The sequence below is a fragment of the Sinocyclocheilus grahami genome, unplaced genomic scaffold (genome assembly GCF_001515645.1).
Source record: "Sinocyclocheilus grahami isolate Dianchi unplaced genomic scaffold, SAMN03320097.WGS_v1.1 scaffold37.1, whole genome shotgun sequence".
NCBI classification, from domain to species: Eukaryota; Metazoa; Chordata; class Actinopteri; order Cypriniformes; family Cyprinidae; genus Sinocyclocheilus; species Sinocyclocheilus grahami.
The window spans coordinates 4,336,400-4,407,955 of NW_015505216.1; the positions used below are offsets into that span (position 1 = coordinate 4,336,400).

The following is a 71,556-nucleotide window of genomic DNA, read 5'->3' on the forward strand; positions in this document are numbered from 1 at the left end:
TTCAGCTTTGTCATCATCACAGGAATATTTTACATTTCAAATTATCAAATAAAACAGTGGAATAATGTTTGACAATATTACTATTTTTACTGTATTTTGTAACCAATAAATGTAACCTTGGTGAGCATAACAGACTTCTTTCAAAGTCATTAAAAAACTTAATTATTTACAACTTATTTGTTTATAAAGATTTTTAGCAGAAACATCAGTATCTGCTGAGCTATGAAAGAGCAACCTTTGTTAAACAGAAATTTCCTCTAGTTTGACGGTAGTTTTCCACATAGTAATAAAGTGTATAAAAATATACACACAATGCTATTTAAAGGGGTCATATGATGCTGCTAAAAATAACATTATTTTGTGTATTTGGTGTAATGAAATGTGTTTATGCAGTTTAAGGTTCAAAAAACACATTATTTTCCACATAATGTACATTATTGTGTCTCCTCTATGCCCCGCCTTTCTGAAACGTGTCGATTTTTACAAAGCTCATCGGTCTGAAAAGCGAGGTGTGCTCTGATTGGACAGTAAATACAACTTAACCACTGATTTCTAGTCGTGTCCATTTTTGGAAGGCCAAACAAAGTAGTTTCGCTTTCAAAATGAAACACACAGCGTCACACACGGCGGGCTAGAGTGAGCGGCGGCGGCCTAGAGTGAGCAGAGGCCGGGGGCTAGTGTGAGGAACGGTCGGAGGGCTAGAGTGAGCAGAGGCGGCGGGCTTGAGAACGGCACGGCCGGCGGATTCGACGAAGGAGCGTCCGGCGGGCTTGCGGCAACCACATTTGACGACGCCAGGCTGGAAAGCCGATCCGGCGATCCACAGCGCGAAGTTTATGAATTTCCGCAGCAACCAGCACGAATCAGCTCTAGGCATGACGAAGCGGATATCGTCCTCTTTTGGAAGGCCAAACAAAGTAGTTTTGCTTTCACAACGAAACATAGCGCCTTCACGACATGGCGGCGGCAACAACAATACTACAGTGAGAATAAAAGTTACGCCTTCTTTCTTTGCGTGAACATTTGGGCGGCGTTATGCAAATCTTCCCACATCGTGAGGTAGATATGTGGGGGCGTGTTAGAACCAGACGTTTTAGGTAGACGTGGCTGACTCTTAACTTTTATAAAGAATATCTCTTTGGATTTGAGACTTTAGTCTTTGCAACTTTACAGATCTTCTTTATGCACCAAGAGCTTGTAACACTTTAAAGAGAAAGGAAAAATTTAAATCGCATCATATGACCCCTTTAAGTTACAGCAACCTTTCTAGCTGTTTATCGCATGTCTAATAGCGCTGCTGTGCCCCTCCATCTCACCCACAGATGGTTTGCGGGCCGTATCTCCAGACATGTGGCCGAGACTCGACTGCACCAGCAGGAGTGTGGAAGCTTCTTAGTAAGAGAGAGTGAGAGTGCACCTGGAGAATTCTCCATGTCGGTGAGGTAAGACACATCCCAGCCTTCCTAACCTATAGTCTGCTGTAAGCGCTGTTGTTGGGGTCGTTGTAATTTGTTGTGTGCTGCATGCCTCTTAAAAGCATAACTAGAAATCGAATAATGGGGAAAAACTGTAGGATTCATCAAAACCCATCTGACCTACTTTGCAAAGGAAGCCAATATATCCTCTGCTGCTTAAGAAAATGTACCATGAAGTTGTCTGAAAATGAGAGAATCAGAAAGCTATTACGTCGGAGCAGAGATTTCATTTAAAATTCATCAAGTGCGCTGGCGCTGGAATCACATTATTATTCTGACTGGCTCGTTACCATCCACTTCTTGATGGCTGAGTTGGGTTTGAATGGTAGAGCACAAGCCTGTCTGGGATCCCGGGAACGAGCTGGCTGGGATAATCAGCGCTGCGGTCTTAGGTGAGGGCTGGCCTCAGGTGTGGAAGCACCGGCTTGGGTTATTGTGAGATTGAATGACTGCACAGCACGCTATGAAGAGTGGAATTGGCAGCTGGTCTGCAGGTCCGGTGCTAATGTGTGACGCAGCTCTGCATGCATTCCTTGAGAGAGTGCTGTCTGTGGATACAGATTACTAATCAGACTGGCACAAGTGTGATCTCTGTGTGATCGAAGAAATCTAACTCTGGCATGTCCATAAAAGCTGTGAAATGTCAAATCAAGGTCATAGTGCAAAATAAGCAATGTGAATGCCTGGAACGCCTCTGATTTTGTAAATCTTTGATGACTCTGGGCATTAATGTCCAGTGCCATCCAGATTTGAACTGGGTTAATGGGAAGAGACCCTAAGAAACCTCAGATGCTCTGATTATTTTATTTTCCACAGTACTCATGTCCCCGTTTTTCTTTGAGACCGTAAGCCACCATTTTAAAGAATATATCCTGGGATTTTCAGATATGACAAATGTCTGGCCATGACAGCTTCCTCTTTTTGGGTTTCAGCATATTCATTAACATGCTCTAAATACCCTGAGTAAGTGTTTTTTATTGTGCAAGGCATGTTTAAAAGACCGTTTAAGACTATGTTTGATTGCTCAACAGAATCGGTGAGCAATTTATGTTGAGTGTTGATATCTACGTCTGGTTGGCAACTCAAGCATGCAGCCTGCATTAATTTCAATATAAATTCAGAAAGCAGTTTTTATAGTATTTTTATATTAAATTCTTAAAATCCTGGAAAAATGTACATTAAGATATAAACAAATCATTCTGTAATATCTTGCATAACTAGAAACAGTGACGTACACTGGGGTGTTTTTTTTTCTTCATTTTTTGGAGAAATTAATACTTATATTGGGTAAGGATGCATTAAATTGCTCTAAAGTGACAGTAAATATACTTATAATGCTACAAAATGTATATTCAATTGATTTCTGAAGTATCATGTGAGACTGATGGCTGGAGTAATAGATGCAAAAAATTCAGTTTTGCCATCACAAAAATAAATCACTGCCTTGGAATTATAAGGTTCTATCTGCATTCTGAGCAGTTTTCAAAGTGTTTGCGTTCCATAGACTTCTGTAGATAGAGGCCTTTTTGTTTTCTAAAAAAAAGGCCCAAAATGTACACAGCTTACAAAAGAAACATCAAATAATGTAAATAAGTTGTCACAGAATAACAATATGTGAATAACTACATTTTGAAAAAATGTCAGATAGAATTTTATAATTCCAAGGTGGCGAAATTACATTTTAAAATATATTAAAATAGAAACGTTATTTTAAATTGTAATAATATTTCACAGTATTACAGTTTTTACTGTATTTTTGATCAAATAAATGTAGCCTTATAGTGAGCATAAAAGACTTCTTTTGAAAACATTAAATGTTATCCACTTCATACTTTTGAATAGTAGTGTATTTTTAGTGGAAGTTTTTTGTGCAGGAAACCACTCGTTTAAAAAAATGCTGGATTGTTTCAACCCAAATATGTGTCAAATATGGACAAACCCAACCATTGGGTAAAAAAATTAATAAAATTTTTTTTTTTATTAATTTTTTTACCCAATGGTTGGGTTTGTCTATATTTGACCCAAATTTGGGTTGAAACAACCCAGCATTTTTTAGTGTACATTAAACACACATTAAATGCATGCAAATGCAACTTAAAAACAAATATTTTATAAACATCGTGTTCAATGTTTGTATGATATAATCTTTACAGTTTGTCACTGGGGCCATACCATTTCAAAAGTTACTAACTAATGTGAACTTTTAAAGTACAAATAATGTGTACCATTTAGGTGTAAATAAAGTACAAAAATGTACCTTTTAGATTTTAGACCTCAGGGTACCACCCCAGTGACAGATTTGTACCTTTTTTCTGAGTGTGTACAAAGGAGGTGCTGTCTATCTCATCTGGCTGTGTGCCACAGGTCTAGTCACTCTACTTGGCTGAATGAAGATTGCTGAAGAAGATAACTCAGCTGTGAAATATCTAGAGAACCATCTGCTCCGTTTTAAAGTGGGACACTGACTGACTTGCCAACAAAACCAAGTTTAGATAGCTTGAGCGGCATGACCACTGCAATGACATTCTTCTATGCATATTAAAGTATACTGTATATACATTAGTTCACAATTGCAAAAGCAAACATTCCTAATCCTAAGTATTAAACCCTTCACTCTAAGTGTAACTTGTCCTGCACTATTTGTAATACATGATGCTTTAAAAAAGTGGGTCTTGTTGAAAAGTTTCAGAGTGCTAAGTTATTTCTAAGTGATTGGACTTTTTTACCTGGCTAGCATCCACTTAGCAATAAGTTAAAACTACTTAGAACACCTCAGCAGTCACAAGACTTGCTAGTGCAACCACCTAGCAACACCTTGGTAACCATCCAGAACAACCTGCGTATTTATTTTTTATTTTCTCACCGAGTGGTTTCATTATGTTGCTAATGATGACAAAGGATCATTAGCATCGGCCTATCAATCATCTTCAGTGAAAGGCGATAATGCCAGCAAGCAGGTAATCCTGCACTGGGGAGCTAAAGCTGCCACTGGGCTGTTCACTAGATAAAATAATTAAACTGTCAATCACATTAATTCAAAAGAAACAGCTTTATAACAGCAGTAAACTGTAGACAATGCAACATACCACAGCCATTTGCTGTTACCTCAACACATGCAAGATGTACCTGCCTTGCTACAAACCACAACAGCTTTGAAGGTTTAAGCACTGAATGTAGGTCATTGTTAATGGCACTGACGGCTGAGAGAAATGACCACCAAATCATTCACATTTATATTTAATTACAGCTTCTGTCCTCACCCATGCCCTAAACCTCATCACCAGCATATCATGCACAGACTTCGCTAGACTTTATTTCTGTTAAAACAGCCTAATCTGGCTGGACTTGTGACTCAGTTGTGCTTGTGACTAGTTTAATCAGCACATAGCACTGAAGGATGAAGCATCTATGTCTGACTTTCAGGAAGCTTTGGAGGAAGTGCAGTATTTCACATTGACAGTCACAAGATTTTAGGTTTATTGAAATGCAAGCTCTCAAACATAACGCTTTTCACTTTCTTAAAATGAGCAAGTCTTGGCACTTGGTTTTCAGGTAAACTGAGTGACAAATGGATTTTATCATTGCTGCGCTGCAAAAAGCAGAGAGATGTGTATCATTGTGAATGCACAAAAAATGATGAGATGACTCATGCTCGTACCTTTGATCTACTTTACACTGAAATATCAAGATATCTTATTAATATTCGTAAAGCGCAATTCATCTTTAGACATGCTTTCGTCATACAGTTGAAAGAAAGTTTGCTGTTTCAAACACTGAATTATTTAAATGTTATCACGGCTTTGAAGAGAATATTTGCAGAATCTCTTAAAGATGTCTAGGAGCTTTCTACGCTAAAGCAACCAAAGAAACATCAAAACTTTATTTAGAAGACATGCTGACTAATTGTTGTGAAATGTTTGGCCTGCATTGAGTATAGCTGTTTACAGATCCTAAAATGTAAAAATAAGACAGCGCAGAGAGGATGTTTTGAACCTTACTGTTTTAAACCTGTCAGGATTGTTTAAAAACCAGCAAATTCCTTCTTTAAAGTGTTTTGGTTTAAAAGTGTGTGTGTGCGTGGTTTTAATTTTTTTTTAAAGGGGTCATATGATGTTGCTAAAAAGAACATTATTTTGTGTATTTGATGTAATGAAATGTGTTTATGCGGTTTAAGGTTAAAAAAACACATTATTTTCCACATACTGTACATTATTGTTTCTCCTCTATGCCCCGCCTTTCTGAAACGCGTTGATTTTTACAAAGCTCATCGGTCTGAAAAGCAAGGTATGCTCTGATTGGCCAGCTATCCAGTGCGTTGTGATTGGCCGAATACCTCAAGCGTGTGATGGAAATGTTACGACCCTTACCATATTGTGATGATGCCCTGTCAGGCCGGAGCGATGATTCAAAAACATGAAAACCCATTATAAACGAGGCATTCGTTGCATCCAGTGGGGACATAGTTATGAATTATAATGACTTATTCTGTCTTTTTACAAGTTGCGTTGCATCGCGCCGCGTAAACATAAAAAACAGCCGGCATTGTAGTCTACTCTACCAGGATCAGTAAACAGTCCTCCATAAAATTGTGCTGCACACATTTTTTTGAAGGTTGAAGTGTTCTGGAACAGTGTTGCAAATACAACTTAACCACTGATTTCTAGTCGTGTCCATTTTTGGATGGCCAAACAAAGTAATTTCGCTTTCACAACGAAACACAGCATCACACACGGCGGCCTAGAGTGAGCAGAGGCCCGGGGCTAGAGTGAGCAGAGGTGGCGGGCTTGATAACGGCGCAGCCGGCGGATTCGATGAAGGAGGCTTGCGGCAACCACATGTGACGACCCCGGGCCGGACTCCGCTTCGTCCACGGTGAAAGCCGATCCAGCGATCCACAGCGCAAAGTAGATGTATTTCCTCAGCGACCAGCATGGATCAGCTCTAGGCATGACGAAGCAGATATCATCCTCTTTTGGAAGACCAAACAAGTAGTTTTGCTTTCACAACGAAACATAGCGCCTTCACGACATGGCGGCGGCAACAACAACAATACTACAGTGAGAATAAAAGTTACGCCTTCTTTCTTTGCGTGAACATTTGGACGGCGTTATGCAAATCTTCCCACACAGTGATGTAGACATGTGGGAGCGTGTTAGAACGAGCCGTTTTAGGTAGACGTGGTTGACTCTTAACTTTTATAAAGAATATCTCTTTGGATTTGAGACTTTAGTCTTTGCAACTTTACAGATCTTCTTTATGCACCAAGAGCTTGTAACAGTTCAAAGAGAAAGGACAAATTTAAATCGCATCATATGACCCCTTTAAGAGTGACTTAAGCGTCCTGTTTTTGGGGTCACTTTATGAAATCCTAGAGGGCTTATTCTGTAAATGCTCTGATATTCTGTAGTGCTGTGTGCTTCTGAAATTCTGTCTCCTTTGAACAGCTATGGGGATCATGTACAGCATTTCAAGGTGTTAAAGGACAGAGATGGCTATTACTTTGTTTGGGAGGAGATCTTCCCTTCCTTAAATCAGCTTGTGGACTTCTACAAGACCAACAGCATAGCAAAGGAAAGGACTGTGTTTCTGAGGGATACAGACCATACACTAAAGGTAATTAACACGTACACATACAGCTGTACTTTTTGACAACAGCAATTAAAATTTCATACTTAAATGCTTTTTAAATGACTGCTGAATTGTAAATAGCATATGTTTTTTTTTCACCAAACAGCAAAAAGATTCTTGTTAAGATTCTTGTACTCAGGGGTGTCAGAAATGCTTACTTTGAGTAAACCATGTTCAGAAACCTTGTCAGGCTTTTTCAAGCATACTTTCCATATAAATTAAACAATTACCTGATTGCCAATTTTCCAAATGACATGTAATCCACATCAGGAAAAACAACCTTATCAGTTATGAAACTACAAAAAATATCTCAGGTGTAATTGTAATGATGAGGCAGGAAAAATACTACGTCAAAATGGACCTAAATGTGGAAAATGGTAGGTGGTAAAGGCAGGCACAACAATAATGACCTTTGTCTGTTATTGTTTCCCATCAGAGGCCCCATCAAGCACATGCCCTGTTTGACTTCAATCCAGAGCACAACTGCCAGCTGCACTTCCTGCGGGGTGATGTCATAGACCTGCTGGACTGCTCTGATTCTCAGCGCTGGAAAGGTCGCTGCCGTGGCCGTGTGGGCTTTTTCCCCCCTGAGTACGTCCAGCCCGTCTATCACTGACTCTGAAGGACAATAACAACACTGTGTGTACATATCAGTATTCGATTGTTAGCATCTATTATTGGTTTAATACAACTGGAATGATCAAGCTGAGTAAGTTTGAAAATGAATGAACTTATTCAGCCACGGTTACTAAAGCAAAATCATGCTGTCGACACTAAAATGACACCTGTCAGCTTTTTAGGACAAATGCCCTAAACTATCAAGCACCATTAAAATAAATAAATAAATAAAAAGTCTCTGAGCATACTCTGGTGCATTAAAATGCAAAAGGAGATTTTGAATTGTATTAATACACTCTCTTCACTGCACTTTGCTTGCAAATTTGGATATTAACTCAAAAACTTCTTTAATCAATTGCTATATTTATTGCACTTTTTTCTGTGTATACTGTATATTGTTCATAACTGTTGTTGTCTTATTTTCTTTTGATGATGTAAATGTTACCATCATGATGATTAAAAATATATGAATATTAAAACAATAGTGTGTACATGCCAATCATCTTCAGTTAGGGCGCAATATGGTTGGGTCAAGCCAGCAAATGACTAAAGTTTATACAAAATGATCAAGCTCATTCCAGAATATTTCATACCTCCATTATCTGACATTCTGATGTGTTGCAAAGTAAAACTGAATCCAAAAACTCAGAAGGGAGTTTTTTTATCCATGGGTTTTATCCAGATTTTTAGAATATTGCTTTTTTATTTATTTATTTATTTATTTATGAGTAAATCTGTGGTTACGTTAATATTTTTTATAGCATAAATTACACACAGTCATACCTCAATTGTGTAAACTATTTTTTGGCTGTTCTTTTAAAAATGTAAGTTAGTTGCTACATATAGACTACAATGTTGTCCAATTTGCCCTTTTTAGGAACTTTTAAGAAACATTTTTTACACATCACAATTAGCACATACCAAAGACACAAATTACTTTCTTTATTAATTATTTTTTAATAGCTGTTTCATATCTACTTCGTTGATGGTTTCAAAACTACAGATTTTAGAACAGTGAGCAGTAAGCTCTGAAAAAAATGCTGTTTCTGAAACACCGCCAGGTCATTTTTAGTCAAAAGAAAACAAAATTCTTGCTAACTAGCTAACTGATGCTAACTTGAGGTCATTTTTAAATATAAAGTTCAAATATTTTTATTTAACCAACTAGTTAGAATACATTTGATGGAAAAACAAAGGATTTGATGATCAGAACATATAGTCACTCTCAGAAAAAAAGGTACAAAAGCTGTCACTGGGGCGGTACCTTTTCAAAAGGCACACCGTTGTACCTAAACAGTCAATATTGGTACCTTAAAGGTACATATAAGTACCTAAAGTGTACATATTAGTACCTAAAAGGTACAAAAGTGTACCTTTTGAAAAGGTACCGCCCCAGTTACAGCTTTTGTACCTTTTTTTCTGAGAGTGTACAGTAATTAAGTCATGTTCGTTGAGGTGTTTTATCCCCAGATATTTTTTGATTGAGAAAAAAAATATTGTCATTCTGAAAATATAATTAGCTATATTTTTCTTAAATAACACATGCTCCCTATCTACAGGCCTACTTTTCTCATACCACTTATAACTGATTTTCTACAGCACAATAAGCTTTAAAACTTTTTTTTCTTACTGCTGAAGATTAGATAATTTACTGTGAAATTTGTTTTCTCACAGATACATCATCAGTGTAAGCTTCATGATGAAAACTTCTGCATCACTCTTGTCAACGTAGTCCATAGTAACAATAAAAATGTATCTTGACTTTATCTTTTGGAAAAACAGTAGGAGGGGGGGGTAGGCTAATACAAACTTACACGTCTAGCACGACATATCTACGGTGGCCGAGAAGTGCAAAACAAATCACAATTCTGAAAACAAAATAACAAATTATAAACGCAAATGCAAGTCTAAAAAACAAAATAACAATTCAGAAAACACAACAACAATTCAGAAAACATTATAACAAGTCAGAAAACACAACGACAAATCAGACAAACCAGAAGAGGTAGGTATAGTTTGAGACAGCGCCATTGGTTTGAGATTACTCACCGCTGACTGGATGAGACATCTGTCAATCACCGTATACAGGAAGAGCCAGCCGAAGAACAGTAGAGTCGTGGTAGAAAGTTCGGAGATGGTATTAAAGTAGCTCAAGTATAAATTTATTGTATGAATTGCCCTTACTATGGAATAAAATATACGGGATTTTTACGCGATCAACCCGGGTTCGATCCCATCTTTTGCCGAACTTTTTTTCCCTCCCTTTTCAAATCTCGTATTAGCAATGGATTCTATTTACACTATGTTAAAATAGCAGTATTTTTAGCAATATGCTATTTACACTAAGGGCAAATATCTATTTACACTATGTTAAAATAGCAGGATTTCTACTATCAAGTATACTACTTGTTGCAAATAGTGGCAATTATCTGCACTTCAGTATTGTAGTACATTATAAAACAGTATGCAATAATAACGTATTGAGTGTAAATTATCATTTTAATTTTAATTATTAAATGGATGCCACCTTATTGGTACAATAAAGCCCTCCCTACACCTACCCTAACCCTACCTGATACTTTATTTTCAACTTTTTGATTATTTCCTTAATTTTTATTGAAAATAAATGCCTTTACGATGTGATACGAGATTTGAAAAGGGAGAAAAAAAAAGTTCGGCAAAAGGCGGGATCGAACCCGGGTCAGTCGCGTCAAAAAGTCAACAACATGCGCTTATCTATCTGCGCCACTGGAGCTGATGTTTTACAGGCGCATTTAACTAAATCTAAATATACACTCTGTATTTTTTATTCCATAGTAAGGGCAATTCATACAATACATTTAAACTGAGCTACTTTAATACCATCTCCAAACTTTGCTTTCTGAATTGTTACTTTGTTTTTAGACTTGCATTTGCGTTTGTAATTTGTTATTTTGTTTTCAGAATTGTGATTTGTTTTGCACTTCTCGGTCACCGTACATATCCTCTCCTTTGTCGTCCAAACTGGTGTAAAAACGTTCCCACTACTAAATGGCGACTAGTAGACAATTGAGGTTGAATAACGCCATAAAGTGTGAGTTTCTCTTACCATTGGTTGACAGTGAGTCACGTGACTAAGGTGTGCACGTTTACCTGCTCTTGCATCTGTGCGTGGACACACTCTTGACAGGATCAACTGATGAGCAGAAGCGACTGAACCGGATCTTACACTGTACGCGTGTGCCTTTTTGTGTAGGTTAAATTAAAGTAGCCTAACTTGTCAATTATACGCAAATACATTTTAAATGCTGTTAAAAAATACCGCCGAGTTCAAGTAATGGCACTTTCACAGGTTCAGTGTCTTGATGACAATCACATCAACTTGCGCACTAGCGAGTCCAAGCCGGAGTTCTTCTACAGCGAGGAGCAGAGACAGGCGCTGGAGACACTCATACATGAGGGACGGGACGCTTATGAGGACTACATCAAAACACACAACATCCGCTGCTTTCTCTCGGACCTTGAACTTGAGAGGATCCTCAGCACTGTGGAGGTGTATAGCCCGGGTTCCCCTGATCATACCGCTGAGCTGCTGCTGGGGGACAGTGATGGGGAGGAGATTTCCCTTCAGTACTGGCCTGACCGCTCAGACCACTCCATCCCACAGCTGGACATCTGCTGGCCTGACCGGCCGTCCTACCGCGGAGTCACTCGAGCTCAAGTGTACACTCAGCCCCCTTATGAGGGGCAGTCACATATTAAAGAGGTCGTTAGAAAAATGATCTCCCAAGCACAAAAGGTAGGGGATGAATGTGCAGTGTTGGGAAGGTTACTTTGGAAATGTAATAGGTTACAGATTACAAATGACTCTTTTAAGTAGTGTAACTATTTCAATTGGCCTACTTTATTCAATAATGTAACTGATTACTTTTCTAAATTTCTAAGGAATGTTTTCAACTGTTGATCATTTTCAAACATTTAAAGCAGGCAGGGTTAACCTTACAGCAACACTGAGTACTGTCAGACTTTCAAAATCCTTCAACTTGAATTATGATTAATAATTTAATTTCAAAGCACAGCCACCACAAAATCATACTTCAGCAGCGCTTCTTTTTACTTTTACTGAGATCGTTCTGAGGTTAAATACAGAGTTAGAAAGAAGAAATAGTAAGTATTAACTCAAGAAATATTCAGATGTAACCCCCTTTGTAATCATTAACATTTTCATAAGTAACTGTAATTTAATTACACATTTTTCTCAGTAACTGTAACGGATTACAGTTACTCTCCAACACTGCGAATGTGATATATTACTATGATTTTATTATTTTGTTGTGACTCACCTCCAGTGAATAAGACACTGACCAAAGTCCAGTGTCGGGATCTACACGTGTTCTCAAGCTCAAAAAACAGTCAGAGCTCTGAGCTGTACACTCTCAGAAAAACGTACAAAAATGTTGTCACTGTGGGGCAGTAACCTTTCAAAAGGTACATCTTTGTACTTTATTTACCCCTAAAGGACACATATTTATACCTTAAAGGTACATGTTAGTACTTTTTGAAAAAGTACCACGCCAGTGATAGCTTTTGTACCCTTTTTTTCTGAGAGTGTAGGGCTAGGCACTGCTGGCACTTTGGACTTTTAGAATTAGAAAGTAAAATTGTAAAACAATTCATATAGGCCCTATTTATAATTTCGAGATTATACATATAATTAAAATAAACTGACATTCTAATGAAAGTTTTCAGATATTGAAAAATGTCAATTAAATGTCATGGGAAATTACCATGTGGACTTGACAAAAAATCAGATCTTCCTTCCACTGAGGCTCAAAATCCTTTTTTGATATTTTTTTTAAATCATGCTTACACAAACTTCATACAGGTTGAATACTGCTGCATTAAAGCAAAATACACTTTCAAATTCCATGAATTGTTTGATTCATGCAAATTATTATGATGATAATATAATTTGTAAATGAAGGGGGAAAAAAATTTTTTTCGACCCAAAAGAGTATTTTTGAATAGTGCTCACAGTGTCCCGTGCACTTTTCCAGATCTGTTGTTCTAGTTACTTGGAATTAGTTTATCAAGGATGACAGGTTTTTTTTCTGTGTGCACAGTTTTATTTACATGCATTATCAATATCAGTATGTTTTTAACAGATATCACACAGTATTGTTTGTACCAAGTTCTTGTGTTTTCATTAATACCCGTCCCTTTGCAGGTTATTGCAATTGTCATGGACTTGTTCACAGACATTGACATCTTCAAAGATCTCCTGGATGCAAGCTACAAACGGAAAGTTTCTGTGTACATTATGTTGGAGACCACCGGAGTGAAGCACTTCCTGAGAATGTGTGAGAAAGCAGGCATGCACACTGGACACCTCAAGGCATGCCACAATTAATACTTTAAACTCATTCGAGTTGCAATTTAAGATGATTTATTAAGGAGTTATTAGCAGAAAAGAAACATCAGATTATTAAAAGCCTGCATTTTAATGAACAGGAGCAATTTACTGAGAGAGAACTTTTGGAACGTTCAGTACTCCGAATCAGAAAGTCTAATTTTCCAAACAGCCTGAGGCAACAGTGAGCACTTATGACTCTTGACACTTGTGTTTAGAGACAGAAACAGATTTCTGCTGATGACATTTTTTAAATGACATAGAAACTAACTATATCAGTGATAGTAAGGGAACTGTTAGAAAGAAATTAAATGTATTTAGTGTTTATATACAACAGAATACCTTTTTTTTTTTAACAAAAGTGCATTTACTATAATCTATTTAGATGTTCTGTTTTAAAAATGTTTATGTAAATCACTTGACCTGAATAGAGATAATAACTTCTGTCTATGACCTAAAGGCACCACAAAAACTTGGTGGATAGTAAACAGTTCTGTTCACTCACAAAAAGAAAATACAGTACTGATGTGTGAATAGTGATAAATACCAATGACCACAACAGGCTCAGTGTAATTTCAGATTACCATCAATGCACATATAAGACCCTGGAGCACAAAACCAGTCTTAAGTCGCTGGGGTATATTTGTAGCAATAGCCAAAAATACATTGTATAGGTCAAAATGATAAAAAAAAAAATGTATGCCAAAAATCATTCGGATATTATGTAAAGATCATGTTCCATGAAGATATTTTGTGAATTTCCTACCGTAAATATATAAAAAATTTGATTTTCATATTACTTTGATTAGTAATATGCATTGCTAAGAACTTAAATTGGACAACTTTAAAGGCCATTTTCTCAATATTTAGATTTTTTTTCCAGATTTTCAAATAGTTGTATCTCAACCAAATATTGTCCTATCCTAACAAACCATACATCAATGGAAAGCTTATGTGTAGATCTCAATTTTGAAAAATTTACCCTTATGACTGGTTTTGTGGTCCAGGGTCACATATCAAAAGTGAGAGTAAAGATATTTATAATGTTAGATATTAGATGTTTCTATTCATCAAAGAATCCTGAACAAAATGTATCACGTTCACACAAAAATATTAAGCAAACCACTGTTTTCAACTGATATTAATAAGAAATGATGGTCCAGGGTCAAATATATGTTAAAAAATTACATATATGACATATGATGTGTTTACTTTCTTATGTGATCATATACTAATAGGCTTTTTGATGTAATCAAGTCACTCGCTTTTGGTCAGGCTCACTGGCATATGTCTTAAAAATAAAAAGCATTTGCAGACTCTAATAGGTCATCTGGGGTTATAAATCCTGTCAGTCAACCCTTTTGGTACACATAAAACCCTGTTGATAAATTTCATTGGTCTCTCATTCCTCCAGGTAGTAAAAAAAAAATTATATATATACAGTGGGGCAAAAAAGTATTTAGTCAGCCACCAATTGTGCAAGTTCTCCCACTTAAAAAGATGAGAGAGGCCTGTAATTTTCATCATAGGTATACCTCAACTATCTTTTTTCATATATATATTAATTGAAGTTATATGCTGCTGAGAGAGAATTTATTTTTGTTTTGAATGTTTTTTTCCATCCACACATCAACCAAACATGCTGAACATTTTTCCATCAGAACTTGAGAGTGCGCTGCATCAGAGGGGCAGAATTTTTCAGTCGATTCTCAAAGAGAGTGTGTGGAAGCCAAAGCCAGAAGTTCATGTTTATTGATGGAGACAAAGCAGTCTCAGGGTCATATAGGTAAGTCTGGGCAACCCAGTTTATCAAGATTAGACCTAACCTAATTTATGGTTCTAGTACATACATCAATAAATACATTAATTAAAGTAGTTATTACAAATCAAAATGTTTTCTTTACTTTCAGTTTCACATGGTCTGCCTCTAGACTGGACAGAAACCTCATCACGGTTCTCACTGGCCAAGCAGTCGACACATTTGACTCATTGTTTCAGGACATGTACGTGATGTCTAATGGAGTGTGTCTGAGCAAGATTAATCTGAGCAGTGAGCCTGAACCTGAGTTCCTCCCTAAAGTGGTACCCACTCTACTCCCGTCAGCCACCACAGCACTCAAGCTCATTAACCCAAAATACACTCTTGTCTCCAACTGCGCTTTCACTACCAACAGACCTGCATCTGACCAGACAAGTGCCAAGAACAGCACTTCCAAGAATCAGACGGAAGTCATCAAACAAATGAAAGAGACACCAGTGGTGTCACCGGTTCACCCGGGACTGCTCAACCTGGAAAAGGCGAACATGATCAATTATGTGCCGACCTGGCCCGATCCTGACCCGCCGAGTGATGTCATTGGTTTCATTAACATAAGAGACTCCAACAAGCCACTGCAAGCTCACCTAATGCGTTCAGAACTCTTTGAAGTGTCTCAAGCCATCCGATTCAAGGATCCTTTTCATGAGGCAAAGGAGTCTTTATCTCTGAGGGCTTGTCCTGGACCCATATCCCAAACTTCCTGTTCTCCTGAAGCTCCAGCTCAGAAACAAACATCAGGTGAAGCGCAGAAGAATTTTGATCAAAATCAACATCAAAGAAGCAGCCGCAGTGAGAATCTTATCTCGCCTTTGGAGCCGGAAACAGTGCATGTGCTTGCCTGTAATAAAGTAAATAAAGAGGAGCTATGTGTGATGGGAAAAGAGCTGGACTCTATATCTTTGCAGAGCAAAAGCATTAATACAGAAAAAGACATTCCCAATACAATTTCATCTTTCGCTCAAGACGATGCAGATACAAAGCAAGCTCTGGATACTCTACAACCTCCGAAATGTCCTGCCCAAACCTCAGAGGATCTTGACTTGAAATCATCATCATCAGCGATGTCCAACAAAAGTCACCATGACTCATTTGCCCTCATAGACACTCCTTCTGTTAAGCAAAGCCAAGATGACCAAGTCATAAATGATGTTTCCACTCAAGACCACAGCGATACAAATCCAGACACAAACCAAAATGGCTGGAAAGGTACACAGACGTCTAACTTTGGCTCCAGCATCTCTTCATTGTCTGATGAATACTATGAGTGTTTTAGCCCTGTGGCTGACTTTAGGACTGTAGGAGATGTCTTTGTGCCTGAAAATGCACCAGAATCTTTGCATAATTCAATCAAAAACAGTGACAAAGAGCAGGAAGTTCCTTGTTCAAATTCATCCCCAGCTCAAGACAGTACAGATTTGGATAATAAACAGATCTTGTTTATTCCAAAACTTTTAAAAACATCTTGCAGTATTGCTTTCAATTACTTTTCTGCAGACTTCAAAACAACAACTGCAACTTCCAAAACCACCTTTGCCCAAAAAAGAGATGAAGGTACCATAATTAATTATAGTAAACTATTAGACAGTGAAACCTGCTGTTTCTCACAGATTCCTAATGGTTGCTTCAGATTCTCTTCAACTTCAGAGGAATACTTTGAGTGCAGTGGTACAGTGGGCTTGCAGTCCGAGATTGATGGTATTGATCATAAAGTGAAACCAAGCTCACTAGAGACATTAAGCTTGAATGAACAACTACAAGTACCGAAGCCTGCCCTGGAAATTGAGAAACTATCTGAGCTGAGCAGCAAGAACACAAAAGAAAATGATAAACCTAAAATGCATTTTGGACAGGAGCAGCCCGAATTTCAACAAATACTAGATAAGGCAACTGACCTGGCAGTTTTAAAGTCTGAAGATGATACCCAAACTCGACTGGATGAGAAAGTTCACAGACAAGTACAAGAGACTGAAGTTATGTCAGAGCCAGTGATAGAAAGCAAATCGATGAGTAACATTTCTCAAGAACATGAGATAAGTGAATCTCTGAAGGTTTTAGAGATACAGTCAAAGGAAGCGTCTGTAGAGGTCACTGAGAAAGTTGAAAAAGCGCCAATGCAAGACTTACAACTTGAGGTAAATTCAGATTTAGCCTGTGAGCAACCTGAGAAAGAGCCACTACAGGACATACAACTTGATGAAGATCTGGATTTATTATGTGAGGAAAAGTCTGTACTGTTAGCTGAGAAAGATTCAAACCCACAACCGCAGGACTTAGAGTCTCAAGTAAGTCAAGATGTAAAGTGTGAGGGACAATCTGTAAAGTTAGCTGAGAAAACTGCAAAACCACCACTGCAGGACTTACAACCTGAGGTAAGTCTAGATTTGATATGTAAGGGACAGTCAGTCCAGTTATTTGAGACTACTGCTAAACCGCCACTACATGACTCTCAGTCTGGGGAAAGTCCAGATTTAATGCTCAAACCTTCAGAAGTGAATGCTACCCCACAGTTGGCAACAGACAATGAATTTAGGAGCTCAATACAGCAAGATAAAGCAGATGCAATTCCTGTAATTCCAGAGAAGACCAAGGTAACAAAGTCCATAGAGTTCCCTAAGAGCGAGGAACTGCAAAACCCATTGGCTGATTTAGATTCTGGATCAAATCATCCACTCAACCTAAAATCCGAAGAGCATGTGAATGAGCATTTAAAACTGCTGGATGATGAGGTCAGTCCAGCCGTGTTAAAGAGGAAATCTGAGGAGCACAATCTTCAAGAGAAAGTACCAGAACAGTTTGAAACCATTGAGCTGCTGATATTAGAGGATTCAGACTCCCAGAAGACAGAGCTGAACAATTCTGAACCCATAGGACCAAGAGCTGCACTGAGAAAAGAAACAAAAACGAGCAAAACTGAGCCTACAGAACCAAAGACTATAAATGATAGAAAATCTAAAGAGAATAAGCTTGGTCATGATGTTTACAGTAGGCATAGAAAGCAAACATTTCACCCGACAGCTCTGATTGATGAGAAACCAGAAGGGGAACATATTTGTACAAATCAGATGAACAAGAACCTGCCAGAGGTGAAACCCAAGCTGGACTGTCTGGTTAGGAAGGTAAGAATTTCTTACTGTACTACCAAGAACACAAAACTAGTTTTGAAAACTGGATTAAGAAAAATATCATTAACTAATGTTCTGTTCTTCATCCTAGCAACCACATCAAGCATCATCCAGAATTCCTATTCAAGCGAGAGGAGGGTTAACTAAGTTACCCATCAGCAAAGCAGACACTAGCAGTCGTTCATTTGGGCTTCGAGCTCCTAAAGCTGGCATGCATAGACACCCATTTGGAAAACCACTGGGGCAGAATAAGTCTAGCATTACATCATCTCCAACTCCTGAAAAATTGTCCCCAGGAGGAGTTGCTTCAGTTAGATCAACACAAAGACCCCCATGCACAGTCCCTGCACCAAACGGTCCCACCTCTCCCTCAAAACTGCCGCAGGTCCAGCTGATTGCACCTAAGATCGGGCAGTCAGACCAGCCAAACGTTTCCAGGAAACGTTCTGCATCCTTAACAAAGCATAGTTGCTCTTCTCCTGGAAAGTAAAGAAGCAGGCGACTAAAGGATCTTCACCAAACAAATAGAATAAGGCATCAAATTGTTGAATACTAATTTCATGAATGCAATGATGTGCAATAGAAAGCAAAGGCCACTGGGTTATTTTAGTATTTTTACTGAACTTTTATTGAACCATGTGAGTTGATCTCACATAAAACTATGCTTTATTTATTCTATTTAGCCAGCAGAAAGTTAATACAGGATTAACATAGGATTTTCCCAATACAAATAAGTTTTTCTAACTGGCGAATTTCAGGCACAGACTTTTAGATAAAGCTTTATGATTGTCCTTAAAGCTATAAATATGTAAATCATTTCATTTTCTATTCAGCTCGATGTAAATGATCAATTATTGGTCTTATTAAATCATCACAGTTCACCATTTGCATAACACAGCTTGTAAAATTCCATTTATTGAATTATTAAAATAGATCGTCCAGGACAGAGTTCACTTGATTACAGCTGGATTTTTCTTTCTTTTTTTATTATATATAGATGTTTTACCATTGTTGCTACTTGTCGGAGCAGCTTCAAACAGAATTGAACTTGATCACATACCACACCTTCTTTTTAAGTTATTTTTAAGTGGCTTGGGACTGTGTGCGATCTGGTGGTGTCATCAGCCAATCATATTTGTCATGATGTCGTAATGTGATTCCAGAATTAATCACATATCATTTGCAGGTCAAGGGAAAAACACTTGTGTCCAGTACTGAGTGCCCATTTGTATAGATGGCAGAATTCCAATCGCATACTATAAATGTAATGAATTATTATTATTATTGTTATTATTTCCTATTTCTGATGGTGTTCTAGGGCCAGTCGCATAAACTTAGACGGTTAAGACAATGTCTTAAGAACTAGTGTGACCAACTGTTTGCCAAGGGGTAATTTGTTTAATTTTTCGAGTCCATGTTAGACCAATTTAAGTTCTATGTACACAACTAGATTATTAGAAAAAATGTGATGACTAACTTGCAAGACTAGTCTAAACATTTGATCTAACTAGCCTCTGAACTAAACAAGCAACTACTATTGAAATGAATGCTTTCTCCAGGTAATATAGACTAATAATAGAATAGTATAGAATAATAGTTTAGACTGACATTGACTGATTTGAACTATAATTTCAGGCAGTCTTAAACTTTTCTCAGTAATTTGCTTTTGTTGACAGCTCTCTCTCTCTCGGATTTACATGGAAGTTAGATTAGTGATCTAAATGTCCTTCCGTAAGGTCTACATAAGTTTTATGCTTGCAGAGCAGGCAAATAAGGGTCATATCAGCAGCAGAAGTAACAAGCAAATTCACATAGTTAATGCGACAATGGGCCCATTTGAAATGTTGTTTCATAAAGAAGAGCATGACCATGCCTCACACCCAAACTAAGAACGCTTTTAATTGTTTATGATCATAATGTGTTCCTGCCAGTTTAATGTGTGCTTCACTACGCACAATGACGGGCAGTTACATTCTCAAAGTGATAGTTCATCCACAATCATGTTCAAATCAACACTGATATTTTTCGATTTATAGCCTAGCTAAATCTTTTATGTTCCACAGAAAATATAAAGTCATACAGCTTTGTAAAAACACGAGGGTGAGAAAATAATGGCTGAATTTGCATTTTTGCATGAACTATCATGTTAGGTTTGAGCAGGCATTTGTGGGCAACATTAGACTGGTCATGTAGCCTACTAAATACAGATATAGAGAGCAATCGTTTGCTACCCCGCTTTAGTTAAAAATATCTTTATAAGAAGTATTTGCAGGAAAAGAAGAAATAGCAGAGGATTTTTACTTCCTTGTGAAACTAGCAGCAAGATTACGTAGGTCATACATCTTAAGCTTTCCATCGCATAACTTTTTTGCTGAAGCAGATTCTTCGCCATATCCATGTCAGAAGTATTTTCTGCCCTCAGGGTTCAAGAATCATTATGCAAACAGAAACAGTCTTTATCTTCTAACTCACTGCAGCTTATCTGTGCCATTTAATGAAATGAATAGAACTGTAGGGAATACCTTTTAATAAACTATAAAATCTCAGACTCTTTATTTTCCTTTACTCCGACGAAACCGCATGAGAACAGTATGCAAATCGAAGTTAATACCAGATAAGCGAACTGCCAATCAATTTCCCCAGCATAATTTATGCATTTGGGAGAGGATTTTCTCTGCTCCAAGTCTGCTTAAAATACATAAAAGTTATGCTAGTTATATATACACTTGTGCGCTCCCTAAAATCGAACATGTGACCTTGGTGTTGCTAGCATACTGTAGACTAGTTTTTTTAGACGGGGTTCTGTGAAGTGTTGACTGCCCTCTGTTGGCAAATTTTTTGGTGAACTTTGAAGTAAACAGCTCGACCAACATACAAAGATCTCAACACCAGTGAACGGCATGTGCTTGAAATCTAAAATGGTCTTGCATGGTACAACAAACTGGATAATCTAGTTCCGACAACCTGGTTGTCAATCTAACCTTAGCTGACCCGAGAAAAGGGTGGATCATTAATTATACAATGCACACACATGACATCAGATAGTCTTTAAGTTGTTTATTCATTGTCATCAAGTGCTGTGAATAAATACAAAAGCTTGAAATATTAGTTACATAACAAAAACCCTGCATTTCATTTGAAAATGAGAAATCAAGTTCTCCGAGGCAAGATATTTAGAAACTCTGGCCACTATGACCGCATTTATGAGGCAAATATGCTTCCATAGTCCCATTATTGGCAAAAAACAAATACAAGCTCTCACGTTGAAGTGTTAGTAGAAGAATCTAGCAGGAAAAACATTCAATCAAGCACATTAAGCTTTAGATCTTAAGCGCTATATTGAAGTCTAAGAATGTACCTGGCATCTAATTTGCCTTGAATTAAATAATTCTTGTTTTTAACATCAGCACTACCCAGCATTACCACACTAAATACACAGAAACAACTAGTGGCACAATAATTACACAAAGTCATGAGGCACCGACACTGATGTCACAGCATAGATTTATGGTAACATTTTGTAATTGTTGGCCACACAGTGCAGTTGTTCATCCTTAACTTATTAAATAAAACATAGAGCAGAGCGACGACTAAAAGAACTGAAGACAATTTTACCATCCAGTGGTCCTTTTTTTATATTTGGTACTTCAAATCTTAAATAAAAGTGCCAATATTTCTGATCAAGAGGTGGAGTATTCCTGCACTTCAATCCTCTGAACAGTTTCACATCAGCATTTTAGGGCACTGAACTCATGTAGCATTATAGAACATCCGGGTTCTTTGAACACACAACTTTTTCAAAATATTACACATACAACGAGAAGTTATAATGAGAGACAAAAAGTAAAACTGGTAATGATACAGGCAATAGGGACAGAAAAAGTCTTGACCTCTGTGCACATGTTATGACTGACTGTACATGAGCCTGTTAGTCATCCATGCCAATATTACGGAACAGGTAAGACATAGATTCTCCATTGTGGATGCGGCGAATGGCTTCTGACAGGATCATGCTGATATCCACTGTCTTGATCTTGGGACACTGGAGTTTTTGGATCTCGTGAGGAATGGTGTTGGTGACAACGACCTGTACAGAAAGACATCACAACATCAGTACTCATGACAACACACTCGTCATTCTGAATCTCAAATTAAAATGATGACCGATGACCTCATCTATGGCGGACTCCTCTATTAGCTGAGGGGCATCTGAGGAGAGGATTCCATGAGTGGCCATGACGAAGATCTTATAAGCTCCTCTTTCTTTCAGAGTTTCGGCTGCTGCTAGAAAACTGTCAACATCGTCAATTATGTCATCCTTGAAAAAAAAAAGATAGTTTAAAATAGCACCCTGAACGGAGTTATTCTCAGCTAAAATTAGAAACATGAACATTATTTGAAATAAAAAATTTAATTGAATGAAAATAAAAATATTTTTATTGCAACTAGTTGCCAACATTACTCATTTTCTTTTAGTTTATGCTGAAGTACTAAAATAAAAAGTTAACAATAACAACAAAATTACAAACAAAAAAAATCAAATGAAAATGGAACAAAATAAAGTCTGATTCTAAATATGAACAAACACTATAATAGTACATCAGTGATACTAAAACAATACTGTCCTGAGTTTCATCTTGAACTCACCACTATGATGGCAATTCGTCCACCTACATCTCCGACCACAGTTATTGGGGGTTTTTCTTTGGGAATTAGCACTGTGCAAGAAGAAGAAGAAAAAAAAATGATAGGTAAACAATAAAACAGTCTGAGTGAGTTTTCTGGGGTGAGATTCTTACATGGTATCTCTAGGCTTGGATGAATGGCGCCAATGTTTTTGACAGTGGGCGGGGAATGACGTCCATCCACCAGGTCTGATTCAGCATCCTGGGCTTCACCGTGGATCACAGCGATGCCCAGTCGCAACCTTTCAGCGAACGACTGGGCCCTGTGAAAGCAGATAAAGAAATTTACCATGGAACTGTTTTGACACAAACCAAGGCCATCCACAACCCCTAATAAACCAGGTGCCAGTTGCATAAACATAGACACTATGTTAAGACCTAGTTTGACCAACTAGCAGTTAGCCAAGAGATAATCAGTCTCACTTTTCAGATTAAAATTAGGCCAATCTACATTTTTGTAACCGACTTTAAACAGTTATGACCAGTCTAGATGAAAACAAATTAGATGGATAACCTTTCAAGACTAGTCTAAGCAGTTTATGCAACCGGCCCCTGGGTGCACAATCAAAATGATAGAAATAACACTAAATAGAACATTAGAGCAACTCACAAAGGCACATTTAAGATACTGTGTATTCTGTATACAGTACATCTGCATTCTGCTGAAAATATTACTCTAAATCCCGTCAGTCAGACAGGAAGGAGCGGTTTCCAAATAATCAGTGGTTCTCAACTGTTCCAAGGCCCACTTTTGCCCAAGACATATTGAAAAGCCTTCATAATGTAATCTGAGACGGATCTCTGGCACTTCTTTCGAAAGAAAGAAAGAAAGAAAGAAAAATATGTCTGTTTAATGCTGTACAACTTACATTTTTTTGATAACACTTTACAATAATGTTCCATTTGTTAACATTAGTTAACTACATAAGTTAACAAAAACTAACAATGAAGAATACTTCTGAAGCATTTATTAATCTTAAAGTTGAATGCAACATTTGCTTCTACATTATTAAAATCAAGTGTTGTATCTGATAATGTCATTTGATGGACCTGAGCCATCAACTACTGACTAACAATGAACAGTGGTATTTTTATTAACTAATATTAACAAAGACTAATAAATACTGTAGCAATGCATTGCTCATTGTTATTTAATGTTAGTTAATGCATTAAATATAGTTTACAAATGGAACTTTACTGTCATGTAACCTTACTGTTTTTTTTTATTACGATTGTTAATAAAAATACATTTAAATAATTGTATGACTTGTAGCATCTTTCTTTCAGAGTTTCGGCTGCTGCTAGAAAACTGTCAACATCGTCAATTATGTCATCCTTGAAAAAAAAAAGATAGTTTAAAATAGCACCCTGAACGGAGTTATTCTCAGCTAAAATTAGAAACATGAACATTATTTGAAATAAAAAATTTAATTGAATGAAAATAAAAATATTTTTATTGCAACTAGTTGCCAACATTACTCATTTTCTTTTAGTTTATGCTGAAGTACTAAAATAAAAAGTTAATAATAACAACAAAATTACAAACAAAAAAAATCAAATGAAAATGGAACAAAATAAAGTCTGATTCTAAATATGAACAAACACTATAATAGTACATCAGTGATACTAAAACAATACTGTCCTGAGTTTCATCTTGAACTCACCACTATGATGGCAATTCGTCCACCTACATCTCCGACCACAGTTATTGGGGGTTTTTCTTTGGGAATTAGCACTGTGCAAGAAGAAGAAGAAAAAAAAATGATAGGTAAACAATAAAACAGTCTGAGTGAGTTTTCTGGGGTGAGATTCTTACATGGTATCTCTAGGCTTGGATGAATGGCGCCAATGTTTTTGACAGTGGGCGGGGAATGACGTCCATCCACCAGGTCTGATTCAGCATCCTGGGCTTCACCGTGGATCACAGCGATGCCCAGTCGCAACCTTTCAGCGAACGACTGGGCCCTGTGAAAGCAGATAAAGAAATTTACCATGGAACTGTTTTGACACAAACCAAGGCCATCCACAACCCCTAATAAACCAGGTGCCAGTTGCATAAACATAGACACTATGTTAAGACCTAGTTTGACCAACTAGCAGTTAGCCAAGAGATAATCAGTCTCACTTTTCAGATTAAAATTAGGCCAATCTACATTTTTGTAACCGACTTTAAACAGTTATGACCAGTCTAGATGAAAACAAATTAGATGGATAACCTTTCAAGACTAGTCTAAGCAGTTTATGCAACCGGCCCCTGGGTGCACAATCAAAATGATAGAAATAACACTAAATAGAACATTAGAGCAACTCACAAAGGCACATTTAAGATACTGTGTATTCTGTATACAGTACATCTGCATTCTGCTGAAAATATTACTCTAAATCCCGTCAGTCAGACAGGAAGGAGCGGTTTCCAAATAATCAGTGGTTCTCAACTGTTCCAAGGCCCACTTTTGCCCAAGACATATTGAAAAGCCTTCATAATGTAATCTGAGACGGATCTCTGGCACTTCTTTCGAAAGAAAGAAAGAAAGAAAGAAAAATATGTCTGTTTAATGCTGTACAACTTACATTTTTTTGATAACACTTTACAATAATGTTCCATTTGTTAACATTAGTTAACTACAACTCTAAATCCCGTCAGTCAGACAGGAAGGAGCGGTTTCCAAATAATCAGTGGTAACTGTTCCAAGGCCCACCCACTTTTGCCCAAGACATATTGAAAAGCCTAATGTAATCTGAGACGGATCTCTGGCACTTCCTTCTTTCGAAAGAAAGAAAGAAAGAAAAATATGTCTGTTTAATGCTGTACAACTTACATTTTTTTGATAACACTTTACAATAATGTTCCATTTGTTAACATTAGTTAACTACATAAGTTAACAAAAACTAACAATGAAGAATACTTCTGAAGCATTTATTAATCTTAAAGTTGAATGCAACATTTGCTTCTACATTATTAAAATCAAGTGTTGTATCTGATAATGTCATTTGATGGACCTGAGCCATCAACTACTGACTAACAATGAACAGTGGTATTTTTATTAACTAATATTAACAAAGACTAATAAATACTGTAGCAATGCATTGCTCATTGTTATTTAATGTTAGTTAATGCATTAAATATAGTTTACAAATGGAACTTTACTGTCATGTAACCTTACTGTTTTTTTTTATTACGATTGTTAATAAAAATACATTTAAATAATTGTATGACTTGTAGCATTTGGACCAATCAGACACACAACTTTTTGTTATATTTAACAAATAATATCGAACTCCCCATCACCTAACCAAATGGCCAATTACGAGGGTCTATGGACCCTTCCCCCGAAATGCACCTAACACCTCAGAAAGGCAGAACAGGCCTCTGGTTCCATGGTAACCAATGCTGAGATCACTGGTTTTATGGCCTAAAAGGAATGCAGGAGATAAACTCCCTCATTTTCCTCATAAGAAAGACACATAATGCCCAGAGAAATGGACTGTTCTCTAATTAATTCATAGGAAAACCTTTCTTTGATTGAATACACATATCCTTCAGATCATTGTGTATACCATTACTGTTCTTGCATATTGTCTGTTGTAGTGTATGCTGTTTTATGCATGTTATCATAGACCACTAGTTAACATAACCTCACCTATTTCATGTTTGGTCTCTATGAATTCATCTTCGGATGATCTAACTGAGAGTGCATATTACATGCTGATACCTCTGCAACATATGGATGTTCTAAGAATCATTACTAATTTCTGCATCAACACCCAAGTGAATTACATATGCAAAATACCATGCTTACAGACAAAGACTCATAAAAATCCTCAGTATTTCCAACCTCCCGCTTGGGATTTCAGCCTTCCTCATTGGACGAACCCATCTTGAGAGGCGTGAATCTCCGCAGGCTTTAAAGGCCACACTTCATGTGACCCGCCCCAGTCGGTGGTTCAGGGAGATGCTAAGATGAAGATGTGAGAAACGCTCCAGGATACCAAAGCTCGTGCCAGGCTCCGGCCTAGTCCTTTTCATTCATCAAGTGATTCTGACTCAAACTAGCTCTTTCTCATCAACCAACTTCAGCAAGATCTTGGGGCCGTAAGATCGCATCAGGAATCTTTGTTCATACAGACGTGCAAGTATCAAACTTAGTCGATTTAATTGATGCATTAAGTATCAGTTACACCTTTTTACAAGGTTTGTTTGAACTAAGAATCTGACGTTTTCCCTCAGGTTTTAGATCTGCTGAATATGCAAAATGGTTCCATAAATGTCATTCCATATGTCTCTTTCTTTAGTGCTAAACTTTAACCCTTTCCTATACCAACTGTATGTGTGTGTGTGTGTATGTGTATGTTAGACCGGCTTAATGTGTTTATGTAGTATGTTAGACTAGTTTAAGTGTTTATGTAGTTAATAAAACCTTACTTGTATCACACTTGACGTGTTCATTGTTTACTCATAACCGGAGTCAATAATCATGCAGATTTACGTTACAAACTTATAGAATTGTACAGTAAGAAAGTTATTTCCTTTAACCAGGAAATTAACGTTCTTAGAATTGACAAGACGGTTGACCCTGAGTGGTCAGCTAAATATCTACAGTGGATCTAAAATATGAATAGTTAATTATAACTAGTTATGGTTAATTATTCATATTTCCCCATGAGCTAAATTCGCTACAGATTGGTGGAGAAAATGCGGGCATGATAAAACGAAAGTTATGAGTTTAAACACTGGCAACTTAAAAAGTGTGTGCTTGATAGCCCAGGTTAAAATAGGACGTGACTTCAGATGCCCGGTGGTGTCCCTATTTGCTGGCTTGTTGAGATGCAGATAAAGTGGGGGTTTGAATTGGTACCGCTATTATAATTGTGAGAGTCTTTATGTATTTCATGCTTAATGGCATCGGTGTAAGGTTAATCTGATTTTAGCAAAGAAACCCTAATTTCAGTATTAAAGCATAAATCTGTCCTGACAAAGCGTAAGTCTGAATCTCAGCTCAGCGGCATGTCCAAACTGTACCATAATGTAATATGCTTTAGTGAAGAAATCACAAAATTGCAGTATTGTTTAAATTGTTTCTTTGAAGAAGAAATCTCAGTACAGTTATATCAAGGTAGATGTGAGCGCTGCTCCCCTTTCTACAGCATAAAGGCCTTATAGTTTATAATTAGATTGAAGCAATTCATCTACACTTTGACTGCATATATATAAGCCGAGCAACCTGGTGGTCATTACTGTGTTTCACTCGCTGAGTGAAATTAAAGGTGTAATACTGTACTTTAGTACTCATATGTGAGGCAAACATAACTATTCTATGCTGAGTTAAACTTTAACCCTTTCCTATACCAGCTGTATGTGTGTGTGTGTGTGTGTGTATGTGTATGTTAGACCGGCTTAATGTGTTTATGTAGTATGTTAGACTAGTTTAAGTGTTTATGTAGTTAATAAAACCTTACTTGTATCACACTTGACGTGTTCATTGTTTACTCATAACCGGAGTCAATAATCATGCAGATTTACGTTACAAACTTATAGAATTGTACAGTAAGAAAGTTATTTCCTTTAACCAGGAAATTAACGTTCTTAGAATTGACAAGACAGTTGACCCTGAGTGGTCAGCTAAATATCTACAGTGGATCTAAAATATGAATAGTTAATTATAACTAGTTATGGTTAATTATTCATATTTCCCCATGAGCTGATCCGCTACAGACTCATTGGGAACCCTTGGAAGTTGAGAACCACTGACTTGAAAACAATTTCAGGATAACAACTGAAATAAAAAAAGTGTTACATCAAAAACAAATACAATTATTTAACTGCATTGACCTACACAAATGAAAACAACATACACTAAGTTTACATAGACAAGTACAGTCAGTTTTCATCTGAAAAGTACGCTGCCACCATCAGGGCAACATAAAGGCTACTGCAGTTTTATAGTGTCATAGTCTTACCATGCCGTATCTAGAGAAAACATACTCTGCTGGCACAAGGACACCGATAACCATCTGATAATAGTAATTCTCATGAAGTTTCTCATTTACATTCAAACTTAAAGCAGAATTTTATCCTGTGGGATGCATGAACCAAATAAGCCAGTAAGAACTGAAACATTGACACAGTTGGAAGCCCACATCTCTCACCAACTCAACATCATGTTTGCACACTGGCGCCACCCAATGCATACAGCTATACCAATGAGATTTCAGCGAGGGATTTGGTGGAATTGTGGAAAATATATTAATATATTCTTCCCTTCTTTCAGTGAGATAATATATTCTCACTAAAAGAATGGATACTTGACTAGTCAATCGTTCCTGCAAGTATCTATTCCTTTTGTCTGTGGATCTTTCCTTACTATTGTTTTAGTCAACGTAGCTAAACCACTGACACATGACATGCAAAGAAAGATATGACTTCACCTTTTGGCTGATGCTGGAGATTTGGCCACAATTACAGCATTTCTGTAGTCAGGAATCTGTATGCAAAAAAAATAAAATTAATGCACACGCGGTTAAAAAATCTTAAAGATGATGTAGGCATATATAACAGGCTCATATGTTCATTACGGACTAATGCAGATGACCTTCCATCAGAGCAGGAGAGAAAATGATTATGAATAAAAAAAATGAACGCATAATCTTGAGTGGAGGAACTTATGCGGAGAAATATCAACATCAGTTAAATCCAGCTTGTGTCCTGCTTTCTATTTTTAAGCAAACGTAACTGGTGACATTCATAAAGTGAAACACGGACTGCCTTATAATTCAAACTGAAGGCTTTGAGAAGACCAACAGGAAGAACAACTATCTACAGGAAATCCAGATCTTATGCAAATGAGATCCACACGAGTTACGCAAGGACCTACTTCTTCCTGGATGTACTGCAGCAGGAATGGTGAGGCCCGCAGATTGTCCACTGGAATGTTGAAGAAACCCTGGATTTCCTTTTGATGCAAATCCATTGTAATGAGATGAGTCAGACCTGCTCAAAGCCACAATGAACAGAACCAACAGACAACGCAAACGAGTTGGAGGACTATAATTGGCCAATATCCCTATAAACCAAAAATAAAGGGACGATTAAGTCTCGGATGGACTCATTTACCTGCTTTACACATCATTGAGGCAAGCAGTTTAGAGACGATGGAGCCTCTCTTCCTCATTTTGCACTGCTTGCTGTAGGGGAAATAGGGAATGACGCCGATGATGTTTCGAGCACAGGACGTCCTGCAGGCATACACCATAATGAGCAGCTCCATGATGGTGGTGTTAACATCTCTGCAGATGAGAAGGGAAGAACGGTTTTAAAGACTGGGATTTAGGGAGCCTAATTTGCATTCATGGAGATTTGCGTATTTAACATCAGTATTAATGTCAAACTGAGGGTTAATTTGCACAGTTTGCATAATTCAGCATATTGGCTGCGAGGGGTTTGAGCTGTCAAAGTACAGCAGGGCTCTAAAAGCAAAAAAAGATGAGTTAGGAAATAAAATATCATTTAAAAAAAAATGCTGATTATGGCTCCAATGTCACTTTTAGTCAATTTAACTTTACAACAAGACTTCATGTTAAACTTTCTTGTTTTTGTAAAATATCTGAATGTTTTTTAGAATGCCATTATTTATTCATTACAGATTACCGTTATTACAAACAACAAAATTCTGGTATGAATATAAATCTAAATTACACTGTTACTGTTATTTGTTTTGTCTTATTTATGAATTGAAGTGCTCTTACATCACAATATGTGACTTACTTTCTTCAGGTGAACACAAACAAAGATTTTCAGAAAAATAATCCATCTCTATGAGCCCATATAATGCCAGTCTATGGGACGGCCAAAGTTGATGCTTCAAAGACATCGGTAATCCATACGACTCAGTTGATGAATCAATGTCTTGTGAAGCGAAATGACAGGTGTTTGTAAGAAAAACACTAATATTTTAAACTTTTAACTGTAAGTTATTGCTTTTTGGCTGTCATATGAGTTCACGACTTAATGTATGGTTTAGCACGGTGTTCTCTTTGTGTGTTTTTGAAGCATTAAAGGTGTCATATGATGCGATTACAAGTTTTCCTTTGTCTTTTGAGTGTTACAAGCTGTTTGTGCATATATAAATTCCATGAAGTCGCAAAGACTAGTCTCAAACCCAAAGAGTTATTCTTTATAAAAGTTAAGACTTGTCCACGCCTTCCTATAACGGCTCGTTCTAACACGCCCCCACATATCTACGTCACTGTGTGGGAAGATTTGCATAATGCCGCCCAAATGTTCACACAAAGAAAGAAGGCGTAACTTTGATTCTCGCTGTAGTATAGAGACAGAGCGCATTTAGGCCACGCCCACACTGGGGGGAAAACAATCCAATGCTCTCCATTGACTTTGTATTGCGGGAATCTGCCTCCTTGTCATTTCTGACTTATTACAAAAAAACAGAACAATGTCTAAAAGCTGCTGTGTGACAAGGTGTACAGCAAACAAGCTGTACAGCAAACAAGCTAAAAAACCCAGAACTATGTTTTCATAAGCTGTCGACCCAAAACAAACGAGCGTTTAAGGACAAAAATAGTTGGATCATTTCTCAAACAAAAGGAAGGTAAGGAAAAGGGGCACTGAAATAGACCAATAAAATGTAGTTTCCCAATATATCTCCTCCTCTCAGGTTAACACAGGGTGGTGAAATAATCCTTTGACATGTTAAAAATAATGAATGTTTCCTGTCGCCGATTCCGTTTCCCTCCAGTGGACGCAGTTCTCAGAGTAATATGACACGTTGTGCTCTTACTTTTGTGTCCTTAAACTCTTGTTTTTTGGGTCGACAGCTTATAAAAACGTAGTTCTGTTTTTTTTAGCTTGTTTGCTGTACACCTTGTCACACAGCAGCTTTTAGACATTGTTCTGTTTTTTTGTTACAAGTCAGAAATGACAAGGAGGCAGCTTCCCGCAATACAAAGTCAATGGAGAGCGTTGAATTGTTTGGGCGTGGTTTTCAGATTATGACGCGTGTCGCTCGGTCTCTATTGTTGCCGCCGCCACCATGTCGTAGAGACGCTGCATTTCCAAATATGGTAAGGGGCGTAACATTTCAGTCACACGCTTGAGGTATTCGGCGAATCACAATGCACTGGATAGCTGGCCAATCATCGTACACCTCACTTTCCAGAACGATGAGCTTTGTAAAAATTTATGCATTTCAGAAAGGAAGGGCAGAAAGGAGCAACAATAATGTACAGTATGTGGAAAAAAAAATTTCTAACCTTAAACCACGTAAACACATTGAATTACACCAAACACACAAAATAATGTTATTTTTAGCAATGTCATATGACCCCTTTAACTTTTGGTGGACCCATACACTTGCATTATATGGACTTATTCTTCTAAAAATCTTCATTTGTGTTCATTTGAAGAAAGTCAGTCATATATACCTAGGTTGGCATGAGGGTGAGTAAACAAAACAATTTTCCTTTTGAGATAGAGTATCTCTTTAAGGCTTCTTACTTGGAAACAGTTTGGATGATGAAAACATCTTTGCCGCGCACAGACTCTTCGATTTGGACCCGTGTTTCTGTGGGAAAAGAAATATTACTTTCATTTTTAGTCTGGTCCACAGTAAACATTTAACTTTACAGAACAGACTGGCTTTTTAAAAGTTTGCACAAGGACTTAAAGGGATAGTTCAACTTCAGTAACTGGTTCCCATTGACTTCCATAGTTATGAGGGGAAAAAACACTTTGCAAGTCAATAGGGACCAGCAACTTAAGGTGAACTATCCCTTTAATGGTGCAAGGAATGCTGGGAGAATTCCAGCACAGTGTCTGCATGTGGGAGTGCAAGCGTATCTCCATTTCAGAATACACAAGCATGACCCAAAACAAAGACTGTCAGTTTAATTAGTCAACAGAAGCTCAGACCGCTGATCTGTTTTGTCTACTCTCTCCAGCATGGCATGCAAAGAATGAACAACCACTTCAGCAGTGGCCACAGCCATCGCTAGTGAAGATTAAAAGATATGCAGATATTTAATGGAAAGTTGAGACGAAAACAGGCCTTCACCTCTGTTAGCTTCTTGATAGACCTGCACCTTTCCAAGTTCCACACCCAACCGCCTGCACAAGAATATAAGTTCAAGGGAATATGATGCAATATAACAGCTTAAACACACAAGAGAAATGTTATTATTTGACACACATATTACAAGGTGTAAATGTCAGTTGTCCCAAATCACACATTTCACCACAAAGTCAAAATACAACAATAAGAAATGTAATTTACATAAAGCAAACAAAGCCTAGTTATGTTAACAAATATTTATATTATTTATTTAAATTAATTTGTTACCATTGTACTTTTTTTTTTAAATAAAAAATAATATTAATTGAAATTAATTTTGTTTTTTTTACGTCATGTCAGCCTTAAAAACACGGCGATTTACATGACAAGAAAGTAAAGTCCGTTAAAAACTTCATCATTTGATATGGTAGTGTACTTGCACTTACTTGATTTGTTGTTACCTAGCACTCAAAAGAATACAGTTGTTCTAGCTCAGATTTGCTCAGTTTGACAATGAACGTCTTTCCACTCTTTCCTAACTACCCAATATAACTGGCATGTTATACTGGAGCTCCAGCGGCAACTTACTCGGCTATCCTCCTCCCCAGCTCTCTGCTGGAGGGGTTGGAGTTGGCCGTGAAGATCACCAGACCTCCTTTGGTGGCACTCATGTCCTGTGGTTTGGTGTCTACCTCTAGGGACTCAGGCAGTGGCTCCCTGGGCACCCAGGCACTGCTGAGCCCTTCCTATTAACAGGACCACAGGCACACTATTAGTTTAACACCAGACACTTCCTGCAAGAACAAAGGGAAGATGGCATGTTTACACACACACACACACACACACACACACACACACACACACACACACACACACACAAGAACCAACCAAGACTCGATGAGAAATGTGGTCAAGTGCAGACAGACATGATGACTAATTGCTGCAGACACACAACTGCAACAGCATTAAAGTGACTTCTGAGTCTGCGCGATCGTGAATCACGATTCGTGACTGGTGCACTTAACCAGTCTGTCATGACAAACACAGCATGAATTAATAACTCCAGATCCACAGCACATCGAGGGCTCACAGAAAACATGACTGGGGGTAAACTGTCACGTGAATGGCCAAATGTAAGCAGAAAACACACATTATGCTAAAAAGTTCACCCATTACATTTGTATTGCTGCTAAGCTAACTAGACCTTTATGCCATTAAAATGGAAACGATAAATACAGTTACATTCATATCAGCGTTAAATAATTGGCCTTGTGGGGTTGATTTCCTAAACTAAAAATATTGCCAAACCTCACCAGTTTGATCTTTTAATCGATCCCTTCGCAGGGGTTTACTGTATATCACTTGCAACAATGTGAATCTGCTACCCTCGAGAAATAGCCAGGACGGCTGCCAGACGCACAGCTTTTCAAAATAAAAGTCCAGGCTTTGTGAAAAAGAAGTACACTTTAGCATACTTCTGTAAAGAGTAACAGAAATAATATATTTTAAAATAATTCAGTTAAGTGAGAACCGAATGCAATGTTGTCAGCCACTTAACTGCACGTTAATTGCAATTTGATAAAAATTTATTAAATTACATTAAATGTATTATGCAGTTCTTTCGAGTGCGTTTTTAAGTTTTGTGTAATATCATAATTACTTCTATTGCCTTTGAAATCTGGTTAAAATTGCCGCATGAACTTTCTCAAATTGTAATTACACATTTTTAATGATGAAGTGTAAATTTAGTGCATTTAAAATATATTTATTTTAAATGTATTATCGAATAACGCATATTTACATGTACTTTGGTGTGTTAGTCACCACATCAAAATAAGCGTACTAGCGCGACAAAATTATTTAAAATGTACTTTACATTAAAACTTTTGATTAGACATTATTATAAAGTGCACTTTTTAAAAGTAGACTTAGGCGTGTTAGGAAGCATAGTCACTTAAGTGGATTTATTTACTTACTTATTCTTGTATTTCCTTTATATTATTCCCTGTGGGAAAATGGAGCCATTGTACAGATGCAATGAATCAGAGTGAGCCACACACCAACACCTAAAAGCCAGCTTCTACATTGCATTTTATCTCCCTCACTCCTGCTTTTTAAAGACAACTCTGTACTACCATCTAGTGCCAGATTATAATACATTTCCATTGTTCAATTGGTTCATGAAGTTGAATTGAAACAGTCTGCACACTCAGTTTCTTTACCCATATTGAGAAGGTGCCTCTATATCTGGAGAATTTCAAATGTAAATAACTGTGGATTAAGGTATATACTCATGCGAAACCTGCAGGGAATGGGAAATGAAAGCAATGAATCTCAAGAAAGCAACATGCTCTTGCTGTCTGTTTGCTAAATAAGTTCAATTGCAAAACCAAGGGTTGCAACTGTCCCCATTAGCCACAAAAAGAGAACTGAAACTGCTTTATAAATGGAGGCAGCAACATTTCAGGAGCTAGATAGTGATTTTCCAATAGGGCTCATGAAAGCCACACACAAGAAACTTAAGACAAATATTTTAATACTGAGCAAGAATCATTTCAGGAAGCATTACACACTTGATTCCAGGATTTTGAGTTACAAAGAAGATCAAACCTGACAAATTAAAGCATAATTTATTCAAATTTGGGTTTTGTTTTGGGTTAAAACACATTGTGTTAGAGCAGGGTGTCAGTAGGTCAAATGTCAGTCAGATCAATCAAACCATTATTCATTTAAATCAGAACATATTAGTCCAAACGGAATGTATTAACTATTTTAAAAACACAACAATGTCTTTATCTTGTACAAACACACATTCTCATTTGCTCATAAAGAGCAGAAATAATGGTAAACGGGGAAGGCGGCAGCTGCAGAAAGAGCGATTCCCAGACTGTCGCCTACGCTTGCTGCAGCCATGGCAAACTCTCTCTCGCGCTTAGCGGTCTGTCAAAAAACACAGCATAAGACAATGCATTAGAGACCTCTGACTGATACATGCTGATCTATATCAAATGAACGAATATCTTGAATGAGGTTCACGCACCTCCTCGCGGATGAAATAGAAGGTATTTACGTAGGCTGCTCCTCCCAACAGACCCTCATAGAGGACAATAACAAAAACCACCCATGGGTTTGGCAAGAACTGGTAGTATACAGCGAAACCCAACAGAACAGCATTCAAACACTGAGAGAGAAAGAGTAATCCAGGTCATGAAGAGTCCTTTACTAGTGTGTGATGTTTACCGTTTCATATGCATAGCTTCTCTATTCTTTTTGTATTCTATGTATTTCTTTTCTTTTTATTTATTTATTATACAATTAACAAAAGCAAAAAATGCCTCTAACACTAGCTTGCTCTATTCTTTTTCTATTCTATGCATTTTCTTTTTATTTATTATATGATTTAAAAAAAAAACTCTCTTCGTGTACTGCGTTAAGCTAACTGAGACTTGTTATAGCACTTAAGTACCATTGCTCTTTTGTTGATTTGGATTGCTTCTATTGTCCTCATTTGTAAGTTGCTTTGGATAAAAGCGTCTGCTAAATGACTAAATGTAAATGTAAATGTAAATGCATGTATTAGTTTATGTACTGTCTTGTGGTTCAGCCTAAGATCTCACCTGTAAGAGAGACATAAGGAAAATTTTCCTAATCTTAAAACAGACAAGAGACGTGCGGGAAGCAAACACACCAATCTGGTAAAGTGTTTGATACCTGCAGAGGAGACAATGAAGCACAACTGATATTGTTATGGTGAAGAATCCCAAGACTACAACTTTTACCAAGTGGATTTGGGATGTTCACCCCGAGAAAAAAAAAAGAAAAAAAATCTGTCATCATTTGCTCAACCTTATCAGATTTTTTTTTTTTCAAGTCAAGTCACTCAGTCACTCATTCAAACCTAATAGACATTATAAAACCTAAAATATTTGAATAAATGTCTCTGTGTTTTTTTTCTTGTCCATACAATGAAAGTCAATGGCCACTAAAACGGTTTGGCTTCCAACATTCTTCAAAATGTCTTCTTCAATGTTCCACAGAAGACTGAAAGTCAGAAAGGTTTGAAATGACATGAGGTTGAGAAAATGACGATAGAACTTCCCTTTAAAAAAAGTGAAAAAATAACCAGTCTTGGGGTCTCTGTAAGAAATATGTTAAAAACATGTTTTATTATCCAACCTAGACTAAACATCTTCTCCTGCACTATCAAACTTTTTTTTTTTCCTCAGAGACTATGTATAATGGCTATATTCCTAAGCCACAACTGCAGAATTGTACCTTATTTTATCATTTTAATAATTGTTTATTTAGTTTAACAATCTGTATGTATCTATATTTTATGATTTCTGTCTTGTGTAGTTGTGGATGATTTATTTTTCTTTTAACTCCTCTGTAAAACTAAAGTAGGGTTTAAAAATTAATACGTAAAGAGCCAGTTCTCGTCAGTTCTTAAAACTTCTTTCAATCTTCAGATGGACTTTTGATTGAACAGGAACCTCTGGAAAAAAATATACACTGCCTATCAAACGTTTATTTTTTTTAAGCTTTGGGAAGCATAAAATACTTACGAATCCTACTGAACACAACATTTTTAAAGGTAGTGTCATTCAAAAACACGAAGTCAGGAAGTGATGTGTCTTACCAGCGGTACTGTTCTGCATGTGAGAGACGGGAGTCAGAGAAGTAGAGCAGCTCCAACTGATTTTGGAGAGATGGATGGATAGATATTGATATTCAGTGTCAGTGATCACAGATTGTTCTATTGCGGTCTCGTTCTTAGGGTGCTTTCACACTCGGTTCGATTGCTTGGTCTAAATCCGAGTTCGACTGCTCCCCCCTCCCCCTGCCCCCGCTGGACAGTGTTCACATTATATTATTTGGATCCGAACCGCGGTTCGTTTGCGTCATCAAGCCAGCAGCTCTTTACCCCGTTGCTTAGTAACAATGGCGCAGGAGAAGATGGCAAAATGCGTAGCAAGGCTCTCTTCAATTTTATATTTATGCTTTTGAACCGTTGGTTTGTTTCCAAAGCTTCAGTACATAACGGCACTTATGTCTGCCTTTCGAATGTACTGCAAATGCTCTAGAGTACTCTGAAGGTGAACAGAAATGAGATATACAGCTCTCTGCTTGCAGCGTGTCAGTCACGCTCGTCAAGAAAGTGAGTGAAACACACACAAACACACATTTTTATCAAATAATACGTCATTAATAGCGGTTCACTTCCGTGATTTGGTACGATTGCGTTCACATCAGCAGTGAAAAGTACCGGAGTTCACTTGAACCGTACCCCAGACCACCCTTTTTAAGCGGACTTAGGTACAGTTCGCGGGTGCGCACCCGAGTCAATCGAACCCGGGTGCGCACCAAAAGTGCTAGTGTGAAAGCACCCTTAATGACTTTTAACTAAGACTGTGACAGAAAACACTCACCAGTCCCTGGTTAATAAAATACTCAGCAAAGTAAACCACACCAAGAGGAATAATAAACTTCAGCAGACCCTGAAAGAGATCACATGCGTAGGAACACACTGAAAGACTACAGACTCAAAGAGGAAGTGCATTTTCCGACTGCAGCACAATAAGGTGCAAACAAAACAATATAAACACACAAACAATGCTATCCTACATGACACACACAAGCTATGTTCACACTTTAAATGCGCAACAAGTAATAAAAAAAAAAAAAGAGTAACACTGGAAGAAGTGACCAGCATTTCTGGTGTTCAGTGGCCTAGAAAACAGGTATTTTAGGAAACTAATATCAGATGACTAACTGAATATTACACATATTATCTCAGTAACTCTATACAATTATGCTACTTTTATAGTAATGATCATTTTGGGAGAAAAAAATAATCATGTGACAAATATGCATGTCATGTCAAAAATGTAATGCTAAAATAGCATCGGTAATGAAAACAATGCACTGTATTCATACAGATAGGTGCACAATGTCTGTGAATAAATAAGTAATAGCTCAAGCAATAATGATAATCAAGCAAAAATTGCTTAGTGGAACTTTAAATTCCATTATATATTAAAAGCAGACGCAATGTAATTTAAGCAGACAAGAAATACCAAACTAAGGACCATATACAGGTACAAAGTAGGTCTTACCTTCATGATATATATTTTGTCAGTGAAGGACAGGGGTCTGATGTGCTTGTCCTCTGTCAGAAAGAAAGAAAGCATGGCCAGTCATCTGAATGGATTATCATACACATCATGAGCATGAAAAGTTGCGTTAACACTTTATTTTGATAGTCCACTTTAGACATTCAACGAACAGTAAGTGACTTTGCAGCTACATGTCAACTAGCAGTCATTAGAGTATGCTTATTATCTTCTAACACTTTATTTTGATGGGTCCACAAGATACAACACACTGACTATGAAAAACTTTGCAAGTATATGTCAACTTATTCTACTAACCCTAAACGTAACAGTTTACTCTGAGAGTTAGTAGACATGTAGTTGCATAGTTACTTATAGTTAGTAGAATGTCTAAAGTGGACTATCAAAATAAAGTGTAACCCAAGTTGCAACAATGCAAGCAATGAGTTCCTAACTGTACACACCTTGCTCTTCCTGAGTTGTCTCAGTATCGGTCTCTTCCTCAATTAAAGGACCCCTCTCCTCGGAGTTTACCACTCTGGAAGTACTGTGACCATCCTCGTGCCGCCTCCACTGTGGAAATGAGGATGGGAACACCAGGAGAAAGAAATAGCTGAAAGAAATCATAAGAGGAAAAGATACATTTATGCTGTGAATCTTCTTAACAGGTGCAACCCCAGGGAGTTGAGAAAGTTCTGCTGACCTGACAGCCAAAATAACAGGCACAACCAGCATGATCCATAACGTAACTTGTGGGGTCAGACCAGCCTGTGTAAATGCAGAGTAGAGGGAAGCTCCAGCTACTCCTGCTGCCCCCGTGCCAGACCCCCAGCCACTTAACACATCCCTTAGAGAGACAGAAACACAGATGCAAAGTATTGATAAACAACAGCAAGTAAAAAGAGAGATCAGCGACTAGAGCTTTTTAAATGTTTTTGAAAGAAGTCTCTTATTCTCATAAAGGCTGCATTTATTTGATCAAAATATATAGTAAAAATTGTACAATATTATTATTATCATTGCATTTGTTACAAAATATTATTCCAATTTAAAATATCAGTTTTCTGTTTGAATATATCTTAAATGTAATTTATTCCTGTGATGATAAACCTTAATTTTCAGCAGCCATTATACAGCAGTGTCACATGATCTTTCAGAAATCATTCTAATATGCTGATTTTTGATTTTTTTTTTTGGTGAATAGAAAGTTCAAAAGAACATCATTTAGTTTAGAAATGTTAGTTTGGGACATATTCAATTCCTCATTTAGAAATGTGTTGTAACATTATACAGTAAATGTCTTTACTGCCACTTTTGATCAATTTAATGCATCCTTGCAGAGTAAAATCATTAATTAAAGAATCTTACAGACCAGTAGTGCATACTGTGCACAGTATAATGTGCACATAAAATGCCTACATTTCACAAAATGTGAGTATTCATCAAAGCAAACTAGAAAAATATTGCACACAGTGCAAGGCATTAAATTAAACCTTCTATTTTTATAGCATAACTGAAACTTTATTATATCTCATTATTCAGTCAGACTGAAGTTTGTTTGTGGGTGCAAAATAAAAAAATAACTGCTGTAATTACCACAGATAACACCTGAACGTGCGCATAATGACGTCTTTCACTTTCACATAATGTTTTCAAAAACAGTGCATACTGTGCAGGTACAATTAATAATTAGTATCCTATTCTAAACACATCTTAAATGAATGGGTTTCTAGGAGGCTTTACCTGCTGAAAAACACAGAGAGGGAGAGAAAGGAAAGCTCCCCCAATCCTGAACTAATACTGGCAAAGACGACACCTGAGGAAAAATCCAAAGATTCATTACAACATTCATCAAATCTCATTAATCCAGCTCAGAAGACGAATGCACACACATGCTCATTACCAAATATACTCATCAATATAGTTGAGGAGAACGACACCATCAGGAAGCTGACCACTGCTGTAAAGAAACACACCAAAACACGGAATCTGTTCATTGTGAAAGGAAAATGAAAACACAATTATTATTAAATAGCACATTATTAATAATAAAGGAGTAGCTCTTCTGTTGTGTTCCACACTGTAAAGGGCAACAAACTAAATCAGACCTCGTCTCTTTTGACACAACTATTCAAAGTTGCCAATTCATCTCTTATCACAGTATTACATCATTTGATCTAACCAGCTAAACCTGTTTCAAGATGCTGATGGATGTTTGCAATTAGATCTCAGATAAAGAAGTGCTGGCCAACTTTACCCATAAGGCACTTTGTGTATATAGAAAGGTGCTGTGAATTTGATTAGGAGGGTGGGTAAGATATCAGCCAACAGCACAGCCTAGAAACCGAAAGAAAACAAGGTGTCACTCCATGAACAAATATTTAAACTTACACTTAAATGTGGGACAAGTCTGTACAGGTGAAACAAAAAACCAAAGAGAAAAAGAAAGACAGACAGACTTACTGCAGTGGACACAGCATTGCAGTCATAGCGGCTGCTGTTGCTGATCTCTATGCTAGTCCCATTTGGAGCAGGGGTCTAGGGAAAGAACAAATCAAGAAACACTTGAGTAGTCCATTTTTGCGAAAAAGAAGTACACTTTAGCACACTCTTGAAAAGAGTACATATGGAAATAATATACCTAAAAACATATACTTGCGGGTGTAATGTTTTCAGAATTGAATTAAATGAAACTGTATTGTAGTTTACAAGTATATGACATGCAATTAGTTGAACTGAAAGTGTACTGGTGAATGTACTGGCAAGCATTTATGTTTAATAAACAGAAATGAAAGTGGAAACACAAGGGATCTTAGTTAATCTTATTCCGTTTATTTTGCATTGCTTTAAATCATATAATGTTATGTAAATACAAATATATTGGGCAATTCTTGTTACAAGAAAAAGCTCTGCAGCCAACAGAGACTTGTAAATAGCCTATATCTATTAAAATCATAATCACATCTAGTACATTTATGGCAAGAAGGTCTATAATAACTGGAGAGAGCGATCAGTTTAAAGGTATATGATTAGAAATGTGTCATATTTGCTTATGTTATCATCTGTAAAAGCTGTGGAAAGTAATGTCACGACCTGCTGACAATGTTTCTGTCTGGTAGCACCACAAAATGTGCCACAGTCACAAGGCCTTCACTACCCTGAGTTGTGACATCAATGCAACAGCAACAAAAAAAGTCAATTTAATTTCATATATTTCTATGAATGCAAAAACAAAAGCAATTAGTGAACTGGCTGATACTTGCAGCCAGATGATGTTTGACACCTACCAGCAGGGCCTAACCATGCCATTCTAAACCCTGACTTCTTGTTTTCTACAGGAAAGATGTCAGATATCACTGAAACAGAGAAAACATCAGCACAAAAAAAGTCACAGGAGTAACCCACAGTTTTTAGTCAGTTTAAAAAAAAATTAGCTGGTGCTATATATGGACTCTTTTGGTGCATTCCCACAGTTTTTGTAACATTCTAAATCTGGCCAAGTCTTTTATATTTTCATTTTTTAAATCATACTTTGTGTTGCATAGCCTTTAGGCATTAAATAACAATAGTAGTAATAATAATAATAACTAGTTAATGAACTGGCTGATACTTGCAGCCAGATGATGTTTGACACCTACCAGCAGGGCCTAACCATGCCATTCTAAACCCTGACTTCTTGTTTTCTACAGGAAAGATGTCAGATATCACTGAAACAGAGAAAACATCAGCACAAAAAAAGTCACAGGAGTAACCCACAGTTTTTAGTCAGTTAAAAAAAAAATTAGCTGGTGCTATATATGGACTCTTTTGGTGCATTCCCACAGTTTTTGTAACATTCTAAATCTGGCCAAGTCTTTTATATTTTCATTTTTTAAATCATACTTTGTGTTGCATAGCCTTTAGGCATTAAATAACAATAGTAGTAATAATAATAATAACTAGTTATAGTTAACACTGCAGCAAGGGTGTTTCTAATACAAAAGCTGAGAGAGTGACAAAGAAAGTTGACTGGGAAAGTTGTGTAAACGCTATCATGAATGTTTTTGTTTTACTGTTGGAGCAAATGGGAATGCAAAAATCATTTTTGCTGTAATGTCCCATTCACCACCATAGACGTTTACCCAACTATTCATAGTACTAAATAATATTAATATAGAATATACTATAGTAATAAGAATATTTGCACCATGTGAATTTTTTAATTTTTTTTAGCATTGTTAAGCCCATTAGTGAACACACAAGACACCTAACTAAACACTTCTGCCCATTTCTATTATCAACATCACTGACTCTATCTGCTGGCCAGTATTCAGAAATGCATCAGGTTGATTTGGCTTTTGTATCCCTGTCTTCAACCAGGGGTCGGCAAATTCATGTTTAATCACAAAAAAATGTTTGTTACAAAAATTAAAACATGAGTAAAAAACATAAAAAAGCCCATTTTAAATATAAGCACCCCAAAACGAAAGCAGGCGCACCCTCAGTTGATATTGTAATATGATACTATTGGCGAAACAGGTTTAGAAAACACTCATTGCGTTTTAGAGATTGAGTTCTGTTTTTTTTTTTTTTTTTTTTTACAGCTGTGAGAAATGTAGCCAATAACAGACATGTTTGATGATCTCTTGAATGCAATGACCAATCAGAGGTATTTAAGTTAGAATCCCCTCACCGCTCAAAATGCCGGAGTTTCTGCTCGGTGATGAGTTAAAGGGGTCATATGATGTTGCTAAAAAGAACATTATTTTGTGTATTTTGTGTAATTAAATGTGTTTATGCGGTTTAAGGATCAAAAAAAAGATTTTTACAAAGCTCATCGGTCTGAAAAGTGAGGTGTGCTGTGATTGGCCAGCTATCCAGTGTGTTGTGATTGGCCGAATACCTCAAGCGTGTGACGGAAATGTTACGCCCCTCACCATACTGTGATGCCTTGTCCGGCCGGAGCGACGAGACAAAAACATTAAAACCCATTACAAACGAGGCATTTGTTGCATCCAGTGGGGACATAATTATGGATTATAATGACTTACACTGTCTTTTTACACGTTGCATCGAGCCGTGTAAACATAAAACCATGTCTGCATTTGTGATCGGAGAAATGACAAACAACAAGCCCTACTCTACACTGCTACAAACTCACGTTTGAATCATCAGTGGCAAATTCTTTAAATATAAAAAACGTACTTAAAGTCTGTGAGTCAGAACAGCCGGAATTGTAGTCCACTCTCCCAGGATCAGGAGACAGTCCTCCATAAAATGTGCTGCACACATCTGAATATTTGGGTTGAAGTGTTCTGGAACAGTGTTGTAAATACAACTTAACCACTGATTTCTAGTCGTGTCCTCTTTTGGAAGGCCAAGCAAAGTAGTTTCGCTTTCACAACGAAACACACAGTGCCTTCACGACATGGCGGTGGCAACAACAATACTAGAATAAATAATATAATAATAAATACGAGAATAAAAGTTATGCCTTCTTTCTTTGCCTGAACATTTGGGCGGCGTTATGCAAATCTTCCCACATAGTGATGTAGGTATGTGGGGGCGTGTTAGAACGAGCCGTTTTAGGTAGGTGTGGCGGACTCTTAACTTTTGAATATCTCTTTGGATTTGAGACTTTAGTCTTTGCAACTTTACAGATCTTCTGTATGCACCAAGAGCTTGTAACACTCCAAAGAGAAAGGAAAATTGAAATCGCATCATATGACCCCTTTAAGCTCGCTCTTGCCAATCGTCTCTCAAACAACGACACGACGTAAATAAGAGATTCATTATGCAGTGTAGAAACCTTTATTGATTTTAATAGAACGTTCTGAGATCGTGAACTAAGATGAGTGACAGCTTTTTAGTGATTGTAAAGTGAGCGGTCTTTGGAAGTGACATCTAAATGCGTGATTCACTCTGAAGATGCAATAGATGATACTTGCACAAAGTAATACTTGGACAAAAATATGGCATGTCAAAATAGATATGCACAATCTAAATGCAAACTATTAAGATTAATAGAAAAATATTCGCATCAAAGTGTTTTTTTTAATTCCATCATTCCAATTATTTGTAATGTCTCAATTAAAAAAAAGAAAAGTAATATACAGGCAGTGATACATGTGCAACAATAATAATGTGGATAGTCCTGATCTACTGTCTTAACATAATATACACATAGTATAACATAATTTATTCTTAATCATAATATGATTAGTTTCTATTAATATCTAAGGCTGTATGTTTAATATGTAGCTCTGCTTGACACATTTTGTATTGGGGGTCCTTGCTCCATGTCTCTGTCACCTAAGAGGCCCCTGAAAAACGTTGAAGACACCTGCTTTAGACAACAGGGGGCAGAGCTGTGTTATCTGGGAAACTTTGAGTTGCTTCAGGTGCTTTTAGCTTGGACCTAAACTCTGCAGGATGGTGACCCTCCAGGACCAGGACTGAACACCCCTGACCTCAAATGACCAGAATAAAGCCTAATTTCCAAGTTAATTTTTAAAGTTTTCTTGTTCACAATTGGTATCTTTTAACTAAAATGTATTTTGCTCCTGATCAACATTTCATCATTTCATAATAATACATTTTAGTGACATGTATTTTTATGCTAACTACAGTTGTTTCTTTTGTTAGGACACATCTGTTGGCGTTATGAAATTGGCTACAAGCTGGGAGAAGGAGTATTTGGCTTTGTGCATGCAGGGGCTTGCTGCAAAGATGGATTTAAGCTTTCCTTTTATTTTACTTACCCTTCTTTTTACTTCCAAAACTTTGCATATCTGTTCAGGATTCATAACTGGAGTAATATAAGCTCTATGCACATGATTAGGTGGCTATGATATATGCTGAGAAGACACCACACATGCCATAGGCCTACATCCCAGTTGTGAGTATTATTGCATCTTTTAGTTTCTCAGTCACTGTTTTCAATTTATGAAATCTTATCTTCATGTTAATCACAGACTACAAATAATTTCTCAATAGTCGATCTGTTTTGTGAAACCACCTCAATATTATCGTGATATTTTCTTTCTTTTAGCCTGGTCATCCCAAATGCCTCCCCATGGAGATCAACCTGACATTTATGGCCAATATGGGTGTCACGAATCCGGTCCGTGGCCTTCCGGCCGATTGCCAGTAGAGCTCACTCTACCATTACATTGACTCTTACACTACACAGACTGTTACGTGTCACTCCGGACTACAGTTCCCATCATCCATTGCACTTACACAGCTGAATTCACTGATCACACAGCCTTCACTAATCACACGCTCACCTGAGAGCCATTATTCACTCTATTTAACACCCACTCAGTTCCTGTTCAGATTGTAGAGTATTGTCTAGCGTTTTTCACTCCCCCTAGTGTTCGCTGCCTTACCGAGCAGTGTGTCTTGGTTTTCCTTGTCCGGAGTGACATGTAACAGTCTGTGTAGTGTGAGAGTCAATGTAATGGTAGAGTGACCTCAACTAGCAATCTGCCAGAAGGCCATGGACTGGATTTGTGACAATGGGCCCCAGCATCCCACAGATCATTAAACCACTGGACTGGCACGATGACACAGACCACTATATTATGGCCTTGGAGTGCCCCATGCCCTGCATGGATTTGTTTTGTTCGTGGAGCTCCATGGTGGAAGCCTTGATGAGGGGACGGCACGAAATGTTATGTGCCAGGTGATTTAATGCTGCCAATGTTTGCTGCGAGCGTGGCGTCTTCCATTGTGATATAAAACTAGAGAACCTGCTCATCAACCAGGACACCATGAAAGTCAAATTAATTGATTTCGGGTGCGGTGCACCTGTGAAGGACTCTGACCATATGGCCTTCCATGGTACACTCTAAAAAATGCTGGGTTAAAAAGGGACAAACCCAGCGTTTGGGTTGTTTTGAACCCAACTGCTGGGTCTAGGATTCGCTAAATGTTTTTTTATTTTTTTTTAAAAAATCTTTTTACAGAAGCCAGATTTGCTCTAAATGTAATGTATTTTATTGAATAACACTGATTTATGTTTTTGTTTCAGGTCATGGATTAAGACATGGAAAAACCACCTGTCACATTTACTTACACATTTTCTTGAATTTAAGAAAATCACACATTATAGACTAATGCTCTTTAAGAAGCTCCAGCCTATGAAGTGCTCCCAGTTGTTGAGGAACCGCTGGAGAACAGGACTAATTTAAGTCTAAGATTAGCTTTTTTTTTTTTATGTGTGTGTGTATATATATATATATATATATATATATATAATCAATCTTTTTTTTTTTTTTTCCCCACCATGTCAGATTTGCTCTTAATGTAATGTATTTCGATGAATAACAATGACTTCTGTTTTTATTTCAGGTTATGGAGTAAGACGTGGAAAACACCTTGCTGTTTCTAACTTCAGTCAGCTTTGCATCTGGTGGGTTGACATGAGTGGCCTTTCCATCCTTTCGCTTAGGCCCTAGAAACTTTAGAAACGAAGATTTTACAAGAACACTTAGAATTTTTCTCATTTATAAGAATTTTGTCTAAAGTTGTAAAAGATTTTCAATAAACATTTCTTTGATTTCTAAGAATTTACTAAATTCTTACAAATGTTCTAAATTTATTAATTTACAAGAAAATATAGAAGTGAAAGATTCTTGCAGATTTACTTGATTTAGAAAAATTATGAATTTATTTTGTAATAAAATATATTTATATTGCATGTTTCCTTGTGGAGTTTTCATGCATTACACTGACATGAAGGATTCTGCAAGTAATGTCACTTCTGAAACCATTATGAGCTCCTTGTCATGAACTCAGGCCATACATCTGCTGCCAATAAACTGAGCCAAAAACATTTAAATACTAGATAATGTCTACAGGGTGTTGAGAAAGTGTGAAAGGTTTAAATCAGTGTGCTGTAACTTAGTCTCATTCGCTGAAATCTCATGTTTTCGCCAGTTTAATATTTGTCCTGAACTATTTGTTTGAAACTATTTATAGATATTTCAGAAAGCAGAGTTTCTCAAGCATCCTTGACAATTACAAAACAGCTTACTGATAAAGCTTGCAATTGAAAATTGTAAAGCAGCAGAGATTCGTCTCAGGATGATAATCATCCTATAAATTGACATTCTTGCATCTGGGTTGGTTCATAAAGATGAATAGACAAATATTCAGAGAAATGTTCCAACACAAAACCTCACAATGATGTGTTGTCTGTATAACAGCATGAAAAAAACAAATTAGGTTAGCAGTGAAAGATACTTTAATGTTTTTTTTTTTCCCCAGTGTGTACCATATTAAACAGTAACAACAATAATATACCCCTGAAGGGTATATGTGCTTTGTGCAAGTCAAATACAGTTATAAGTACTACAAGAACAAGAGCAACGTTTCTCTAAAGAGGTAAACATTACAATACATAATTGAAGAGGGAGGAGATTAGGGCAAAAACGTATGATCTCTTAGTTTCATGGTTTTGTTTTCACACATGGAAAAGTAACAAGCACTAGAAAGAAAAAGGGAATGGGTCAAATGATGAGTTCAGAGTATAGATGCGTTGGGGTTCATTGATTCTTTAGGAATATGATGAGGATTGAAATGGAAAAGGCTTCCTGGTGATTAGTAGGCATGGTTGGCCACAAAGAGAGACTCTCCAGCAGCAGAACCCTTATCTCCTGCGGACACATACTTCCCAACACAGGCCAGGCTGTTGTTCTGGAGATAGAAACACAAGACCAAACAGTTGTTTTAAAATGTTCACATATGAAATGCTAATCCCTCCTGAACAAATTACTCCATGTCTTACAATCAAGAATCTAAAAAAAAAAAAAAAAATCTCTATATATATATTCTATGTAATAAGCAAAAATAAAAATAAATGTTTATATAAAATATAGTATAACATACAGACATGATAAATTAAAAATTAATTTATATGTATACATACACCATTTATAATAAATAAAAGAACATTAATTATAATTAGAAAAAAAAAAAAAACATGCCAGATTTTTTGTTTGTACTGCAATTAGAGAAAATCTGGTTACAAAACTAGGATTTTCATATAACCAGATCAGTATCCAGTAGATGATCCCAAGTTAATAAAACTTACAAGAGCTCTCTTTACGAGCTCCTCCTGGCAGGCCTTGCCATTCTCCTTCTTGCCACCCCAGGCTTTGAGGGCAGAGGCCTGCAGTGCACGACCATAGGAGAAGGTCAGGGCCCAGGGCTTGCTCAGGGGACACTGGTTAATGGCATTCAGGTTGAGTGAGGCCTCCTCCTCACTCTGGCCTCCAGACAGGAAGGTGACACCTACATCGAGAAAGGGGTGTGGTATGAGGTGATGATAATTACATGCTTAAGAATTTATCAAGCAGGCCTGTGATAAGATAAAGACTCTGCCATGACTGAGTGAGTAATTGCGTTCACTTTACTAACCAGGCACAGCGGGAGGAACGGTGCGGCGAAGAGCTGTGACAGTGGCCATGGCGACCTCCTGAGGGGTGTTCTTCTGGGAACATGAATGCCCGGCGGTCACCATGTTGGGTTTGAGCAGAGTGCCCTCCAAGTACACATGGTGGTCTGACAGGGCCTTGTACATGGCAGCCAGAACCTTCTCGGTCACATACTGGCACCTCTTCAGGTCATGGTCACCATCAGGCAGAATCTCAGGCTCCACGATGGGCACAATGCCATGCTGAGGAGAAAGAGGATGAAATTATTTTTATTACAAATTAATTAGTGCTATCAAACGATTAATCGCACACAAAATAAAAGTTTTTGTTTACATAATATATGCGTGTGTTCTGTGTGTGTAAATATATATAAATAAATAAAAACACACACATACAGTATACATTTTGAAAATATTTACGTCTAAATTTATATTATAAATAAATATATTAACATAACATTTTTCTGAAATGGATACATGCATGTGTGTGTACACATAATAAATTTACACAGCACACATACATATATTATGTATACACATTTTTTTTATTTTGGATGCGATTAATCGTTTGACAGCACTAAAATATAAAACTTAATATAATAATCATGAATTACTGTATAATTAATTATTTTATTATTCAATACAATTGAAAGGTTTGGGGTGGGTACAATTTTTTTATGTTTTTGACAGAAGTCTCATGTTCAACAAGGCTGCATTTATTTGATCAAAAGTACAGGATATTGTAAAATATTATTAGCATTTAAAATAACTTTTCTATTTTAACATATATTAAAATGTAATTTATTTCTGTGATGGCACAGCTGAATTTTCAGCATCAATACCGCAGTCTTCAGAGTCACATGATCCTTCAGAAGTCTTTCTAATATGCTAATTTGCTGCTCAAGAAACATTTCTGATTATTATCAGTGTTGAAAGCAGTTGTGATGGTTAATATTTTTTAATGGAAACGGTCCTTTTTTCCAGTATTCTTTGAACAGAAATTTCAAAAGAACAGCATTTATTTGAAATAAAAATCTTTTTTGAATATTATAAATGTCTTTACTGTCACTTTTGATCAATTGAATGCATCTATGCTGAATAAAAACATTCATTAAAAAACACATGGATATATAGCTGTAAGTGTCTCACCATCTGGCAGATGCTAGCGTAACGGGCGAGCACATTGGCGTTCTCAATGATGGCCAGTCTTGAGGGGGTTGTGGGGGTGATCTTCAGCACACACCTCCATTTAGCAAAGTCTGCCCCGTCTTTCTTGTACTGAGCGCAGCGCTCGTACAGCCCATCCAGACCTGCGAACGCAGAGGCAAATGAGCATTTAATGAGTCATGAGCAAGTGACTGTGACCATTCAGTTTTGGACAAAGTCCATCTAATTCCAGCATTTAAGTGGATACGAAAGGTTATAAAATACCATGTGTACTTTTACTACCCGATAACCTATTTTATAGATAGCGATGGGATTTTCACCTTGTGTGGTGGTCTCTCCATTAGTGCCAGCCAGGGGAACCACACCCTTGTCCACTTTGATGCCAACTACCATGCCCCTCTCCTTAAGGAGCTGGGAGAAGAGTTTGCCATCATCTGTCTTCTGGTAGAGGGTCTCGTGGAAGAGGATGACGCCACCGATGCAGGGCTTGACGCGGTCGTCTGCGGTGAACAGAAGCTGGCGGTACAGTCTCCTGTTCTCCTCCGTGTTCTCGGCATTGATGCTCTGGAACCGCTTGGCCACGCTACCTGCACAAGAACAAAGATTCGAGATGAAAGATTAGAAGGGCCTTAGAATAGGTTATTAACAAACACAAACCGAATGGCTTAAAGTACCTGTAGACTCATCCGCAGCAAGAATGCCTTTGCCAGGGGCGACAATCCTCTGAGCAATATCGCTCAGCTCCTTCTTCTGCTCTGGAGTGAGGAATGGGTAAGCGTGAGGCATCTTGACTCTGTGGAGGAAGGTGTGGGAGACAGAGAGACATTTATATGATCTCTGAGATTAAATTATTCAGAGTACCAGTACAAACACATGAATCACATTACAAAAACATTCCCCTAAGACCAAGTAATGAATCAGGTGAGCGTTAAATCAACACCAAAGAGTCTGAGCAAGGGTTCAGATATGGGTGTGTACTTAACTCGTAAACCTAACTAAAAGCACGGATTTTTCTTTCTTCTAACCACCTTTTTGTCAGCTAGTTCTCGACGAGTTTGGATGCACATGTCCTTGAGATACAAACACGTATGACCTTGTGCGGCTCACGTAACTGTTATTTTTGCATGAAAACTGAAGAGACTAACGTTAGCGAAAAGCTAGCATCGTTCAGATGTTCGTTTTACTTGGATGTCAGCGTTTTATATATATATATATATATATATATATATATATATAGCCAGTGGTACAGCTGAGCATTATACAGCAGGTTGTGATTTGTGAAAAGGGGTCTTAAAAAGGCTCTTTGGAATGTTGAATGCCAAGCAAAGTCAGTAAAGCTAGTTAACATAATTCATGATTTAAAAAAATAATAATTCTGTTGATCAGTATTTTGTATTATAAATTTCAGCAAGACAGTTATTTAGAGAATTAAGAATTATGAATGATTTCTTGATTGAATACTTCAGTCACTGGCTAAATTATGAATGTATTTTTTAAAACAATAATAATTATTATTGTATATTATTTTTAAAACAATTATTATTATTATTTCCACAATAATAATAATTATTATTATTAGTAGTAGTAGTATAAATAATATTAATATTTGAAATAAAAACAAAATCGTGCAACAGTAGAAAATAATTTGAGCAAATGCCTTTAAATAAAAGCAAATAAAAAAGTAAAGCCTACAAAATAAAATAATCATATAATATAGTACACAAGTACCGTATTTCTGCTATTTACATGTTTGTACTACAGAATAAAAGAAAAGAACATGCACATTTTTACCGTGTTTTTGGATGAAGTGAGCAAGAGATACTCCCCAAATGAAGGCAGAGGAGGTCTGGATAGTCTGTGACATCTGTCTAGTGCGAGATGACCTGTATTTATTCGGACGAAGTGACCTTTGACATTCCGTGGGTTTGGCTAATCTTAGTAGCAGGCTAACCCACGATGCAACCGGAGAAGGGCGATGTGACATTCATGCACACTGGCATGCAGCAAAGAAAGGTTAAAGAGAAAGGCTGTGAGTGGCATAGACATGGTATATGATTATTAATGTTGTTGCTACATGCATGAATTACAGCATGCATTAATGCAATCCCTATTAAAAAATTATGCAAAGGGGGGCTGGTGGTCTACAGATGACTGCAATGAAACTTCTGCATGATGTTCTCTGATGTTACTCCATGACTCTATCTATGAGATTAGTGCCATCAGAAAAGGGATCTACTGTCATGAGATCTTCTGTCATGACCTTTCATCTCTCAAACATCTTCTCTACATAATCGCTGTAATCAGCAAGAGCTACATGAAAATAGAAAATAGAAAGCCTTTATAGAAAAGTGTAGAAACCTCCAACAAATAAATTGAACATTTAAAAAATTGCATGCTTCATAAACAAAGCAGAAAATCCAGGACAATCCAACAAAGAATCTAAAGTGAATTTTTTAATATCTCACCACCAATGCTCGACAGATAATAATTTTGCAGTAAACAAAGCCTCATAAAACTTTAATTCATTTAAAAAATAGCCCATTTACAAAAAATAGCACATATTTATAAAAAAAATAACAATAACAATAAAATAAAATAAAGAGTTTTGCCAGGCAACAGAGGGACCATCAATAAGAAGTGACTGAGTCTCGGGCCAGTTGCATAAACTTAGTCACCATGTTAAGACTGTGTCTTAAGAACTAGTTTGACCAACTAGCAGTTGCAAAGGGGAAATCAGTCTTACCTTTCCACTACAAATAAGACCAATCTACCTTTTTTGTCTTAAAGAAAAACTAACTTTTTAAGACTAGTCTAAACAGTTTATGCAACCGGCCCCAGGTTTACTTTGTAAGCCATAGAGTGTTGGCTGTAAGCATTCAAAATATGGCCACATACATTACTGTATCACATTTCACATAATATAATACGCACACATAGTTAGATCATATTTCTTATGTAACACCGAGATGATGCCCTGTAAACAATTAGATCGGTAAAAATAGGAAATAGCTTTTGTTACACTTTTACAGTATTATAGTATATCACAAAAGAAATCTAATCAAAAATGTCATCTGAAAATGGTCAGTCAGAACTATATGTATATAAAAGTGTATCTCATATAAATATAGGTGAGCATATATCTCTGTCAGAATGAGATACACTGAACAGCATATATGGTTTATAGATTCCTAACTTCTCTTTGTATGAAGCACAAATGTCCATCTTACAAATGTCCAAACACATCGATGCCAAAGAGAAACACACTGGCTATTATTGCTGACTGGAAAACTAGAAAAAAATAAACAACAAAAAAGTACATAAATGTAATAAGTCACAATAAGTTAATAGGACTTTTTGTGCTTAAAATGTAAAAATCGGCTGAACGTAATGTTTTAAAAGTCCATGGCACTTCTTAAAGCCATATGCTTCAAATTCATCAAAATAAAACCTTTACTTTCACCTCAGTCTTATTGTTCTGTAATGCTTGTGTACTTCAGGAATTACAGCTGTTTGGAAACCTGGTATGAATGATCTCATTCATCCCGATATGAATGCAATATGTCCATAATATTATAATATTTATGCTGTTTTATTAAGCATGAGAAAAATAGTCATACATGATTCAATTAAACAATGTACACTGAATTTTTTTTTTTCATTCATCCAATTAAAACAATTTAGGGTAATGATTCACATCTATATTTTTTAACTTGAGCCAATGAAAAATAAATAACTTTTTTTTTTTCAGTGTATATTCCCAATAGATGCACATCTTAATCTTTATTTTAGTTAAATCAATGATCATAAATAGGAAGGATGCGGTAATGTCTCCGAAATTATGCAAACGTTACAGAACAGCCAAAGACTGAATCACAATTTCTCTAGAGCTTAAAACATACTTAAGTGTCACTTGGAGTTGGAGCTTCTAAGGCATCTTTTAAAATGAGGAGGTTTTTTTTCTTCCCATCCACCCTTCTACTTAAACTTGATCTCAAAGCAGAAGCAGTTGATGGAGTCACACTCTGGAGGCTGACAGGTACAGGCACAATCCCACATCGCACACTACATTAAACAAGATCAAGAAAAACAGGTTTATACCAGTTCTATTCATATTTATAGGCATGGATAGGCAGGATTTTGTGAACTGTTTATTATTTAGAAAAAGCAAAAACACTCGAGTTCTTTGATAATAAAGTTATTTGATAATATCATCATAATGTTAAGATTAGTTACAAAGGCAGTCTTGGGGGTAACACATAACAAGTAACACAAATTATGTAATCAGTTTACCTTTTAAGTAACTAGTAAAGTAACACATTACTTTTAAATTTACAACAAAATATCGGAGTTACTTTTTCAAATAAGTAACGCAGGTTACTTTGTTTTCCCATTTATTCACGGACACCTCTCCTGTCCCTGTGTTGAGAGAAACCGCAGACCAGAGGCACTTCCTTTTGCCAGAGGCTTATTAATTTCACTTTTGGTGTAAAAAGGCCCTTACAGTTGACAAAAACATAACTTTTGAGATTTCTGTTATAAAAAAAACTAATCAGCAAGTCCAACCCAGGTGGCAAAAAGTAACGCAAAAGTAATGTAATGCATTACTTTCCATAAAAAGTAACTAACACAATAACATTTTTATTTTTTTTAATGGAGTAACGTAACATTGTAATGCATTACTTTTAAAAGTAACTTTCCCCAACATTGGGCATTGGTAACGCTTTACAATAAATGTTCTATAGTTAACATCTTCTACAGCATTTATTCATTTGAGTTAATGTTATTATATAAATCAACAGTTTTATCTATTAACATAAATGCAATGTGAACTAACCGAGAACAAAGAATGAACAATTGTATTTGTATTAACTAACATTAACAAAGGTAAAAAAATGATAATAATATAATTCTCATAGTTCATGTTAACTTATGCATTAACTAATGTTAACAAACGAAATCTTATTGTAGAGTATATCACACCATGGGATCAAAGACTTCAGTCATACGTGGAAAAACTGTGGCATACAGAGTGTATTCAGCTTAAAACAGGAATAGACAATCAATGTGTGACTTACATTAGGGGAGGGGCAGGAATAGTCCAGACAGGATTGCAGAGATGGTGCACGGCAGTCACATGACTGGGCACACACTAAACAGTACTCACAAGGAGAGAAACCTGCGCAGCAATCTGAACACCGAGGATCACACTTGGCCTGCAAAGTCAGAGAGCTGTTACACAATGCAAAAACGACCCAAAAGAGAGAAGTGAGAACAGTGGGAAGTGAGATTTAAACTGCCTTTCAGAACAAGGAAGCTGTGACAAATCAGGCAGACAGACTACTGTATAGCAACAGCCATAGGTATTGATTCTAGAAGATTGTTCTATTTGAATTTGGCTCACAGAAAAGTTTGATAAAGTTTCCTCAGAAAGAGGAATGATGCTGAAGTACCTTGAGACAGTGATGACACCACAGCACAGCCGCAAGGAAAATCATATAGAGCCCCACAGTGATCATGAGGATGGCAGGCAGCGGGAGGGAAAGAGCCCACACAGGAACAGCCTGACAGGGGGGATGGAAACATCACTGTATTTCACTACTTATCAGTACAGCTTCTGGACAAAAAGAGCATTGTTTTGTATTTTTCATAAATAAACATCTTAGGAGTTTTCAAATGGATTTTGTCACACCTCGGTAGGTTTCTAATCCCTATGAACTTATGAAATATTACAAATGGCCCCTAAACACATTACTATATAAAATTAGACATGTACAGCAGCGTATTAAGGCTGGGACTGGGAGCACCCATCTGAAACCACACAGTCAATCAAATCACGCTCTGATCTGTGCGATTTAGTAACAGAGCTGAGAAAGTCTAGCTCGTGTAATGTACGTTTAGGGAAAGATGAGGTTTATGTCATAAATTCTGACAGAACACCGATTTTAATTTGTGTGTATAGAGTGTGCGTTTAAATATTCACGACCGTTCATTATCATCATTATTATTATTATACATTATTTAATATTATTAGAAGTAGTATCAGTATTACACAGTATGCAATGAAAAAAACTTAAAACTGAATTTGTAAGGAAAACGCTAAGAAACGCACAGATGCGTCTGATGTCCAAAAATCAAATCTTCATTTCAATAATGTAGCAAACACAAAACAATCGTACATACCATTTCATCGTCCCTGCATTCCCAATGTAACTGACCAGGGGTTTCAGTTATCAGGAGGTTTATTTAATTTAATGAAAGCAGATATCTACTTTGGATAGCACATAGTTCTAGCGAAGCTGACCCATGTTGTCCTAGCAACCGAGCTACGACTTCCTTCGCGTGTACGGCGACTTGGAGGGACCAAACTTGATCAAAGTCCCTTTAGTCTTCGACTTGATCCATATTGAAAACGTCCTAAAAATGAAAGATTTACTCGAATCTACGTTGATAAAATTGATGTTAAACATTTAGCGTTATAAATAATGTGTATGCTATATGAGGAATTGCACTGCGACAGCGGAATGTACTGAGATTAATACATCGAATATGGATGAACTGAATGCAGCAAAATGGCATTATATATGATTTAATATGAACCCTGTTGACGTTTACATAAAGCAATTGAATTTGATTTATTTTAATTTAATTAAATAAAAATAATTTTAAAAATCAAGCTAGAAGCAATGGAAGATAGATTCTTCTTCTTCTTCTTAGTGTCTTTGTGTCATTTATATGTGCCTATATTTATACCTATCAATGGCTACTTTTTTTGTCTTTATCTGTTTTTAATTCAATTTTTTTGTTGTTGTTTCTTGAAACATTGATTTAAAGTGTCAGTTATTGCATTATTTCAGTCAAACCTATAAAACCCCTTTGTTACCCCAAACTACATATAAAAGCTTTACCAGTGGCATAAAAGTAACCAATGCAGCTACTTAATCATTTGCTACTCGTTAACGCGCTAACGTCCCCTTTAAATAACGTGCCGCTCTGCCCTCTATGACGCTGCTCCCATTAAGCGCTGTTGGAAGTGAATGAATTGATTCAGCGTTTCGGCACCTCCGTAAAGATGCATTTAACTCGACAAAGCGGTCTAATAAAGGATGTATTGATCTCGTGAATTAGCGAATTTTACTATACAAATATTTTTTAATTGGATGTTAAAGTTTATATGGGAATATTACATGACACGCTGATCCTTTAACAATGCATTAACGCACACCTTTTGGACAAATGTGCCACAAAAACTGCCTAAACAAAATACTGATTTTGTGCACTTTATTTACTGTACCAATATTTTAAATTGGCCTTTGAACTTAGCTTTATTGCATGGCAAAAAAAAGTGTTACCTTGCCAAAGCACTGACAGAGCCCACTGATCTAACGGCGTTGTTGAGCTCCAAATGCAAGCTTTACATGCAACAATCAGGCAGCAATTGACAGCACTCTGATCTAGTGGCATACGGGCATCGTCAGATTGACAGTACTCTAGCCCAATAATGTTGGGGGATCCAGTGGGGGCGGCAGTCATATTTCAGGGTGACCGTGCCACTCTTTATCACAACCCTGCTAAAAGTGCCCTTCAGCTGGTGGCGGCCTAGGCGACCGCCTAGCTCGCCTATGCCTAGAAACGGCCCTGTTCGCAATTAGTGGGAAATTACATCTGTTTTGTTACATACAGCAACTCATTTTAAGTTAACTATTTCTTTCTCTTTCCAGTCACAGAGCACTTTATTTTGAGAGTTGTTTAAGTGAGAGAAAATCTGTAACTTAGTCCAGATTGGGGGAATTGTAATGTTTAATCATTTTTGTTTATGTAAATAATTTTTTTAATTTGCATTGAAATTTGCATAGATTTTTGTTTGTATATGCTGTCAATTATAGTTTTTAGAAAGAAAATCGGAATCGGCAAAAATCAGTATGTGTTGTGGCTGTGGGTTGTTATAGGTCTGCGTGACTCTCGATGTTTTAGGCCTAACTGAACGGAGAAAGTATGGTATTCTTCTGTAGCCTGACGACGAGTAACTTTAACCGTTGTTCATGTGAACTCAAAGACAGCCTGATGCTTGGTTTATAGACTATTTGTGGGTGGCTGTTTGTTGTTTCACCTAACAATTCGTGTCGATAAAGTATAATAGCGTAAATCCTGTATAGTGATTTATCCTATAGTGCTTGCATAAAGCAAGTAGTGCATACACTTGTAGCTGTTATGTATCTTTGTAAGTCATAAGCCCTCTTTTGAGGCATGCGCAAGCGCACGACCCCCCCCCTTATAAAAAAAAAAACAAGTGGGCTCCCTCAAAGTCCACGGTATAGTTCGAACACTGCTGACAAAGTACTTTTTTCTTGGAGATTACTTGTGGATTATTTTTATATTTATAATAATCATTGTAAGAACCACTCCTAATTATTTTATTTACTTTATACAGTCATTTAGTATTTTATTTACTTTATTAAATTACATTTTTAATTTAATAATACGTTCAATATACATTAATTTATTAATTCATTTATCAAACTCAATAACTACATTTCTAATGCAAGAGCAAATTGCCTAAATAATGCGCTCTTGAAAATTCTGCAGTTCATTCTTTGCCTATATGCATATGTCAGTTTATTGAGTGACAAAATTACAGAAGACGGCTTAAGGCAAGTATGAGGGGTGAGAATGACGCCGGCCCAACCAGAATAGATAAAACATTGTATAAAGCAATGTTAGTCACAAAAGCTGTAAAGGGAAAGCTTTTGATGAAGACTGTGTGATTGGAGAATTGTGGGTTGAAGCCATGAATGATGTGATCCGAGGACAAAAGACCTGAATGGCAAAGGACTGCCATTTTCCTGCTTTGATTAGTGTGTTATGTAACCCTTAACCCACATGAAAGAACCACACATGAACTGTGTTGTTAAATTACTTCTAATATTTACTTAAAATCTTAGAGGGTTCTTCAAGTTAATAGTTTAGGATTCACCGGAAAAAACAGTTTGAGAACCCCTGCTTTGTAGAATGTCCACACAGTGTTGCTAGCAAGAAATGAGAAAGACAGTGAAGGTGTGTAAGAAGCATACTTGAGATTATTTTGAATGCCTTCTCAATCAATGCAGCTTTGTTCCTCCAGCCGGGAAATAAGAAAATCTTCTGACAGAAATTTTGAGAATTCAACAGTAACCAAACAGAAAATGAAGAGAGTTGACAGAATAGTGCTTACATGTGTCCAACCCCCGAATTCAGACCAAACCCTTGAGTGTAAACAGAAGCTCAGATGAAACAGAGAGAAGAGACTACAGTCAGGTAAAGCTGAAATTAATTTTGCTTTGTCATTGTAATGTTAAAAAACATACATGGAGTAGGACAGTTCACATTCTCATGAACAGGAGAAATGGAGTTAAAAATGATGATATGCACACAAATTTAACCCTGTTGCTGAATAACTCACCAGGCACACCAGGGGCCTGAACCATGAAGCCGTATTAGCTGGCTAGCCAGGTAAGTTTCAGTTTAGTTTGCACTAATCCTGGGTTTTAGGTACCATGAAAGTGGTTTGGCTTTTAGCGGCGTTCATTGCCATAGTAATTTACACTCCACAGCTTACCTGCTCCAGGGCAGGTTATGGTCTCGGTAAGAGATTGCAAACTAAAATTTAACCAATCAGATCTGAGCAGTGACAAATGTCTAACGCAAAAAAGTCACTCCCTCAGTTTCTCTTCCTCCAAATTAAAGCTCAAATAGTACCAAAAAAATTTAAAATTACAACAAAATGGTCGGGCTTTAATGATAATTACTTTAAAAATTTTTTTTTATAAGATTTATATATGATTTATAAAATTGTTATATGATTTATATTAGCCTATTATTAATCCATTATACACAAGCAATTTTAGTTTAACAATTACTATAAAGCATTTATTTTAAATGAATATTTATACAGATCCTATGTAATAAATTAATAAGCTGTAGAATCGATAGATAACGCTTTAAAAATGATTACATGTGACCTTACATGTTCTACTCAGTATCGCTATATATTATCAACTATACAAACTAACTTCACAAGTTTCACTTGTGACTGCACTGATAGAGCAAGATAATTTCTGTTATTTGTCCTCTTTCATGGAGAAGTCCTTTCTTCATGTAAATGTGTTTAAATAGTTAAAACAATTCGACAACGAAAAATGTTACCTGTAAAATTATGTTTTTTTAACGTCTACACCTACCACAACCCTAAAGCTACCCTTACATTAATGCAAATACATTAATTATGTGTTATATTCGTGGTTGTAGCTAGGGATACAGCTACAGGGATTCAGCTACAGGAAACCAACAATAAATAATTTTTTCTACAGATTAGATTGTGTTTTATTAAAGTCCACACCTACCACAACCCTAAACCTACCCTTACAGTAATGCAGATACATTAAATATTGTTGTTCAGCATGAGAAAAATGATGCAATATTGATGTGTGCATGCGCAGTAAACCCTGGTAGGACAATCTGACAGGTAGGATCAAATGTCAATGGAGTGGTTTGGCTTTGTCAACTCGAAACTAATCCTGTAACCCTGAGTTTGTTCAGCCACCATCATGGTACAGGCCCCAGGATAATCAGGCAAAGCACAAGCATTTAACTAAAACTCACAACATCAGCCTGGATCCAAACAGAGCCTTGATTGATGACCACTGGACTTCCACACGGACATCCTGACACACATGTCTATTATTGATTATCCATTAAATGGGCTATTTGTCGAATTCAGAAACGCTTGTTATTAGCAACACCAATGGCCAATTAGTGAACTGCCTCAGATAGCGCACGGACATCTGCAAGATGTTTGTTAAACAGCGCTTCATCTGGAAAGCATCTGCTGTGTAAGAACAACTGATGAATGTCTTTAAGATGCCAGTTTTACATACATTCATAGTCATAAACACCTTAAAGATGTTTTCATTTCATTTTCTTTCATCACAGTTGAAGAGTAATTAGCTGGGGAAGATGATTTACTACCAGGCTCAGACTTAGGCTGGGACTGAGGTGATACCGGCTACTGAGAGGATGGAGCCTTTTGGTGACTTGAAACAGCTGCCACACAAGAGCACTTCGGCAGGAAGTGTCACAGAGCCTGTGATGTCTTCTGTGCTGCTGTGAAACGCTCAGCAAACCCATCCACGACAAGGCCAAACAGTCCATTGGGAGAGACTGGTGAATCTAGGAAGGTGACCTTGTCAGCGTCCCTGATCTCCACCAGATTTAGCCAAAGGTGGCGCTCCAGCACTACCAAGTTGGCTATGGCCTCGGCTGTCAATAACATATCAATGACATGGAGTCAACCGCGACAACTTTCTCCTCAGACCTGGCAAAGGAAATCGAGCCGCTCGCAGCCAACGAGGGGCGCTGATCCTCACGTGTGAAGTACACAGGCGAGTTGAGGCAAAGTTCCCAGACTTTCTGCAGTCAGTCTGAAGATCTGGCCACGTGAGACTAAAATAGATCTGGCTATGTGAGTAAGTGTGTGATGCCTAGCATTTTAAAATCTGTTCAGATTTTAAAAGTGGAGTAGTGTATTTCAGCCTTAAATTGTTATGCTTGGTGAGATTTAGGGGCGAAGGTGAGAGCATCTAAATGCAGATGAGTTTTATTCATGGAATTAACAGGTTCCAAGACCGAGAAAACTATTAACAGAAAACTATGACCATGTAACAGCCAGCAAAAGAATAACACTAGACAAAGAACATAGGCAAATAATACACAGGAGAAGGGGCTCAATAAATTGTCATGGATACAAACAGGGAAAGGAGTGTGACCAATTAATTATCATGGAGACATACAGGGATAACGATAGGAACAAACAAGGCAAACAGGGACAGCCAAACAATATAGGATGTGAACAGAGAAACATAGTAACACAAAGTACTAAACAAGAGCCCTAAATCGCAAAAACAGGGTGACAAAGTTTTTTTAGCTAAATTTTAAGTAGAAAGGGTACATCGCCATCTTGCTCTGACCAAAGTGACTTGAACGCACTTGAAGTCATAATTACGATTTAACAGAACACAAAAGAATGGAAGAGAGACTCTCTGGCGCGCATGTAAATGTAGCATCCTTTTGATTTTCCTGGGGAAAACATCCTCAGTCCTTCGAATAAAAATCTGTCTACAGGCTTTCACAGATAACCTAGGAAGCCAGGGAAGGTGTCGGTTTTTTAAGTTTCATTACAAGCTGTTCACACATTGGCAATAAAAAAAAAGGTTGATTCCAACAATGTAATTCCCACAGATTGATTATTAAAACCTCATAACTATAGTTATTGTCCTTAGCGTATATGGGCCTTTACACTTACTGTTTCCAACCATGGGCACGTTTACCTCCTATAGGTTTAGAGGAGAAAAAGGGATTGATTTTGCTAGATCGCTCATCTGTAATGAGTTAAAGGGGTCATATGATGCGATTTCAATTTTTCCTTTCTCTTTGGAGTGTTACAAGCACTTGGTGCAAAAAGAAGATCTGTAAAGTTGCAAAGACTAAAGTCTCAAATCCAAAGAGATATTCTTTATCAAAGTTAAGAGTCAGCCACACCTACCTAAAACGGCTCGTTCTAACACGCTCCCACATATCTACGTCACGATGTGGGAAGATTTGCATAACGCCGCCCAAATATTCACGCAAAGAAAGAAGGCGTAACTTTTATTCTCGCTGTCGTATTGTTGTTGCTACTGCCATGTCGTGAAGGCGCTGTGTGTTTCGTTGTGAAAGCGAAACTACTTTGTTTGGCCTTCCAAAAGAGGATGATATCCGCTTCGTCATGCCTAGAGCTGATCCGTGCTGGTCGCTGAGGAAATACAACAACTTCGCGCTGTGGATCGCCGGATCGGCTTTCACCGTGGACGAAGCGGAGTCCAGCCCCTGGGTTATCACATGTGGTTGCCGCAAGCCCTCCGGACGCTCCTTTGTCGAATCCGCCGCCTCTGCTCACTCTAGCCCTCCGGCCGTTCCTCACTCTAGCCCCAGGCCTCTGCTCACTCTAGGCCGCCGTGTGTGACGCTGTGTTTCGTTGTGAAAGCGAAACTACTTTGTTTGGCCTTCCAAAAATGGACACGACTAGAAATCAGTGGTTAAGTTGTATTTACAACACTGTTTCAGAACACTTCAACCCAAATGTTCAGATGTGTGCAGCACATTTTATGGAGGACTGTTTCCTGATCCTGGTAGAGTAGACTACAATGCCGGCTGTTCTGACTCACGGGGCATGAGGAGAATGTACAGTATGTGGAAAAGAATGTGTTTTTTTTAACCTCAAACCGCATAAACACATTTCATTACACCAAATAATGTTCTTTTTAGCAACATCATATGACCCCTTTAACACAATGCAAAATCCAATCTTCTCAATTCTTTTATTCATCCTGACCATTTCGTGCTTTGGAAATATTTGAAAAATGCATTGTTTGTACTGTATATAGCTTTTGCTACTGGGCACAGCTCAGCAGAAGTATTTCAATTATGGAATAACAGGTTTGACTTCATGGCCTCAAGTTCAGCAGTTCAAGTTCTCACCATTTGTCTCCTCAACAGGTTGACTGTGTTTCTGTTTGCTGCCAGATCTGATGTAGCCTATGCGTTGAAGTTCATGGTTGAGGAGAGATGCACAATTAATTTATTTTGTTTATTGCAGGCTAAGTCTATTTTTATTCTTATTAGGGGTAAGTAAAGAATTCTTTAATACAGTTAACATTATATGACCACAAACTCAGAATTTTTCAAAACTAGGCTATACATCTCCTACACCCTATCTACACAAATCTCTTCATGTTCTCACTGAAGCCTGACTTGCCTTAGGTATGTGTAAACAATGAAAACATTTGTAAAAAATGCAGTGGAGTGAGTAAAAAAACAAAAAAATATACATACATATTCAGTTACAAAGACACAAAAATGTGTCTTTAAGGGTAAACTTAAATGGACATCTCTGTACCTAATTGACCCCTAAAAGGTTGGTAGTAGTACCTTAAGGGTATATATATTACTGTTGTATGGTGCTGATATCCATTTTTTAAGGGGTAATTATGTGTACTGCCCAAGTGACAAGCTGTCAACCTAAATGTAAAATTTTTGCAGTTCCTGACAGTGTCCTAAATAAGCTTGTCTTATGACTCTCTATGAGATTTGCCAGCATATGAATTTTCAATAAGGGGCGTTTATGTTCTGCCTTTTGTACAAATGTGATGTTTTATGTATTTGCTTAACCATATACACCCAGACATATGAAATAATAGTCATATATTTTAAGACAATATATTATTAAAAGTTTGTACATGTGTTTTTTTGTTGAGTGTCATTTAGGCTTTTATGGATCATATAGTGAGAATATGGAGCTCATACTAGAGGAAGAACAAAGCACAAAACACAAAAGGTGCGTCCCAAATCGCGGACTTATGCACTATTCTATGATGTTTTATAGTATAAAGAGTGTGAGTAGTGGGTTCACACTGAAAATTCCAAAAAGAAAAAGTAGACTTTAAACACCCAGATGATGCACTTAAATAACCGTGTGGAATGTTGGACACTTCATGCACTCAATTGTCGCAGCTTTAATTACGTGCCGAAGGGGAAGGGACTATCAGACTCCGATTATGAATGGCAAAATAACCTTATATAATTCACACATGGTTGAGTACATAGTGCATAATGAGTGCATAATGTATAGTGCGTCATTTGGGATGCAGCTATAGTTTTATTAAGAGGCCCAAACTGAGAAAAAATATGCTAATTGGTGCAGTTGCTTATATTTATATGGTAAAAAAGTAAAATGAAATTCTGATAACATGTAGTGTAAATCGAGTAGCAGACATAAAATGCATATAAATAGCCTATCAGTTGTCACTCACTATCTCCCAATAATATGTCTTAGTAAGATGATATTTAAATGCTTAATTGTATGATCAAAGCTCAGTAATTTTTTTATTGGGGGGAAAAATGCTATGCAATACAATGACGACTGAGAGATGAACAGAGAAACATTCCTCTAAAGCCTGTATCAAATTGAAAAAAATGATATATGGATAATCAAGTAAACTATGTTGCTTCAGAGTCCCGTAAGTATGAAGGATCTTGAAATATTACTGACAATGTAAAAATTATTCTTATGTTTAATTTCTAAAATTCATTAAAGATTTCACAGCAGGGTCATTTGTGTTCTGGTTCTAACTAGAAGCTTTATTTTTAGTGCTTATAATTAATGATTTATTATTATTATTAATAATTATTAATAATTTAGTTGATTGCTCTCAGTGTCCTTAAGTAAAAACTGCACTGATTATTTGCACTAATATTTGAAAATATCTTATTGGGATTTACTAATATTCACGATTAGCCAAATTCAAAAGTGTAAAGTATACTGTGAAAACAGTGGCTACAAAATTAACAGTTAAGGCAACTGTAATTTATTAATAAAATAATGAATCATTTAATAATAAAATAACAATGAATAATTTCTTAACAAAATAATTTCATGTTCAATTCCAAGTTCCCATGGCTCAAAAATAGATAATTCTCTTCAGGTTTCAGGACAATAAACAACTTTATTATGGACGATACATTGTTCTCTTAGACAGATTTCCATAAGCACAAATTTATTTAAATTGTAATTTCAAGAGTAATGGAGTTCATTTACTGGAGAGCGCGAGTTACAGAAATTGAGAAACAAAAGTTTTTTAGTTTTTTTTGGAATATGCAAAGTGTTGAGCTCCCACCTTAATTATTTAATTCAAATTAAAGATTTATATAGCTTTATTTCTAATGTAAGAGCTAATTCCCTTTAATGTCCCATATAATGTACTGCATATGCTAGTTTATTCAGTGATGAAGTGACAGATGGCCGCTTCAGAAAAAGGCCTGGAGGACTGCTGGGAGAGAGAGCAGAAGGATGTAAGTGAGAGAGAGGGGCGAGAATGCCTCTGCCCCATCCAGAATAGATGGGACGTTGTAGATAGTGTTAGTCAGGAAGTTGCTGAAGGGAGTGGTCTGGATGAAGACTGTGCTGTTGGAGAATGGGTCGATCTCACTGCCAGGGGGAATGGACAGAATACCAGTCTGAATCCACATGTCGTTCATTCTACACAACAGAGGACTGCCGTCATCGTCCTGAATGAGAGTGAGCCAGAAAGACTGTTACAAATGTCATACTAAACATACAGTGCAAGATTTCTAAGAAACATTATAATTGTACGCAGTAACTCAAAGTCTGAGAAATCAAACGACAAGACTAAAGGACTGAAAAAAAGGACTCTGCAAATACCTGCTGAACCTCCAAACGCTCTGTGCAGATGTTGACCTGTGTGGTGTGTGAAGGATCGCAGTTTACAATGGTGGTCTGCAATTCCTGAAAAGGTAGATCTGTACAAGAAGAAAGAAAAGCACATTAGAAAGAAACAAATTTGGGACGTCATTGAATGTATTGACATAGAAAGTCTGAATAAATGATTATGTGAACTCACATGTACCAGCATCTGAGTCCCAACCAATTACTGAACACTGAGTACCAGGGCCAAAGCTTGGATTATACATGTCAACCGGTAAATTGCCAACTTGAGAAAACGGATGAGTCAATTGCAGGAGTGCTACACCGTTTCCTAAAACATCGTCGAAAAAGACATTTTCCACACCGGATGCAATTGGCATGCTGGAGCAGTCTGGTTGGACAACATTGAGGACGACTTCCCATCCATCCGTACCCATGAATCTGAAAAATAAGATATGTTGAATGTGAGCGCACAAGTCATCAGTTTTTAGGCAACTGATTTCATATGAAATTAAGTTTTTCTGAAATGATTACCTGGCAAAGCAGCTAACAGAGGTCATGACGAATAGGTCAGAGACCAGAGTTCCTACACACATTGGATAATTGCGATAAGTTACACTAGCCATCCATGGCCATGAACCTGCAGAACCTCCACACACTGGCACTGGAGAGAAAAGCAAGAGAGAAGGAGAGGTAAATGTAAATGGCAGCTAAAGGGGAAGTGTAAGCAAGCTGTAAGACCGTTTCGATGATGGATCATTTAATTTTGCTTTGTCATGGTGATGTTCAGAAACATACCTGATGTAGGACAGGTCTCATCCAGAACGGGCGCAGTGGAGGTAAAAGGGATGAAGCTCGCATTGTTCATGCCCACATGCTGAGTGATCCAGTTCTGGTAGTTGGACACTCTGGCGTACACACCAGGAAGATTAGGCAGAGCACAACCTTTACCGAAACTCACAACGCCAGCCTGGATCCATGTAGAGCCCTGTCTGATGACCATTGGACCTCCAGAGTCACCCTGTGCAGCGAAATGAAATATTAACATATTAATAAAACGTACAAAATATTATTGCATTAAATGGTACAAGCAATGTACTATTGATACCTGGCAGGAATCTTTTCCACCTTCCAATGGTCCAGCACACATCATGTTTTCTGTTATTCCTCCATTAAGGCAGTCACACTTAGTGTTTCCAACCATGGGCACATCCACCTCCTGCAGGTTTTGAGGTGAAGGAAGGGGTACTGCGAAACAGTGAATGAGGAAAAACTCATCATCAGCGCTCAGATAACAGGCAGAGATCCTTTTGAGTAATATATTGATCTTAAGAAGCAGAATCATTGACATTAACATGCTTTTTTATTTTTATTTTTTATATATATTGTTCAGTTAACGTTTTAGTGAATTTTGTGCTGTTTTCATAAATAAAATATAAATAAAAATGTAAATGAGTTATTATTAATCTTTATTTCAGTTTTAGTATTTTTTATGAACATTTTTAAAAAAGAAATAAAATGTTTCTTTGCCAACAAGCTAAAATATTTGAACTTTTTTATGGTTTATGGTTTAACTAATTTTTTATGGTTTTAGTTGTAGTTAACTATAATAACTCTGACATTCTCGGCATGAGTGTCAAAGGTTCATAATGTTTCTGAGATTACATGCTTTTACGTTATGACTTTAACAAATCCCAAGTCTTTAAAATTTTAAAATCTCAACTCCTTTAAATTTAAATGTATCTTTTTTTTCCTTTCTTTTTTTTGCCTTGATTTTAGAAATATAAAAATGCTTTTGGGTCACACTTTCTTTTAAGCTCCAATTCTCACTATTAACAAACCATTAACAATGACTTTTGCCTCAATAAACTCCTAATTACTGCTTATTAATAGTTAGTAAGGTAGTTGTTGGGTAGAATTAGGGATGTAGAATAAAGTCATGTAAAATAAATGCTTTATAACTATTTTTTTTATATATATTGTTCAGTTAACGTTTTAGTGAATTTTGTGCTGTTTTCATAAATAAAATATAAATAAAAATGTAAATTAGTTATTATTAATCTTTATTTCAGTTTTAGTATTTTTTATGAACGTTTTTAAAAAGAAATAAAATGTTTCTTTGCCAACAAGCTAAAATATTTGAACTTTTTTATGGTTTATGGTTTAACAAATTTTTTATGGTTTTAGTTGTAGTTAACTATAATAACTCTGACATTCTCGGCATGAGTGTCAAAGGTTCATAATGTTTCTGAGATTACATGCTTTTACGTTATGACTTTAACAAATCCCAAGTCTTTAAAATTTTAAAATCTCAACTCCTTTAAATTTAAATGTATCTTTTTTTTCCTTTCTTTTTTTTGCCTTGATTTTAGAAATATAAAAATGCTTTTGGGTCACACTTTCTTTTAAGCTCCAATTCTCACTATTAACAAACCATTAACAATGACTTTTGCCTCAATAAACTCCTAATTACTGCTTATTAATAGTTAGTAAGGTAGTTGTTGGGTAGAATTAGGGATGTAGAATAAAGTCATGTAAAATAAATGCTTTATAACTATCAATAAACAGTCAATATGTTAATAATAGGCATGCTAAAAAGCAACTGCTTAATAGTGAGAACTGCATGGTCCCTATGCAAAAGTGTTACCTGCTTTTGTTTTTGAGAATGCATCTCAATTAAAAAAAATATATATTCAAATCATGCTACAACAGGCTTGGTAATCGCCAGTGTTTTAACTGCTTTCACTATGCTTATGCACTGATGCAGAGTTGAATGGTTGCATCATATATGCCATATATGATATATTATATGGCATAAAAAGTAAGAGCAGTATAATACTACGATTTACTGAATTCAAGCTTTGGGTATTGCTTTGGGTGAAAAACTTTGAAGAAGAAAAACTTTGAGTATTAAATGAATTAAACTGTCAAACTGGTATGTATGGATGTATCAAAAGCCCGCATCAGACCTCAAGCGTCTTCTGGCATGCATTCAAAATTGATCTTGCTTCTTACCGCCTGAATAAATGGTTCCCCATCCTGTGACCCACATCGTGTCACTGTTGAATATGCTTCCCTCTGCTGCCAGACAGACTGGTTGGATAAAATTAGTGAAGGTCACAGGTGAGGACAGACGCAGCAGAGCCATGTCATTGTTATTGGGAAGGTTGTCGTATTCTGGATGAAGTATGACTTGAGAGACGGACACTGACACCTCGTTTGGATTGGATAGTTCTTGACTCTGTCGACCCAGGTACACAGTATAGACCGCAGGATCGGGGGTACTACAGCGAGGACACGACCAAGTGTTTACAATCACATTCATTAGCAAGAAGGAATCATGTTCTTGAAGATGTTTGTGTGGGTTACCTTGGAAAGCAGTGAGCTGCTGACAGAACCCATTCAGTGTTGATGAGTGATCCACCGCAGAAATGACTCCCATCCTCATGAAGGCTGACCTGCCATGGCCAAGCGCCGGCAGACGCGTCCTCTCCTCCAACGATTTTCGTGTTGAGGGGCGCACTGCCACACGCTTCAAACAAGAGAGGGAAAAGACCATCACACTAATGCTCCAAGAAAAAGGTGAATATGCTACTCGGTAAATTGTATTATTATGTGATGAAAAAATATTTACCAAAAGTTTGGCAGTCACACCCTGGAGGAGATGACACAAGATCAAATGTTAAAAAGAGACAACTGCTCTTCACCAGTACCATCAAGTAGCCGAGGTAGTAGCTACACGTGAGACTCATTTTATCTGCTTAATAAGTCATCTTTGTAATCCCAGATATAAATTGGAAGATAATATATAGTAATTTCCCATAAAATGAAAAACAATCTATTCAAGCTAATTATTTAGAAACGGACTCTATTAATTAAAGTATTTTTAAACACACAATGAGTAATCATAACTTGAGTGTTTGTGTGTGTGTGTGTTTGCATCTAAACTTATATATAAATAATTATAGCATATGTTATAGCATCAATAAATATAAATAATACAACTTGTAAAAAAAAAAATGATTGCCTTGAAAAAATGGATGTGCAAAAAATTTTTTAAATATGAAATTATCTATATGGCAGTATACAGTAGTATGTGTTAGTTTTGCCAGTGGTATTGAAAATTAGTTGTCATAAAATCAAAAATGACCCTACTTACTTTTTACTGCACATTACTAGTCTTGTGGTGAACAATTGAACCGTGCAAGTCAATTCACCAAATATTGAATGAATATGAACGTTGCATTATTCGCGGTCTGAAAACACTGCATCTTTTTTGTTAATTTGACCAGTTGTCATTTTCTATGAATAAATGCTCTAAATGACATTGTTTATTTGGAATTTGAGATAAATGTTGTCAGTAGTTTATAGACTAAAACAAAAATGTTAATTTTACTCAAACACATACATAAATATTAAAACCAGAGAAACTGATAATTTTGCAGTGGTCGCTTAATTTTTTCCAGAGCTTTATAAGTAAGGCTGACAATTAAATTAAGTAAATAGTTTTACTGTGTGGAGACGTGCTGAAATCACGTTTGGTCTCGTACTGTATCGCGTACCTTGTCAGTGTCGTGTGCTTTGCTTGGACATTTGTTGTGATAAACAGTAAAGTGTGTTCAAGCGCCAGCAAAACACAATGTAAAGAAATACGCTTTGAGAGAAGCAGTCAATCAGCAGAAGTTAAAAGCAGCTCGTAAGTGTATTTATTTCTTGTCTCAGTGTTTAGCGCAGTTGTCGTTGTTAGGAAACGCTTGTTTTGTTTACT

At 36.9% G+C, this 71,556-nt stretch overlaps 6 protein-coding genes across 6 annotated transcripts in view; 2 read left to right on the forward strand and 4 right to left on the reverse strand.

Moving 5' to 3' along the window:
* Positions 1-8,205, forward strand: part of LOC107581733 (GRB2-related adapter protein-like) — a 9,856-nt gene extending 1,651 nt beyond the window's left edge. Inside the window, exons 3-5 of the mRNA XM_016267375.1 lie at positions 1,323-1,442; positions 6,920-7,088; positions 7,540-8,205. Coding sequence (XP_016122861.1) covers positions 1,323-1,442; positions 6,920-7,088; positions 7,540-7,719 — 469 coding nt within the window. The 3' untranslated portion in view covers positions 7,720-8,205. The remainder of the gene's footprint in view (positions 1-1,322; positions 1,443-6,919; positions 7,089-7,539) is intronic.
* A 2,694-nt stretch (positions 8,206-10,899) lies between these two features.
* LOC107581794 (uncharacterized) lies at positions 10,900-18,805 on the forward strand. The gene is made up of 5 exons (XM_016267444.1): positions 10,900-11,499; positions 12,928-13,095; positions 14,772-14,896; positions 15,021-18,045; positions 18,143-18,805. Exons 1-5 carry the CDS (start codon positions 11,038-11,040, stop codon positions 18,539-18,541), a joined length of 4,179 nt encoding a protein of 1,392 aa, XP_016122930.1. The 5' UTR covers positions 10,900-11,037; the 3' UTR covers positions 18,542-18,805.
* A 2,318-nt stretch (positions 18,806-21,123) lies between these two features.
* LOC107581734 (phosphoribosyl pyrophosphate synthase-associated protein 2) lies at positions 21,124-33,542 on the reverse strand. Its single transcript, XM_016267376.1, has 10 exons — positions 33,386-33,542; positions 32,801-32,853; positions 32,245-32,311; positions 29,848-30,020; positions 29,609-29,724; positions 29,163-29,218; positions 24,553-24,701; positions 24,401-24,471; positions 22,223-22,369; positions 21,124-22,138 (listed from the first exon to the last, which is right to left on the reverse strand). Exons 1-10 carry the CDS (start codon positions 33,466-33,468, stop codon positions 21,980-21,982), a joined length of 1,074 nt encoding a protein of 357 aa, XP_016122862.1. The 5' UTR covers positions 33,469-33,542; the 3' UTR covers positions 21,124-21,979.
* A 1,868-nt stretch (positions 33,543-35,410) lies between these two features.
* LOC107581771 (battenin-like) lies at positions 35,411-43,043 on the reverse strand. Its single transcript, XM_016267421.1, has 13 exons — positions 43,032-43,043; positions 41,374-41,448; positions 41,168-41,247; positions 40,814-40,899; positions 40,654-40,726; positions 39,614-39,757; positions 39,375-39,523; positions 38,914-38,966; positions 38,227-38,295; positions 37,437-37,492; positions 36,415-36,508; positions 35,838-35,978; positions 35,411-35,737 (listed from the first exon to the last, which is right to left on the reverse strand). The coding sequence occupies exons 1-13, from the start codon at positions 43,041-43,043 to the stop codon at positions 35,621-35,623; spliced, it is 1,149 nt and encodes a 382-aa protein (XP_016122907.1). The 3' UTR covers positions 35,411-35,620.
* Positions 43,044-48,138: 5,095 nt separating this feature from the next.
* On the reverse strand, positions 48,139-52,374 carry LOC107581735 (fructose-bisphosphate aldolase A). Its single transcript, XM_016267377.1, has 7 exons — positions 52,289-52,374; positions 51,172-51,290; positions 50,818-51,084; positions 50,480-50,640; positions 49,315-49,573; positions 48,989-49,188; positions 48,139-48,591 (listed from the first exon to the last, which is right to left on the reverse strand). Exons 2-7 carry the CDS (start codon positions 51,281-51,283, stop codon positions 48,496-48,498), a joined length of 1,095 nt encoding a protein of 364 aa, XP_016122863.1. The 5' UTR covers positions 51,284-51,290; positions 52,289-52,374; the 3' UTR covers positions 48,139-48,495.
* Positions 52,375-66,024: 13,650 nt separating this feature from the next.
* LOC107581795 (polyserase-2-like) lies at positions 66,025-70,462 on the reverse strand. Its single transcript, XM_016267445.1, has 9 exons — positions 70,423-70,462; positions 70,158-70,320; positions 69,804-70,072; positions 67,897-68,036; positions 67,587-67,809; positions 67,323-67,452; positions 66,985-67,229; positions 66,786-66,883; positions 66,025-66,631 (listed from the first exon to the last, which is right to left on the reverse strand). Exons 3-9 carry the CDS (start codon positions 69,934-69,936, stop codon positions 66,371-66,373), a joined length of 1,230 nt encoding a protein of 409 aa, XP_016122931.1. The 5' UTR covers positions 69,937-70,072; positions 70,158-70,320; positions 70,423-70,462; the 3' UTR covers positions 66,025-66,370.
* Positions 70,463-71,556: the final 1,094 nt, after the last annotated feature.

What these genes read in the sequence shown, in the direction of transcription:
- LOC107581794 (XM_016267444.1), top strand. Translation starts at nt 11,038, where the DNA reads ATGGCACTTTCACAGGTTCAGTGTCTTGATGACAATCACATCAACTTG. An exon ending in TGATCTCCCAAGCACAAAAG is followed by an intron (nt 11,500 to 12,927) that starts GTAGGGGATGAA and finishes GTCCCTTTGCAG; the next exon opens with GTTATTGCAATTGTCATGGA. An exon ending in GCAGTCTCAGGGTCATATAG is followed by an intron (nt 14,897 to 15,020) that starts GTAAGTCTGGGC and finishes CTTTACTTTCAG; the next exon opens with TTTCACATGGTCTGCCTCTA.
- LOC107581734 (XM_016267376.1), bottom strand. Translation starts at nt 33,468, where the DNA reads ATGAGTGCCACCAAAGGAGGTCTGGTGATCTTCACGGCCAACTCCAAC. An exon ending in CTGGGGAGGAGGATAGCCGA is followed by an intron (nt 32,854 to 33,385) that starts GTAAGTTGCCGC and finishes ATTCTTGTGCAG; the next exon opens with GCGGTTGGGTGTGGAACTTG. An exon ending in ATCATCCAAACTGTTTCCAA is followed by an intron (nt 30,021 to 32,244) that starts GTAAGAAGCCTT and finishes TCTCATCTGCAG; the next exon opens with AGATGTTAACACCACCATCA.
- LOC107581771 (XM_016267421.1), bottom strand. An exon ending in ATACACAAAGTGCCTTATGG is followed by an intron (nt 40,900 to 41,167) that starts GTAAAGTTGGCC and finishes CACAATGAACAG; the next exon opens with ATTCCGTGTTTTGGTGTGTT. An exon ending in CTCTCTGTGTTTTTCAGCAG is followed by an intron (nt 39,758 to 40,653) that starts GTAAAGCCTCCT and finishes TGTCTCTCTAAG; the next exon opens with GGATGTGTTAAGTGGCTGGG.
- LOC107581735 (XM_016267377.1), bottom strand. Translation starts at nt 51,283, where the DNA reads ATGCCTCACGCTTACCCATTCCTCACTCCAGAGCAGAAGAAGGAGCTG. An exon ending in TGGAGAGACCACCACACAAG is followed by an intron (nt 50,641 to 50,817) that starts GTGAAAATCCCA and finishes CTGCGTTCGCAG; the next exon opens with GTCTGGATGGGCTGTACGAG. An exon ending in ACGCTAGCATCTGCCAGATG is followed by an intron (nt 49,574 to 50,479) that starts GTGAGACACTTA and finishes CTTTCTCCTCAG; the next exon opens with CATGGCATTGTGCCCATCGT.
- LOC107581795 (XM_016267445.1), bottom strand. Translation starts at nt 69,936, where the DNA reads ATGGCTCTGCTGCGTCTGTCCTCACCTGTGACCTTCACTAATTTTATC. An exon ending in GTGGAAAAGATTCCTGCCAG is followed by an intron (nt 67,810 to 67,896) that starts GTATCAATAGTA and finishes TTCGCTGCACAG; the next exon opens with GGTGACTCTGGAGGTCCAAT. An exon ending in TGAGACCTGTCCTACATCAG is followed by an intron (nt 67,453 to 67,586) that starts GTATGTTTCTGA and finishes TTTTCTCTCCAG; the next exon opens with TGCCAGTGTGTGGAGGTTCT.